The 67,459-nt window shown below is 36.7% G+C and overlaps 2 protein-coding genes across 6 annotated transcripts; both read left to right on the plus strand.

Moving 5' to 3' along the window:
- The first annotated feature begins 5,702 nt into the window (after window positions 1-5,702).
- LOC108983883 (carbon catabolite repressor protein 4 homolog 4) lies at window positions 5,703-25,871 on the plus strand. 2 transcript variants are annotated; one of them, XM_035687844.1, is made up of 10 exons: window positions 5,703-5,855; window positions 7,745-7,842; window positions 8,164-8,204; window positions 12,464-12,513; window positions 19,605-19,674; window positions 19,850-19,971; window positions 20,536-20,669; window positions 22,820-22,970; window positions 23,052-23,199; window positions 25,318-25,871. In XM_035687844.1, exons 1-10 carry the CDS (start codon window positions 5,734-5,736, stop codon window positions 25,624-25,626), a joined length of 1,245 nt encoding a protein of 414 aa, XP_035543737.1. In that variant the 5' UTR covers window positions 5,703-5,733; the 3' UTR covers window positions 25,627-25,871. The 2 variants fall into 2 exon arrangements, with proteins under 2 accessions (XP_035543737.1, XP_035543738.1); XM_035687845.1 differs by having other exon boundaries at window positions 5,775-5,855; window positions 7,750-7,842.
- An 8,686-nt stretch (window positions 25,872-34,557) lies between these two features.
- LOC108998501 lies at window positions 34,558-41,164 on the plus strand. Of its 4 annotated transcripts, none has more exons than XM_035686457.1 (6): window positions 34,558-35,261; window positions 36,140-37,217; window positions 37,357-37,440; window positions 37,548-37,806; window positions 40,302-40,384; window positions 40,834-41,164. In XM_035686457.1, the coding sequence occupies exons 2-6, from the start codon at window positions 36,147-36,149 to the stop codon at window positions 40,915-40,917; spliced, it is 1,581 nt and encodes a 526-aa protein (XP_035542350.1). In that variant the 5' UTR covers window positions 34,558-35,261; window positions 36,140-36,146; the 3' UTR covers window positions 40,918-41,164. The 4 variants fall into 4 exon arrangements, with proteins under 4 accessions (XP_035542350.1, XP_018830602.2, XP_035542351.1 ...); XM_018975057.2 differs by having other exon boundaries at window positions 37,578-37,806; XM_035686458.1 differs by having other exon boundaries at window positions 36,173-37,217.
- Window positions 41,165-67,459: the final 26,295 nt, after the last annotated feature.

Consider the following 67,459-nt stretch of genomic DNA (forward strand, 5'->3'; position numbering starts at 1 on the left):
GCAATACGTGACAGAATATCTTGTGTAACAGATGATTAATTCATGACAGTATAAATTCTGTGTAACAGATAAATATGTAATGACTTGGCATGGCACATATGATAACATGCATGTATAAAATTTAGTTCCCTTACTGGTCACTCATACACATTAAACTGATAGTAAGTTAAAAGCTAACTTATCTCGATCTTCCCGCTTCGAGACAAAACTCAAGTGCGATCACGAGAAACTGAAAGTAGTGATTTCTAAAAATTAGAACTTAATCACTAACAATTAGGAATATGGAGAAATATCAACTTAGAGTAAAATTACTATTTTACCCTCTACATGTGGAAAATGACCATTTTACCCTTAATTTAAGGATTTTGCATCCTAACTCCAAAAATCACCAAAATTTACATACCTTATGTAAATTTTGTCCTAAACACAAATATCAATTCAGAAAAATTTTAAAACTAAACACAACCATTAAAACTCTATATGGCTGAAACTTACAAGGTTATTTCCTTTGATTTTGTTGTAATTCTTTCAAATTTCAAAACTTATGATTAAACCAAAATTTTTCTTCTACTATACTCATAACATATTCTTAAGAATAATCATGTTTTGAATCATGAACAAATGTCATCAAAATCACTAAAACCATACTTGAACTTTTTGGTTTTTCTTCTAAGTTCAAAACAGAATTTTGTTTCTAACTTGTTTTGATCAACCTCTTGATCCATGACTTATAAAGAAGTGATCTTCAAACCAAAACATCACATGGTTTAAAAAGGTGTCCTAAAACAGATCCAAGCTTCAAACTCAAGATCACATGGGTAAACATCAACCAAAACATAAATTTAGCCAAGAACAACATCACTTTGGCCTAACCAAATATCTCCTTGCATAAAATTTCATATCTTCGAAACTAACATCAAATATCATCAAAATAACATTCTAACATGTATATAAGAGGCTTAGGATCTTCCAATAAAAATATCAAAGCCATTGGAATAAGATTAAACCATAAAATATTTAAACTTTCTCAAAACAGAAACTGTTTTTCCTCTTCCAGTTTCTAAGTTTCTAGACTTAAGAAAATATTTCACCAAAACTTTTAATCATTCAACAAATCTCAACCAATAATCATATACACATGTTAAAATTACTCCATAAAAATTTCGGACCAAGATCTATTCATTAGCTTGGTCAAAAAGTCCAAAATATAACACACTCTCCAGTTTATCGCCCAGAATGACCTTTTTGGGGTCTAAACAACTTTTGACCAATCATATGATCTCCAAATGGAACAAATAAGATATCCACGTAAACTAGACTCCAAAAAAAACAACTTTCATGAAGGAAACGTTGCAAGGAAACACTTACAAAAGCTTCGAAATAGGCATTCAAAAGAGGTAAGAAAAACTGTCTGAGAGTGTCTTTTTGTGTTCTATGAAGGAAAAGTGTAAAGGAGAGTTACTTTTTCGTGGGAAGTGGACTGAAGAGCCTCTTACACAAGTTATGGGAAGTGATATGACTGAAGAAAAGGTTGAGTGTTGGCCTTTTCTTCTCATAAAAATCAGTCCAAGATCTTTTCTCAAGGTAGAGTATAAGAGTGAAAGAGTGAGGTGGCCTTTTACCTTTGTATTTCAAGAACCTTCTAGGCCCTTCTTGTACAGATCTGGCCAGCCAAGTGGGGGTACAAAACTTAGCCATGAAGAAATGCTAATGGTGACCAATTTCGTGGGCCTTAATGGGCCTAAACCGAATGGGCCTAAATTTTGGAGTTTAAAGAGGGTTTGGGTTGCTACCAAGCCCAAATCCAATATCACTTGGCCCAATCAATTTTTCAAGGTTAACAAGGTTGGATAATGATGTTCTAACACAAATTTGAAGGATTAATAGTATGTGGAAGTGATTTAATCAAGTGATTAAACACAATGCTAGAAATCGGATTAGAAAGGGTTTAGAGGCCAACTTTAAGGTTTGGGGAAACCGTTTAGGGTTTCGGTTTCAACCAAGCTTTTGGGCTTTCAATTGGATTCCCACCATTTAGGGTTTCACTAGGATTGAAACCTTTTTGGTCTGGCACAATATGGTTGATCAGATGAAACAAGATTTTGCTTAAGTAACATGATTTCACAGCTTGATTCCTTCAAATCCATCAAACGTTCCTCATGGTACCAGGTGTCTAATATTATTCACTAGGTGTGGCTAAGATCTTGCCAAGTGTCCAAATAAAACTTCTCTAATCTAATTTAAACATTCCACACTGTGATTTTGAAACACTGCAATTTGGTACGCTTACCGAAATTACTATTCACTCCGAAAAAGTGAATCATAAACTTAACACTAAAAATTTTTAAATATTCATATTAACCTATAGTAAAAATATTATACCGAAATTCATCCTCGAAGTGCCCCTAAAAATAATTTCACAATTTTCAACAGACGTTTCGTCCGGAATTATGAAAATAGGATATTGCACCATAAAATCCTAAATAATCCACTGAGTCTAATGACATAGACCATAATGCATTCTGACACTTCTAACCTCCTCAAATAAATAAAACTCATATTTCTAGCACCATAGTGAGTGATAACACTGACTATGTTGGTAGACTAAAACCTGTGTGATTAGTCGATTCATAAAAACTTATGAAGTTTTTACGAGATTCCTAATGTCAATAGAAATTCCACCAATGAATTTCTAGCGGGCTGTTATACTGACTTATCATTTGGTGTAGCAACAAGAGTCAATACCTCATTCGGCGTGTCTTCCGCATTTGGCTTTGGCTTCCAAAAATTCACCATCTTCTCTATTTCCTTTTCAATCCCCTTCTTTTTGCGATCAACAACCTTAGTGCCACCTCCAGTCCATTTGCATGTTTTTAAGTTATGCCACTGAATACAACATTTAGAGCAAAAAGCAGAGAGCGTCTCATATTCAACCTCAATATAGAAACTTGAGGCATGGTGAGGACTTCCAATCCAAATTCCCCAAATTGGTTCCTTTGCCGCATCTAATTCCAAACAAACCTGTGCCCCATCGGTTCTTGTCGCACATTTGGTGGCATTGTCACGAAGCAAAAACCGTCCCAAAGGGGCGGTAATATTCATCAAGAAGGATTCATAGTAGTAGTTTGGTGGTAATCCAGGAAGGAAAATCCACACCAGCACCAAAGAAGGCTCTGTATCCTTATCAAAACCCGTATACCAATGGAACCCAATGTAGGGAATCTCATCTACATCAGTAGCCTCCCTCGACAAAGCCTTTACAAAATCAGTCACATTAGTAAAACGCACGAACATATTCTGAGGCTTTTGCATTGCTGAAACCATCGGTTGCGAGCTCAATCCCCAACGATTTCGGATGAACACTCTGATTGCATCAAGGGACGGATGCTGCCTAAGAAATTTAAGGACCATCGAAAACCGAAAGGGAGCAGTAGATTTTCAACTTCATCCTTATAGAACAGAACACATATTTCACCATCAATGATTTTGGTAGGACGAAACGGAACTTCAATCTCAAGTAACGGCTATGGCGAAAGGGCCACCAAATCAGCAAACGTACACTGTTGACCAGCCATCGCTGATGGCCTAGGGGGAGCCCCAGCGGCCTCCATACGGCATACGATCAAATGAACCCTAACATAGCAAGATTAAGGAGAAAAGGGTATTATTGGTACAATATATTAATTACTATATTATCACTAACATATAGTAACTTTAGGGCTTATAACTTATAGTTTAAGTATCAAGCTCTACTATTAAAAAAATTATTTACTAACCATATGTTTAAAACACTTTCAAACATGTTACGTTTGTTTGGAAATAAATTAAAAAGTATTTTTTGTGGTAGAAATGACGATTATTTGATTTTTTTAAGATTATGATTATATCATTGAAAGTTTGAAAATTGTAATTATTTGAAACTTATATGGGTATTTTCATCTATTGACAGTCTTTTTAAAATTCAAATTACGTTCCGCATTATCCGAAAAAACACGTTTGAGAAATATGTTTTTCCTCAAACGTAGTTTTTAGCTTATTTGAGATTAAAAAATACTTTAATATGTAACACTCGGGTCTTGTTTGGAACTTGGACTGAATTGAGATCAACTCAATTTTGTTTAATTTTAAGCTGAGTCTAACATCAAAACTCACAACTCATAACTCTCAAATCACTAAAATCATTTCAACTCAAAACCTTTTTACGCATGGGATCCAAAAGCTTTTTTAACTCAACACCTCTTCAAACGTGAGACCCACAACCTTTTTAAACTTTCCATAAATACATCTAAACTCATTTTAGTATCCAAACATATCTAAACTTATTTTAGGTGGGCCCCACAAAATGCACTCCACCATCTCAACTCATTACTATTCATAAAGAATTCAGCTTATCTCAACTCAGCTCAACATCTAAATGAGGGCTCAAACAACTTAATTTTTCTTTTTAAGAGTTTTTAAGGCCATTTAAACATTTTTTAAAACTCCTAATGCAAATTCAAACAAGTTCTAATTATTATAACTTTCCCAAACTTCTAAACAAAATACAAAAAATAATTTAAGTTTTTCAAATTTTAAAACAAAAATAATATTAAAAGAATGAGGCATGTTGCATCCAGTGAGTCACCAAACGTGTAAATTTTTCTCTTTTTCTATTTTTTTAGACTTTTTTTTAAACTACTTAAACATTTAAAAAAAATCACAAATTTATTAAAAAAATACTTCCTTAATTATTAAGTAAAAAAAAAGTACAAACGGTACCTACTCTCGGTTAGGGGTGGGCAGCGGGGCCTCTCAGCCTTATGCCCCACCCCGTAGGGCAAGACACGGGTGGGGGGGCTGGGGCCCCGCCCCGCACCCAATTTTTTTTTTTTTTTATATATAAATATACATTTATATATATTTATACTATACATATTTATAAATATTTATTATTTTTACTATATATAAATATAGTAATATGTATTAAGTAGAACTTTTACTTAATACTTTGTGTAAATTGTAGTGTAGTAGGGTAACCTTTTTTTAAATTGTCTTCACAATATAAGTCTCACACTTAAGTAATGTGAAACTCTTGTATTGCTTTGGCAGGATTACTACACTACAACTTATACAAAATATGCACTAACAAATTTAAAAGCTATATAATTTTTAAATTACATTCATATTTACAAATTTAAATTTACAATTTAGGTCAAAAAATGTGTTTTTGATCAATTTTAGACATATGAATAATTTTTGAGCCTAATGGACTGTAATCCATTATTAAAGTGAGCAGGGGCGAGGGGCGGGGAGGGGCTATCCTGCACCGTATGGTGCGGGTAGCATCCCTACTCTCGGTGGGTATTCTTGGTAGGACTAGCATTTTCCTAAAAAATTATATTATAAGAATATTTTAAATTTATAATATTTTTATTCAATTTTTTATTTCTTATTTATCAAAATACTATAAAATATTTTAATTCAAAATATTTTACTATTATTTACAAAATTTTCGTGAAATTCAGAAAAAGTTAATTTTATAGTATTTATTAATTAAAATCTTTGCATACAATAATAAATATTATAATGTTTTAAAAAAATATTATAAGTTTTTATTTATTTATTTATTTATATTAATTTACTTATCTCTTACCGTACGAACTCTTGTATTAATTATTTAACATATAGCAAAAGGTTATATGTGTCATTAGCAACTCCGACAGACCAAAGTTGAACTCGAGTCCCCAATATCCAATGGAGGCCTTCAAGTTCAACAGCGTACTTCGGAATTTTAGAAGCAGAGGAGAATTAGCTATAGGTGGCAGAATTTCTCCGGGGTTGAAGCCTAACCCGCCTGAGATTTTGTGCTCTTACAGGTAGTAGATTTTTCAGAGATTACCCATTTGGAAAATCTCGTCTTCATCAACATCCACTTATAGTTTTGAGTTCATGCTCTCAACGCATATTCTGGTTGGGCTTTTGATTTTTTCCCCAAATGTTTTTGACGTCTTAGAGGCAACATTTTTATTGGGGCTTCAGTGGAAAAGAAAATTGGGGAAAGAAATGTTGGGCTATGTTCTTCTTAAAGAATCTGTTTCAAAAATCTCCTGTAATGGTTATTTAAAAATAAAAAATTGATACTTAACTGTCTGAATTGTTAGACTACGAGTGTTGTTAGCAATATTAGCGTTAGTATTCGGGGTTCCATTTGGCTAACATGAGAGTGGTGTGGAAAGTTGAAATTTTTTAATCGATCATGTTCTATTGTGCAAGTTTGATCAGTAACAGGTCGGGGGAGGATATAGGAAAAGTGACGAAATAATGCACTATTATATGATTGTTGGACTTTCTCGCTAGGCTGGCGCTGTGTCGCTTAATTCATGATAAATTGATTGGCTAATTTTCTTATTACATATAAAAAAAAACTTGATTGGCTAATGTCCAGCTCTCCTTTGAAGTGTTACGATTGTGTATAAAGAAATTATAAAGGGTTGTATCTCTGCCTTTGTGGACTGGGCAATGACTCAGATAGAGCTTGCTTTTGAAACTCCTAGGGGTTGGCTCAAGTGGTAAAGGCCATGGTCTTGGTAGTATGCTCCTTCTAGGTCCAAGGCTCGAGACCTCTTGGGTGCAAACAATTTCATGAGGCCATTAGACTGGGGAAACTTTCCCTTGAATTACCCGATGTGTACTTGTGGGAAACTCCTTACCAAGGGCTTGTGCACCCCCGGAATTAGTAAGAACTTTATTCTTGGACACCAGGTGCCAATAAAAAAGGTTTTTGAGGCATAACACCGGAAGAATTAGTGGTAGTTTACCTTCGTTGAAATTTGAAAACAATGACTTCTCTATCTGTTATGCCAATCAATTTAGGCATATTTATCAGCCAACTTCTGATAGTGCTGATTTCAGAGCTTTCAGGACATACTTGTAGTTGCAGGGAACCTCTCTTTTATAGCAATCTTAGCTTTCTTGTTTGCTTTTATGGAAATTGTGTAAATTTGTGTTGATATAGTATCCCAAATACAAGATTTTTGGTTGTTGGAGATATGCACAGTGGTGGTTATGTTTGTACTAGTTTTCTAGTCCGGCTTCGTTTGGATTCAGAGTTGATCTCAACTCATCTCATTTAATTATTACAACTTTTCCAAATTCCCACACAAAATATAATAAACAATTCAAAATTTTCAAATCCCAAAATAATAGTAATATTAAAAAATAATATTCTAATAATATTTTATTCAACTTTCATATTTCAATTTTCATATCAACTCATCTCAACTTACTATCTAAACCTAACCTAAGTGTATGAATTATCAGTACAACTATAATGTATTCATTTTGTTTTTATAAGTAACTATAATGTATTCATATACAAAGGAATGACTGTAACTAACAAACTGACGCCAGCTTGTATGCCATGTGGAAAAATAAAAAATACACAGTTCCTAATAGATTGGGGTTTCTTTTCTCTCCCTATCTCTATGGATTTACTGAGTGCTCAAGCAATTGCAATTGTCCTGAAAATGAAATAGCTATTGTTAAAATGTGGTGATAATTTATCTAATGGTTTCTGCAATCAGACAATCTAGGCGTTATAAAAATTGCAGCCATGCTCCAAGGAACCATAACATGAGAAGTGGTAGTTCAGAGTTGTACGAAGTGTAGAAACATGCTCTTCTAGTTATACTGTTGAACTTCTAAAGATGAGAAATCATGTGATATCCTTTTGAGTATGAATTATTTGTGTTTAAACCTATGGCAGAATAGTCTTGAGAAAAATGGGCACAACACCATCACCAATATGCCGGGAATTCATTTCTGTGGAAGGAAGTGATATCTATTCAAGAAGTAGACCTGATGGTATAATTAATTTTTCTCCCTTTCTTTTTGCCTTTATATTTCTTTTATGGACTATTTTTTATAAGCATTTCTTCTATAGATTGTTATGAACATTCCAGCTTTTGTTCACTTTTTTTTGGGCACTAAGTGTGATTGTTTTTCACTCAATGCACCATATTACCACTCTCTCTTTCTCTCTCTCCCTGGTAATTTGTTAGTATGTGATAACTATGTACGATAAACATAATATTTGATGACCGTTTACTATAAATTTAATGACAAGTGAAGTTTTATGATTTCAATTTGTGATTTGATCATGACATCTCTAATGTTATATTTCAGGAATCAGATTCCGTCTTGTCTCATATAATATTTTAGCTCAGGTATGAAGACCAATTACCCAATGTACTTCTATATTCTTTCTTATTCATTACATTCACACATCTTCTTACTAGGTGTGAGAACCTTTTTTTTTATTGGTAAACAACCAGGTGTAAGAACATTCTTTCAGGGGAAAATCAACCAAATATGACTTTGCAATGATATTAAAGAATTTCATCATGGCCTTTGTATGTCTTGGTTGCGAGTGAACCACATTGAGATCTCCTGTGGAACTCCAACCTCTGCCCCTCCTTTTGGACTTCTCCCTTGATTCCAACCACGATTCCTTCTTTTCTCTATCATCATTCAGGTGCATAAACTCCACAAATAACCAAATTCAAGCTATGTTCCACTTTTTGTAATAAACATGATATTATATGGTGACCTTCACCATCAAGTTTTTCCAACACCCTTTTATTCCTCAAAATAATCCTACCGGCAGAGCCAACTACATTGACAATGACCCTTTCCTTTAATGACACCCCCTTTGATGCTAGATGCTAGTCTCTTAGACATAAATTCAATCTTTATTTACTGAAGACAAGCCAAATCAGCTTTCTACTTATGCAACAATATTTCTCACTAGTGACTTAGGGCATGTTTGGGCAATGAGATGAAATGAGATGATAATTCTGTGAATAGTAGTGAAATGGTTTGAGTTAAGATGTTTTATTGAGTTTTGTGAAATGAGAGAGAAAAAATTGAATAAAAATATTATAAAGTTAAAATATTCTTATAATATAATTTTTTAATATAATTTTTGTTTTGAAATTTGAAAAAGTTGTATTGTTTTTTGTTTTTGTTTAGAAGTTTGGGAAAGTTGTAGTAATTAGGTAATGATTAGATGGAAAAGTTGAAGATTTGAAATTGAAAATTGTTTGTATTTGAGTGATGTTTGGGAAGGAAATTTTGAGATGAGATGAAATCATCTCACTTCCCAAACAAGCCCTTATTCCTAGGATCCATAATTCCCTGGATATTTCAAGGCATAATTCGAAGCTGTATTTTTTTTAAAGTGCAAAAATCTGTCGCCTTGTTATTTTCCCCTTGGCTCCTTAAGCCGAATCTCTTCACATCATAGTTAAACAAAGGAGTTTAAATTCCATAGTGTCCTAACAGCCCTAACTGAATGTCCAATATTGTGTTATTCAGAACATGGCTTCTCATTATCCTTCCATCTGTTTCTAATGTGATGGTGGAGCGTTAAATTGTTCACCTGAGCTTGTTTTGGTTCTGATTTTCAGCCAATTACTTTTTGGTTTATTTTATTTAAGTTTTTTAGAAGGGTCATTTGATAGTCAAATGAGTCAATTAAATATCAATAGTAAAGTCTATTCAATGATTAGGGCAACAATAGGGTTTTGTTCTAGCTATAAGTAGATCTTAAGATTGTAAGCTATCATTTTTGTTTATTCCATCAGAAATAAAAGAGCAGAGAAATTCGAGTCCCAAAAAACCGTAGAATCCTTGTTCCCTCCTTTAATCTTTATGCTTGTGTTTTTTATTTCTTTCAACTTTGTATTGAGTTATTGGCCACTGGGAATTCTTTGCAATAGGATATATGATTAGTTTAGTCATTATATTTGGCATTGAAGCAGATTTCGGTCCATGCCCATGGCTGCTCATGGTGAAGGAAGATATGGAGGAGTAGGTTTACAATCTCAAATCATAGAGATAAGAGAAATGAGGCATACTGTTGAGTAGGTTTGGGCTGTTCAAGCTATCTAGTGATGTGAACATGTGGCCCCTTGGAAGGGTTAATCAAAAGGCAACCGCAATCCCTACAAGATGTGGTCTTGAGGATGAGGAGACCAATCCTTATGAAGATGTAAGTCCATTACATGGATGTGCGTTTTTTAGAAGAGCTGAAATGGCATCTTGGATTGGAGGAGAGATTAGTGAGAGATCTTGATTGGATTGGAGGTGGAGATTGCTGGATTTTATGGTGATACACATGCTGAAGATTTTTTGGATTGGGAATCTGACATTGAATACAATTTTGAGCATATACAAATTTCAGATGTATGAAAGGTGCAGTTTGTGAAGTTTATAATAACGAGGGGCTGCTCTTCAATGGTTGAAGAGAATTAAGCAGTATGATTGTCAAGGTACGACAGAAATCTGCACATGGGGACCATATGATAACAAAGATGAGAAAACAGTTTTGGTTGGCTGACTATATGATGTATTTTTTCCAACAATTTCATTTGCTGCAACACAAGTTGACTGTAACGCCCCAATGGAAGGCCCAAACCACATGGCCTATACCATAATGGGATGTAACTAGATATGGGGTTGACTGACTGGAGAAAGGGATGGAAGTTGCTAGAATTAGTGTTTCGAATCCTAAAGGCAGCAACTCTACTTTCCGTTATTACATTGTGGAGAAGAGACCACATCTTGTTTATGTCTACAAGGAAGAAATCATTTGGCTGAAGGCAAGGAGGTAGAAGAAGAGACAGAGCCTGCATTTGGTAATTATGGTGATGAAGGGCAGTAAATGGATGTGCTATGAACTTGTTTAGAGATTTTGGTGGTTAGAAGAATTTTAACAGTAGCTAAATTTGGGCAACACTCAGCATTTGTGGCATTGAAGTTTTTTTTTTTTTTTTTTCCGCACACGTGTACTAAATGGTGGAGCTGTGAAAATATCATCTCCAAGGAAGCAGTTGGAAGAAAAAAGCTTCCTATAGATAAGCATCCACATCCATAAAATGTTGCTTGATTTTAGATATGTCATAAACTTCCTGTTACAATTCTTTGTTTGGTATAATCCATATTAGAAAATAAATATGATGACGAGGCTTGTTCTGATCTTGTCCCATTCGATGCATGCCATATTTTACTTCAAAGACTGATTATTTGATCACGACTCATTCATTTAGCCAAAGATAAGACCTATACTTTATAAGAGGGATGGAAAAGTCTCACAGCTAGACCATTCGAGAAGGCAAGCCTAGAAGTGGGTGTAGTGTATACGCTAGTTGGTAGAATTAAAGAGAGCAAATAGTTACCACCAAGGGTGTTGGCTTGGTGTCAAGATGCTTACTCCCATGTAGTTTGGTAGCTGAGAGGTCATGGGTTTGGGTCTCCATGGGTATGGTTAGTGATTTTGAAAGCACTGAGCAAACTTAAGTGCAAATTCTACGGAAAGCCTAGGCTGAAATTGCGAAGTGCACGCGTGTGCCTTTATTGAAGTAAAGATCACATAAAAAAAAAAGAAGTATAATAGTAAAATTTCCTTAAAATACAATAAAAAAGGTTAAAAAAAGATAGTTATATATTTTTCCTTTTGACCAAGTTTTTAGAGTATCATTTCCGACTTGCTCATATAGAAGACAAATGAAGCGAACAAATCAATATTAACAATTGTCAACAACAACTTTACTGTACACCATTTTTTTGATTTATTGGAATTTTAATTTTTTTGATTTATTTTAGAGATAAATAATAAGAGCAAAAAGAGAAAGAACAAGGAATAGGATATTTGATAGGGTTGGTATTTGTTAGATTAGATGCCTTTTGAAGTTTGAGAGAGAGGGAAAGCGTGTTAGTGTTTTCCAAAGTTGACCTAAGAAGTGGTTATCCCCAAATTATACGACCTGATTTAGAGTAACTTTAGATGTTAAATATCCTCCAATATGCCAATTTGTTGACAAAAAACTCATTAGTTTTTTTCTGGTCAGTAAATACGAATTGTATTAAAAAAGGCGAAGCCAAGTACACGGGACAAATACGAGAGCAACACCTATGCATGGGTGTCTAAAGATAGAAGGAAATCATGTATATTCATGCCATTAAAGTCTATTACAATCGACCAATGGAATAAAGTTTGAAGAAAAAAATTCTAAGCTCGTTCATTGTCCGTTCACGATCCTCAAAGCTGCGACCATTCCTCTCCATCCATATGCACCACCATAGACAGATTGATATCATCTTCCACATCGTTGCAATTTGAGGGTTACCCCGGAGGCCTTGTCAGCTGGCCAAAAATTCAACAACCCTTCATGGCATCACCCAATGGAGCCCCTCTCTAGCAAAGATATCATTCTACAAACTCATAGCCACGTCACAATGCAATAATAGGTGATCCACCGACCAAAAACTCGGTAGTTATGTGCTTATTGTTACTATCCGTTCTAGTTTTGTATGTATAAACTTGCATCAATAATGCTGGGGCTTCCTACAGGTTAGTTTCTAGAAAGTGAAAGCCTTTACACTTTTTAGGATTATTTTAATTTTTTCCTCCCTTTTGGTGTAGGTCTATGTGAAGAGTTCTTTGTTTCCACACTCTCCATCTCCTTGTCTCAGGTGAATTTTTAAAAATAACATTTTGTTGTTCCTAGAATTTTCTTTTCCTTCCTACTAACAGTTTCCATTCTTTGTGGGTGCATCCAATTTGATATATTAATGGGATAAGAGAGTGCCTAGTATTCTATTGTTTGTTATCCTCTTTTCTTTTCTTAGTTGAAATATTATTTTGATGACAAGGAATCTTAGAGACCATGTAAATGCCACGTCTTTTTACTTCGTTAAATCCCGGACCCTTGTAATGTGTTCCCATTACTTGGATCAGCTAATTTCTGCACCAAACATGGATCAGCTAATTTATCAGCTTTTCACTGATGGGTTTCACCGATGGGGTATGGGCCGCATGGCCCCTAGAAGTTGTTTGTACCCATGGATTTGAACCTTAGACCTAGATGGAGTATACCACCAAGACCAAAGCCCTTACCACTTGAGCCAACCCCTAGGGGGTTGAAGAAATTATTAGAAATTAGAACAAGTATAAAAATGAGTAACAACACATAGTAGAGACTGGTACAATTCAATCAAAACTTTTATTCGTTTGGGTTTGATTGTGTCATAGATCTAAAACTTGAGTGAGGTTTATTGTTGTGAATTGTATTGCTGATGTGACCATATATAAGAAACGGTTGGTACAGCTAGTCCATGAGCAGCCAACCATCGTAACAACCGGATACATTCCATCATGGTCATTGGGGCCTCTCCTAAAAAGGCCAACTAAATTCATCTCGATTCTCCTTGTTACGAAGTATAAAATTTGCCAGTTCTTACTGGAATTCCTTGCCAACTCTCTGTAACATACTTGCCTTTAAATGTCGAAAGATGACGAAGGGGGATATATGTATTTGTGAACTACGAAGAGTTGGGATTTGTTTTTCATGTAAATATAACTTGAAAATGCATTTTTGCTTGAAGAGATGTGGTAAGTCGGTACTCTACATATTCCTAATAACATGCTATTTTTCTCTGTAAATTCTTCACTTTTTCCCCTTGCATTGTACAAAATGTTTAGAATTTTGTTGCAATTTGGTGAAGAAGAACAGGGAATTATATCTTACAGTTTTGTATTTGGTCATTGAATACAAACCAGGCTATTCACTTTGATTTTCTGCTGATATTTACTATTTTTAAGATGTATGTATGGTTGTTGCAAGATCCATGTGTTGTGGAAAGTCTTTTACATTTGAATTCTTTAGGCTTGTAAAAATATATGGAAACATACCCTGTTAACTGATCTGTTTTCATACTCTGTTAACTGATCTGTTTTCGTATACTTTATATATCAAGAAAACAATGGCCCTGAATTATGTAAATTACTCCCATGAGAGAAAAAAAACTCCAATAATATAAAAAGTTCTAATTTTATTTTTTAATTTATTCTCCCAAGGTTTGTAGAAACAGTACTTCCGCTCAAGCTTCCTAAAACCATTTGTGATGTCAACTAGCAGTCGCGATATCTGATGAACAACATAAAAGTTTTCAGTCTGCCATGATGGCATAAATCTACAATGACAAACCTTAACTTTATTAGTTGGATGTCTGTACTCTGTCAAGGAGGACTTCTGCAAGTTATGATTATCTCCCTTCTTCTTGAAACTTCGTTTTCAAGAAATCACATTGCCACTTCTAAAATGTCTCAAAATATCTTCTCGAGCAAATAATATGCAATCCTATCCAACTTAACCATTCTTTTAAAGAAGTCTGATTATACTTGTAGTAACCATCATTATAGTTTGGCCCTCACATGGGGTTATTCTTCTGAAAATATGGCATCTAAAACACTTAGAAGAAGAATAACCCCACCATCTTCGAGTAACCTGCCATACTTGTAGTAACCACCACCATCTCCTCTGATCATCTTCGAGTAACCTGCCATATCTGTGGATGGTAAATCTTTTGAAAATATGGCATCAAGTGGTGAACCAGATTTTGTGGGTGGCTCGGAATTGGTTCTGCTTCCCAATGACAGTGTTGGTGAGGAGGGGGCCGCTCTAACTCCTCTGTGTACACTTTCCCCCAGCTCTAATTATGGGAGTTGCTCGTCAAATTGGGTTTTCAAGAAGGTAGAGGAGCTACAAGCTGTTATTGGGGTCTCTTTCGGAGGTTACGAAGAACAATTTATGGCCCTTCTCGTGGCAATGGAAGCTAGCTGTTCGAAATCAGCCACAAAGCGGGATAGTTAACTTAAACGGTTAACTTGTTCCATCAACTACGATGTTAAGGAAGGGAGTGGTGGAAGGGATAGATCGAAAGGGAGGGGCAATCTAAGTTTTTATGAAGCTTAAGATTTTATCATGGAACGTACGGGGGCTCAATGGTAGCAATAAATGCCTTCGTATCAAATCAGATATGGTATGTTTTCAAGAAACAAAGTTGTGTTTCATTGATAGAAGAATTGTGCGTAGTATATGGGGATGCTTGTATGTGGGTTGGTCTTATTTGGCCTCTTTGGGAGTCTCAGGTGGAGTGTTACTAATGTGGGATAAAAGAGTGGTTGAGGCGATTGAGGAGTGTGTTGGAGAGTTCTCGGTTTCGACTTTATTAAAAAATGTGAGTGACGGATGGGAATGGGTATTTGTAGGGTCCTATGGTCCTAACATGGACAGGGGTAGGAGAAGGTTGTGGGAGGAGTTGGCAGGTCTGTACTCCTTATGGGATGTGCTGTGGTGCATGGGGGTGATTTCAACACTACTCGCTTTCCTAGTGAACGATCAGGGTATCATCGGAATACTATGGCCATGGAGGAATTCTCCGAGTTCATCTTTGATCTAGACCTTATGGACCTTCCCCTGGTGGGGGGCGAGTACACATGATCAAACGGTCGGGATTGGTTGAAATTAGATAGATTCCTTATCTCTTCTTCATGGGATCCCCACTATCCGGAAGTAAGTCAGAAAATGTTAGCTTGAGTCAGTTCAGATCATTTTTCCATTCTCTTAGATTGTGTAGGCATCCACAGGGGTCGCTGGTACTTCAAGTTTGAGAACATGTGGCTAACAGTGAATGGGTTTGTAGAGATGGTGCATGCTTGGTGGGCATCGTATCAGTTTAGTGACACTCCAAGTTTCATTCTCGCAGGTAAGCCAAAGGCACTAAAACAAGATATGAAGAAGTGGAACTTGGAAGTTTTTGGTCGCATTGACAATCAAAAGTCTACATTGTTGGAGGAATTGCAGGAGCTAGAAGCTTGATGCCTTGTCCTTTGAGGCAATTGATTTGCAGAGTGAGAGTGTTTTGGAGAGACCTTTTGTTGAAGAAGTGATTTTCAAGGTCATCTCTGGTATGGCTAAGGATAAACCTCTGGGTCCAGATGGTTTCTCAATGGGTTTCTTTCAAACTTGTTGGGATGTTGTGAAAGGTGATGTCTTACAGGTGTTTAGTGAATTTCACGCTTTTCAAAAGTTTGAAAAATCCCTTAACGTGACATTCATTGCTCTCATTCCCAAGAAACACGAGGCTTCGATTATTGGTGACTTTCGTCCAATAAGTTTGGTTAGTAGTGTTTATAAGATTATTTCGAAAGTTCCTGCTTACCGGCTTAGTCCAGTATTATCTCCAAGTCTCAGAATGCTTTTATTCGTGGGAGACATTCTTGATTCGGTGCTCATTGCAAATGAGAACTTAGATTATAGATTGCGGGATGGAGGTCTAGGTATTCTTTGCAATCTTGACATGGAGAAGACTTATGATTATGTGAATTGAGAATTCCTCTTGTACCTGCTTGAGAGGTGTGGCTTTGGGGATAGGTGGATTTCATGGATGCGACATTGTATTTCAACCGCCTGCTTCTCAGTTCTAGTTAACGGCACTCCTAATGGTTTTTTTGATAGTACGAGGGGCTTGTGGTAGGGAGATCCTTTATCTCCTCTTCTATTTGTTATAGTTATGAAGACGTTAAGTAGGATGGTGCAGGCTACTATTGGTGGGGGTTTTTTATCTGGTTTTCAGGTGGGAAATGACTCTGATGGCCCTATTATCATCTCACACCTTTTTGCAGATGACACTTTGGTATTTTGTGAAGCGGATAATAGCCAGGTCCAAACTCTACAAGCATTGTTACTTTGCTTTGAAGCAGTGTTAGGGCTCAAGGTGAACTTTGGCAAGTCTAAGATGGTTCCGGTGGGTGAGGTCCCTAATATCCTCAGTTTAGCAAGTCTTCTGGATTTCAAGGTGTCCCCTTTCCCAATGAAATATCTGGGCCTTCCGTTGGGAGCAACTTTCAAGAATAAAGCTATATGGGATGGAGTGGTGGAGAAGATAGAGAAAATGTTGGCTGGATGGAAAATGGTGTATTTATCAAAAGGGGGTCGTCTCACTCTTATCAAGAGCATCCTCACTAACCTCCCCACTTATTTGTTATCTCTATTTCCTATGCCTGCAGGGGTGGTGAATAGGATTGAGAAATTTTTTAGGGCGTTCTTATGGGGAGGCATAGGGGAGGAGAAGAAATTTAATTTAGTTAGTTGGAAGACAGTATGTGCTCCAGTTGTGTATGGGGGGTTGGGTGTGTGTAACTTGAGAACCTTTAATAAAGCGCTATTGGGGAAATGACTTTGGAAATATCACTTGGAGGGGTGATTATTGTGAAAGGAAATTATAGACGCTAGATATGGTATTGCTTGGGGTGGATGGTGTTCCAACGAAGTGAGAGGGGGGTATGGAGTGGGTTTATGGAAGTTTATAAGGAAGGCGTGTACATGCTTTGAAAATCATATTCGCTTTGTAGTCAGTGAGGGCAACCGAATCAGTTTTTGGTGGGACGTGTGGTGTGAAGATCATGCATTGGAAAGGGTTTTTCCGGCTTTATATCGTATTGCAGCTAATAGGGAGGCTTCAGTGGCGGATGTGTGGTTATTTTCTCATGGTTCGCATCAATGGAATATTCTGTTTAATAGGGATTTTCATGACTGAAATTATCTATGGTTTTAGACTTTTTCAGCCTATTACATTCCTTGGGGACTCCTATGGCACAACATGATAGCTTGAAGTGGAGATCTAATAATCACAAGAAATGTACAGTTAAGGCGTATTATAACTTTTTGACAACACATGATCATACTTCGTTCCCTTGGAAGAACATTTGGAGGTCTCGTGTGCCTTCTAAAGTTGCTTTTTTAATTTGGAATGCCGCTCTTGGGAAGATTTTGACCACGGACAACCTAAGGAAGAAATGATGTGTAGTGATGGATTGGTGCTACATGTGTAAAAAGAATGTAGAATTGGTGGATCATCTCTTACTACATTGTGACGTAAGATGGGTGTTGTGGGATGAGGTCTTTCGAAGGGTTGATGTTGCTTGGGTAATGCCTATGAGGGTGGTGGATTTGATGGGTTGTTGGAGGAAGTTGCAGGGCTATCATCAAGTGGCAGCAGTTTGGAAGATGATTCCGTTGTGTATCATGTGGTATATTTGGACGGAAATGAATGTGCCCTGTTTTGATTCAAAACAAGGAACGCACAATGGTGGAGCTGAAGAATTTTTTTCTCATTACTTTATTGCTATGGTTTTCCGCTATTGTATTAAACAGGAATAATGTTCATGATTTCTTGTTTTTAATTCATCGCTCGTAGAATGTATCTAGGTGTTCTTTTGTATACTTCTTGTGTACATGAGTTATGCCTATTTCATTCATATCAATAATATTTATCTCTTACTTATATATAAAAAAAAAAGATGGCATTGAGTAGCATGTGTGGCTAGATTCTGACATCTGGGACCTTTTTTTTTTTTTAAAGAAAAGGAGGGCGGCACCTCCGTTTATTGAAAAAATCCCACTCAAGCGGAGGAAAACCATGTACAACGACAAGGAAAAAAACAACGCCTAACAATCCAACTACGACTAATGACGAATATAAGGGATGCCCCATCTATCCGTACGTACAAGTCCACGAAGTCTCCCTGGACCAAAACCATCTCCTAGGAAGTCCATAACACGTCCTTTAGCCAAAACATCCGTGACCATATTAGCCTCTCTAAAACTATGATGAACTCGAACATTAAGAGAAGAAAAGAGACCCATAGCTTCTTTCCAAAAATCTCATAAATACCAATAATTGCAGATCCCAGAAAGAAACCAACCCACCACTACATTCGAATTTGATTCCACTAAAACATCCCTTAGACCAAGATGATTACACAGCCACAACCCATCTAAAAATGCCCGACATTCCACAACAGTATTTGTACCATGTCCATAAGGATGCGCAAACCCCGCAACCACACGTCCCTAAGCATCAAGAATGACACCACCCCCACCCGATGCACCCGGATTCCCACAGGAGCCTCCATCAACATTTAATTTAAACAAACCTTGGCCAGGCCGAGACCACACAACAAGCTTAGGAGGCTTTGAGACAACGGCACAATGGGGCAATTTAAATCCCTTAGAATGACATGCTCATTGGATCCCAATTTTTTGAACTTCCGCAAAGTAATGGAAATTTGCACAATGAAATCTTTCACCATAAGAACTATCCCCCTCCAGTCAAAAACCACTTCTTCCATCCGAGCTGCACAACGAGCACCCCAAAGCGCCTAGGAAATAATAATGGGAATAACCTCACGTAGCCATCCAACTTGTGAGGACGAAGACGCATGAAGCCACCATAAATTAACTACTCCCTTCCAGCCACGAACCTGGGGTAGGCGCACCCCAAAAACACCTGCAAAATAATCCCACACCTTCCTTGCCCTTACCCCATCACACAAAACATGATCCAACGTTTCAATCCGAGGAGTATCACACAACAATTGCACTTCGAGGCCCTCTGAATACCAACATGACGAATTGCCTCATCAACATGAATGGCATTTTGTCTAGCTCTCGAACACAGAAATGACATTTTCTTTGGTGACATCTGGGACTTAATCTTACTTTTATGTGTAACTTTTTTAGTCATTAATTTTTCTTTCTGACTTTTCAATGATGGGAAAGTCAGCTGGCGGTTAATAGCCTAGAGAGGCATGGAATGTCTGTAAATTGGAAGTATACTTTCTTTTGCATCCTTGCATATTTTATTTTTTCCATTGCTGGAGGTTTATTGACATTAGAGTGAGTGAATAAGTTTGTATATGTTACTTGTGCTCATTACAGGTGGAAAGCTCGTTCACATTCAATTTTATCTGTTCTCAAGAACTTTGGAGCTGATTTTCTCTGTCTTCAGGTTTTTTATTACTTGTTGTCTCCATTTTACTTTCCACTTCACACAAAATAAAAATCGAATGTTTTGTGAATGCTTTCTAGTTTTGAATATCCTTAACATTTATCATCCTTCATCCTATACATAAATATATAAATGAATGTCATTGTTGAGATTTGTGTATTACTAACCGTACCAGGAAGTTGACGAGTATGATAGCTTTTACAAAGGACATATGGAAAGTCTTGGTTATTCTAGTATTTATGTCCAGAGAAGCGGGCAGAAGCGTGATGGATGTGGAATTTTTTATAAGCCAGACAGGTATTCAAACTTCCTCTTTCTTGTTTCAAAATAGATGAGCAGCAGTAGCTTTAGATTCATATGGACCCCAAGTTCATACTTGAAAGAGCAATCTAACGAGGATGGCTTCACAAATATTAAAATAGATTTTAGCTTGCTGAAAAAGGCCATAGTCTGTAAAAGGTCAATTGGCTGCATTTCATTCCCGAATGTGTATCACAGTTATCATGTCTCTTCTCACAGCTTTTATACATTTTTTTTTTATCTCATTTTGTGCAGCCTTCAAGCTGAATTATTAATAACAAATTGTAAAGGAAGCTTCCTAACCATTGTCCAATGTAAGCATGTCCTTGGTATCATTGGCAAAGGGCTTTTCCACTCTTTGTTAGAGGATGCAATAAAATGATGCTTCAAACAAAAACATGTATATTTGTCCATTCTAAGGTCATGTGGAAGTTGAAGAAGTTTGTTCAAATGTTTGACATGTCTTGGAAAATCTTGCGGTCACAAATTCATTTTCTCATAATGCTGTCAATCTATTTCAGATGTCCATCTTCTTTAAGTATATCTGTGCTATTAATTCAGTGCAGAGTTGGTTTTGGAGGAGAACATAGAATACAATGATCTTGTAAATTCAGTTCAAGATGGAGATGTTTTAGGTGATGATGAACATGATGACGTGCTTACTAAAGGAAATAGGGAAGCTGAACCAAAAAATGGTAATTTTGTTTTGCTCTGTTATATATACCTCATTTTCTTTTGTAACTAGTTTGGGTTGGCATACTCATCTTTTCTTTTGTCCATGTTTACCAATATCATACAGTAATTATTTTATGATTTGCTTTACTTCAGAAAGGCAAAATGATTTTGTAACACCCCAATGGAAGACTCAAACCACATGGCCTATACTCCAAAAGGACTAGTCAATGATACAATTGGAGCCTCATTGGAACCTTATAAAGAGCAAAAACTTCTCATTCCTAAGCAACGTGAGATCTAATACGTCACCTACCCTTATCCTTATCATATGGGGTATCACAATCTCCCCCCCTTAAATTCCCCAATCTGTCGTAGGTGGCATGGCTCAAGTCCCACATTTCTAGTTAAACATTTATAACGCCCCATTGAAGGGGGGGGGGGGGGTTAGATGTTATCATTATCATTACTGCATCCTAAAAAGAGAAGAAGATTATAAAGCATTTTATCCCATGTTAAACATGCAAATTCAAGATCTAGGATCCAAGACTTTCTCCATTTAAAATTTGAAACTGAGTTGAAAACTGGGGGAGAATGATGGATAGTGTAATGGATAATAAAAGAGTTCGCTGAAAGAAGTGAATACTCTTTGCCAATCAGTTAAATTTCTGGGCAGTTGCAAATTGAAATTTTGGCAGTTAGTCCTGCAGTAGTCACGCATCTTTGTACATGTAAAATAAGGGTAGAATTTGCTTGGTTAGGGTAGGATTTGATGGTCGACCCATAAGTAATTTGTAATTCGGCCCAGCAACTTGTTACCTGGCTTCTGGACTCTGTTTGCATGTAATATGTGTTAGGTTGGATAAGTTTGGTGGATATTTTAGATTTACTTTTTGGTCAAGTATGTTGACTTGGACAAACATGGCTGTTAGCAGCCTATTCAAGTTTTGTTGTAACTTTTATTTTATTTGACTAAAAGATGGAAAAACCAGTTCTTTTGCTTTATCTGTGATTTGTTCTGTTGGGTCTGACGTGAAAGAACCCCTTGTTGTGATGTACAGGGATTGATATAGTTTCTTTTGTTTAAGAGTATTTAAATAAGGGAAAGAATGTTTCTTTTTTTTTTTTAACTTGTCAGAAAAAAGGGAAATGGTTTTTAAGAAAAATCACACCTTTTCTACTCATTCACTTCCCGCTCAAATACGGATGGGTTTGGGGAAAATGAAAATGTTTTAATGAATGAAATTCATTCATAAAATGAACCCCAATATTCAATAGAGGGATGTAGTTTGAAAAACGAAAATATACCTAATTCTTTGCTTTCATCCCATTAACTAAACAATGGACGATCAATTTCTGAACTTTCCTTCTTGAGCACCCAATGGGCAGGTTATGCATTCCCTATCCTTTTACCTTTCCCTGTGCACTAGTCTAGGGCTTTTGATTCATTTTCTCCACAAACTCACAAAAGTAATGTTGGTTTGAGTATTCCATTTAGGTCACGGCGAAATCTGTTGATATAATTTCATGGTAAAAGGAGCTGAGGATCGACCTCCTTGTGTTGGTATGCCCCTATTGACAGTCGATAGTTGGTTGTTGGTAGAGGGGTTTCTGATAACCAAACCAGCAAGGAGTCGCTTCTTCTCCTAGCAAAGCTAGATGCTGCTGCCATATTGGTAGAGGTGTGAGGGATTCGGGGGGACTAACCTTTCTGAGGAGAGAGGAATTGAGAGTTCTAGATTTTAGGTGTAGAAGACTAATCTATGAAACTTTCATGGCAATCTAACGTTAAAATCTACAGACCCAACCTACTGACTGCTATATATATACCCAACCCAACTGACACAAACCCATGCCTGACCCCTCTATGCTGCAACTCTCCCCTCCCTAATTGACTGACTGAAGAGGGAGGGAGGGAGGGAGGGGGGTGGCCGTGGGGGGTCTTGCCAGTCAGGTTGGATTGACCAGAACCCCTAATGGTAGCGAGCATAGTTCTTTGAAAACTTGTTTCAGTTGCTGCTTTTTTCCTTATTATTTTTTGTTCAGATTTTTCATTTGTACTTTTCCTTGGATGACAGCTCTCACCGTAGAACCTCAGAAGGTTGCTGATTACTGATTATAATCTGATTAGCAAACATGGTATGCTGGCAGCTTATATCAAATTATATTTCAGGTTCAGCATTAAAGAAAGCCGTGGATGAGCGTGGAGATCCCGATGATCCTCGTGTGAGACTCAAACGCGATTGTGTTGGAATTATGGCTGCATTCAAGCTCAAAGATCCTCCACATCATGTTGTTGTTGTGGCAAACACACACCTGTACTGGTAAAGTTGCTTATCTTCTATTAGCATGTTCTATTTTATTCATTTGACCAGTTGAAGTAATTATGATGTTTTCTGCTGCAGGGATCCTGAATGGGCTGATGTCAAGCTTGCACAAGCTAAATATCTTTTATCACGCTTGGCTCAATTTAAGGAACTAGTATCCAACAGACTTGAATATATACCTTCAGTAATAGTGGCTGGTGACTTTAATTCAACTCCTGGGGATAAGGTTTGTAAGATTATTTTTTTTGTCCCTTGATTTATCTGGTTTCCTCTTCAGCTAGCCCATGATTTTTTTTTTTTTTACAATTTTTCTTTTTCTGAGTGTTCTTTTTAAGTTTACTTTTTTGGTATAGATAAAGACTTCTTCGACTTTGATCTTATGATCTTAGTCCTAGCCATTACGTTTAGTAACCACTAAACTTCCTACCACAAGTGGTCAAAAAGTCAGTCACCGAGTTGGGCATAACCCAACACGCCCCAAATATCAATATTATGAGCAACAGAACAATGTAATATATGGTCCCGCGGTTGTCCATCTTTTTTTACACACATAGGAAAAACAAAAATTTTGTTTACAGAAATTATCAGCTTCAATTGACTTTAATCGGCTGACTTTTTATGATTTTCTTGTATCTAGATAGGTTGACTTCTTGGATACATCATATGTACCTGGTGCACCTTTTGCTTTTTAATGAAGTTTTATTACTTGTAAAAAAAACTCTCCGCCATTATGTGGTCCACACAACAAATGAAAGTGTATCCATCCATCAAAATTCAATCTTTTCAAACTGTAATTAATTCTTAAACTAGCCGTTTCTTCTAAAATCCTTGGTCCTAAATCCACAAATTGTCCTAATCTTGAACCTGCAACAAGCACATGTAAACATCTTTCTCTATCCTATATCGCTAGGTCTCCTGTCTGCAGTTTCTGCATAAATCCAAATCCTCTACAGAAGCCTGCTGCCTCTGTTTACACTTTTTCCTACCTAGAGTTCATGTGGATTCAGCAATTGGAAAATTTGTGAAAAATTTTGGGTTGCTTTCTCTCACTTTAAGCCAAACAGCTTTGGATTCCTTCACCAATCATTTGCTTTAACAGGGAAGTTCTATTCATGTCCAAGTTTGGCTTCTTTCCTGATCTTTTGTGGATAAAACCTATCCCTCTATAACAAAGCTCCAGATTTGATCTAACTTTTTCCCTTCTGCACCAAAACCTGCCAAACACCTCGTTCCACTTTTCTTTATAATTTTTCAGAGAATTAAGTTTACTCCCAAGGAGTTAATTGGTGTCCTACATGATAAAAATATTCAATCACTTGTTCACTGGATCCACCAAACCATCCACCTTCTACCACACATTCTCAAATAGAAAAGATGCTTATCCTTTCTGCAAGACATGACATTCCACCAGCACAATTTAGCAATTAGGAGGATGAGGAAGTCTACAGTAGGCAACATTTGATGAGTGTTCCTCTTAGTCTTGGAATGCATCGTTAGGTAAACAGTCCTATTAGTCTCCCAAATTGGACAGAGAATTTAAATTTTTGGGATAGTTTGCAATGTCATATTACCAAACATATATATCACCCTCCTAGAAGTGGCTAGATCCAAGAAAAATAAAAATCAGGAATCAGCGGTTGTAGTTGCAATTCCATAACAGCCACTCCATCCTTCTAAAAATATGACCCCTTACAAAATCTCCTTGTAAACATCATGGAAACGCCCAAGAGTCTTTCATCTAAGATAAGTCAACTACAAATTTCTTCTCTTTAGGTCATCATCTTGTCCTTCAATTCCCGTAAAGCACCTGGGAAACCAGCCTACACTGTTTTGAATATACAAGAAGTTAAAACCTCCAGACATATTCCATCTCCACAAGCACACACAGATCACAAGTATTAATCTGAAACGCATGCCTAAATGTTTCTATTGGAAATTGGGGTTTTATATTGGCCCATAACCTTGCCGGAATGTACTCAGAAATCAAAACTCCTGTATCATACTCATACATTGGCCTCGTCACTTTCACAATCTTTCTCATTAGGATCAGTTTATCATACCCCCAGACCTTTGTTGTGATAACACTTACATTCAAAACTTACCAATTATAATGCCATAAGAAAAAGAAAGTGGTTACTTTTTTCAGCTTTGTAAGCTATCAAGCTTAAACAGAAGCTGAACATTGTAAAATGAGCTTGGTTGCGACCTATGTGCAAGCAGTTCACAAGTAGCTTCTCTGTTTCCTGGGATCATAGAGTGTTTGTGCCCTAGGTATCATGTCTTTATAAATACGTAGACATTTATACTGGGGAGTTATAGCAATGCTTTAACCTTTGTGTTGCAGGTTTACCAGTACCTGATTTCAGGCAACTCTTCATTGGCACCAGGGGTGGAATGTTTAGAAGACATTCCTATTCCGTTGTGCAGTGTCTATGCTTTTACTAAAGGAGAACCACAGTTTACAAACTGCACTCCTGGCTTCACTGGTACACTTGATTATATATTCTTTTCTCCAAATGATAACATCAAACCGGTCAGTTTTCTGGAGCTTCCGGACCCAGACTCACCTGATGTTGCTGACGGATTACCAAACTATAGTCACCCTAGTGATCATCTTCCAATTGGTGCTGAGTTTGAAATTACCAGGGAATAAGTTTTCATGGTGCATTCCTGAAGAAAGATACAGAGCATGACCAAGAGGACTTGAAAAACTAGTTAGCAGGTTCTATTTTTTATAAAGAATTTTTTCTTTAATTGATTACTAGCCTTGATAATTTATTTGTGATGACCTTCTAGACTGTAATAAGCAAATTGATTTGTGATAGTTAAGGACAGATTATTGATCCATTTTTTTAAAAATCTATTGAGGCAAGGAATTTTTATCCCATTTTGTAGACTTGTCTGGTGTTTTATCTCAAAAGCATGAGATTTTAATGTTGCTTAGTGTTTTGCACGTGTATTGAAACATGGGTGGTTGGATTTTTAGAGATGGAAAATAATTCAGCCCCGCGCTACAAAGATAGATAATGTAATTGCTTGCTTAGAGGTTAGAACATGAGCCTACGGGTTGAGAACTCTTGCATCTTTGCTGGTGGGAAACCTTTTTCCTTGGGTGGTTGGGCTTTATCTCTTGGTTGGTAAGATTTGTAGCCTCTTTGGCATTGAAGGGTGCAACATTTCTGTTTCAATTCTCAACTTTCTAGCTTCAATTGCATATATCAAGCAGCAAGGGACTCGAGAGCAAGCAATAAGGCGAGTGCTGTTTAGCCTTCTCCATCAATTCCCCCATGAGTCCTCACACCAAGACATCTTCATAACCAAAAAACTGAAGGTCAATAGAGAATAGCAAAGAGCCTCTAACCAAACCTTGCTGGGAAAACAACTGTCACAATTGTAATGCCCTGAACCCAAAACTACAAATGGACAGATTCCCGTCTATAATTTAGAGTTTCATTCATGTTTACAAAATTTCATGTACAATATTTTTATTTTTTTTATTTTTTAAATTAAGAAGAGGACGATACTTCAATTTTGTTGATAGCTCTTATTTATGGTGGAGGAATACCGTGGTTACAACCGGATGCCTAGTGGTTATGTATATTCATAGCCCTCATTCATGTTTACAAAATTTCATGTACACTATTTTTTATTTTTTTATTTTTAAATTAAGAAGATGATGGTACTTCAATTTTATTGATAGCCTTCACTTATGGCGAAGGAATACCGTAGTTACAACCGGATGCCTAGTGGTTACATATATTCATAAAACCCAAAAACAGGTATCAAAGTATGATATAGGCTAACTCAAACACAATGCAATATTAAATAAAAAGCAAAACATAATTCAGACCTTAATAAATTGATTAAATCTAAATAAATCTGCATAAAACCTGATAATAGTCAAATAGTTGTCTAAAAACCTGCATAATCCAGTTTGATCTTGCCGAGTAGCTCCAATAAAGAATAAGAATAAGAATGAGAAGACAAACGTAGTAAAGAATCACAACACTAGCCCGCTGCAATCTGCACTAAGTAATCCACAATCTCAAGTAAGGTAAAGAGCATTTGTCAAGGCACAATAAGCCTTTAAGCCTCCAGGAATAAGACTATGAGCACGAAGATCCATACAAGAATTATGAGCTCCTTCTTTGGCAAAAAAATCAGCAACCATATTGATTTCTCGAAAAACATGACAAATGCAACAATTAAGAGTTTGAATAAGCTCAATCACTTTTCCCAAAAGTCCCATAGATATCAGTGGGAACATTCACCACGATGAATCCATGAAAGTCCCATGTACACCATATCCAAGCTATTTCCAATGATAAATATGTAGCATATTGTTGAAAAAGATGATAGATGATGGATTCGATCACTGAAGCTAGAATCAGATGATAGATTAGTGTTATTTTACTTTTGTGATTGCATTGGAAATTGGGTGTCATAACTTACGATATTATGAGTTAAGATGAGATGAGTTGAGATGAAAGTTGAATAAAAATATTATAAAATTAAAATATCGTTAGAATATAATATTTTAATATTATTTTTGTTTTGAGATTTGAAAAAATTGAATTATTTATTATATTTTATTTAAAAGATTGGAAAAATTGTAATGATTCGATGAGATAAGATGAGTTGAGATGATTTCTAAAAACAAACTAGGCCTAACTTTATTTTAATAAAAATGCCATGATGCTCATCACGTACTTCAAGTAATTGTTTTAGGGTAGCACTCCCAACAAGAAGAGTGTCATTTTTGTTTTTACACCAACCAATGAGAAATAGCCATGTAGGCATCTCACCAAATTTGGAGTTGGACCTGCATACAGGTGATCCTCCTCTCATTCTTTCTCTCCCTCTCCCTCTGAATCGACGAACGGATGCCCCCAAACAGAAAAATGAAAATAGATCCCAAACGTGATCTAGCATCTCCCTTTGATCTATGGATACCAACGAGAAGAGAAATGAAAAAACTTTACAGGGAATCTTGAGCTGGTAAAACTTTATGTTTGTCTAAAGATGATTTTTCATGGATGATTGTGATATGCAGTAGTAGTTCTGACTTAGGGAGTTTCAGATTGCATCTTTGTTGTATTTGGTAGTATTGCAATTAGGTCATCGCTCTTTGAATTTAGCACACACATAGTGGTTGCCCTAAAGCATTAGGGAGTTTTAGATCAGCAGAGGAGAAGAAGAAATTTGGGGGAGAAAAGAAGAACTGATTTAGCTATGGGGTTCCAATCGAAGAAGTGATTCGCGGCAGAGATGGGCTATGGGGTTCCAGTCGAAGAAGTGCATTGCAGAAGAGAAGGGCTATGGGGGAGGAAATAGGGAAAATAGAGAAGGGTACGGTTTACCTAGATCTAATTCCATTGTAATTTCTATAAGTTCCAATTTTGTCAGTACTTATGTATTTATCTCTCTTCTACTTGAGTATAAATTCAGACAAGAACTTGATTGCAAAATTGATAATTTAAACTATAAAGACAAATATTATTTGTTATGTGCTTTCATTTTGTTTAGAACATTTTTTTTTTATGATAACCATAATTGTATTCATCAGCTTAACTGGAAAGCAAAGTTACATAGCTAGATGTTCATAGACTATGTAACAGAATACAAACTACATCATTTCAGCCTCTACAATTAGTGCAATAGAATCAGGTATTTGATCCCCCTAAACTGCCAAAGAATCTTGAAACCATGCATGCTTGGCCAAACCATCAACAACTTTATTTGATAATCGGTTAGCATGTTGCACTGAGACCTTAGGGAGGGAGTTCATTAGATCCTTAATAGCACAAATCATATTGCCCTTTATTGACATGGGGTCCTCCATACTTTGTATTGCTTGAACATTTAGTAGAGAATCAAATTCCACAATCAACTCTGGTATACCCATTGGAATGGCATAACTGCAGACCCCTCAAAATGACAAGTAACTCGATTTCAATAGGATCTTGTACAACACTCTCTACCACATGCTGATAGTAGTACTTTGCCTTGGTAATCTCTTAAAATCACCCCAATACCTGAAGAAGCTAAGTCTGCAAAAACAACCCCATCAATGTTTAATTTTAAAACTGCAGTTGAAGGAGGGTGCCACTTATAAATCATATCTAGGGCCTGTACAGAGGTTTTACGGGATTCATCATATTCTCTATAGAGAAGTAAAGCATGTTCCGTAGAGATAGAAGGACTTTGAACTACTCCTTCATATAACAACAGGTTCCTTCTATGCCAAAAGGCCCAAGCCATAAGGAAGAATTTTTCTAAGCTGCCAGAGATACCAGTCTGTAGAAACATTTGAGAGACTAGAAAAACATCATTTTGCTCTCCATCAAGATCTAGAAAATTGAACTGTTGCTTCCAATAATTCATACATCTTCTGATACCACTTTCCTTTTTTTCAGATTGTGTAATGTGGGTAACCTATCTTTAAGAGCCCTCCAAGAAAACACTTTCACTTTGTTTGGAATCTGTAATTTCCATAGTTTCTTCCAGAGGGAATAACAAGATTGAGCATGGGAACTTTCTCCCTCATTACTGCTAAATTTCAAAGAATAAAAGAACTTATAGGCACTTTTCACTATAAACAGTCCATTTTGCTCATAATTCCAAATTAGTCTATCCTCTCGAGGGTAAGGCCCCAACTTAATTTGTAAAACCTCAGAATCTTCTTTAGGAGGTAGCAACCATCTAACAAAGTCCATCTTCCACCAATGAGTAGAATCATCAATAAGAGAGTCCACAGTTTCAACTTCCACACTACTCAAAGAAAATAGAGGCCTAGGAATTGAATCCTGATTGGGAAACCATGAATCAGACCATATATTAATGGACTTGTCATTCCTTACTCTCCACTTGCAGCCTCCCATCAGATAGGCTCTTGCTTCCCAAGTACCTCTCCAAGCAAAGGAAGGGTTAGGACCAAGGTTGGCATCCTTGAATTCACATGAAAGAAAATATTTAGACTTGTACATCTGATGCAACAAAGAACCTGCCCCATTCAGAATATGCCACCATTGTTTAGCAAGTAAGGCAAGATTAAAAGTTTGTAAATCTTTAAAACCAAGCCCTCCTTTTGTTTTAGCAGCACTCATTTTTCTCCAACTCACCCACCCTATTTTATTTTCTTCCTTTTTTTGACTCCACCAGAATTTGGCTATCATGTTCTCAAGTTCACTACACAAACTAGTAGGCAACTTAAAGCAACTCATAGAGAAAGAGAGAATAGCTAGAGCAACATCTTTTATAAGAATTTCCTTGCCCCCTTGAGACAGAAGCTTCTCTTTCTAACCTTTGAGTTTCTGCCAAACTTTAGATTTAATATCAGCGAAGGCCAGTTTCTTGTTCTTCCCAAACATTGGTGGCAAACCAAGATATTTCTCATAATGTTGAACCTGCTAGACCCCCCCAAAAAGATAAAATTTCAGCTTGCTGAGTAGGCTCCACATTTTTACTAAAAACCATGGCAGTTTTTGCTTTGTTCACTTTTTGTCTAGAAGCTTGTTCATAAACCTCTAGAATATGTTGGATATTGAGATTAGCTTGCAAAGTAGCCCTACAAAATAACAAACTATCATCTGTAAAGAGCAGATGATTCAGCTTTGAGGAATCTTTGCAAATTTGAATTCCTTCCACCCCTCTGACAATTTCAGCTTGTTTTAATAGAGAAATAAGACCCTCAGTGCAAAGAAGGAAAAGATAGGGGGAAAAAGGATCCCCTTGTCTTAATCCCCTAGTTGGAAAAATAGAGCCTTTTGGGACCCCATTCACCAACACTGAAAAAGAAACTGAATTAACACACATCATAATCAGCTTCCTCCATCTTTCAACAAAGCCCATTTTAGTCATATACATTCCAAAAAACTCCATTCTAATCGATCATAAGCTTTACTCATATCAAGCTTTAAGGACATGTATGATGTACCCCTTCTTACCTTGTCTTTTCTGCTTAAGGAAATGTACCACTTCATGAGCTACTAATATATTATCAGTAATCAACCTGTTTGGCACAAAAGCTGATTGAGTCATAGAGATAATTCTAGGCAATATAGCTTTGAATCTATTAGTCAGGGCTTTCGAAATCAGTTTGTAAATTACATTACACAAACTGATAAGTCTATATTCAGACACCATTTCAAGTTTAGACTTCTTAGGAATTAGACAAATAAAAGTGTGATTCAGGTTACTAACCATTTCCCCACTATTTAGAACATGTAAAACTGCTTGAGTAACTTCTCTTCCTACCACCTCTCGATGTTTCTGATAAAAAAGACGGGGCATACCATTTGGTCCAAGAGCAGTTGCAGGATTCATCTGTAGCAAAGCTTCTTTAACATCTGCAGCTGTAAATTCTCTTGATAGTTCAAAATTCATATCATCTGTCACTCTTCCATTTAAAGCCTCTAGAAATTCCATATTGCCTTGTAGGGGTGATGCAGTAAAAAGAGTCTGAAAATAGTTGACAATTTCAGAATCTTTATCCGCACCTGAAAGCCAAACTCCATTGACATTTTTGATCCCTGAGATAAAGTTTCTTTTTCTTCTTTGTGAAGCTTTTTGATGAAAGAAATCAGTATTTTTGTCACCATCCTTCAACCATAAAGCTTTGGATCTTTGCCTCCACATGATTCATCTCTTTCCAGCCATTTGTTCATTTCTGCTCTTGCTTCTTTATGCAAAGAAGTATGAATATGTTCAGGGTATGAAACTAGCAATGAATGCATTCTGCTTCTTGCAGCCTCAATTCTTCTTTTAACATTCCCAAATCTTCTCCTATTCCAACCTTCAATCTCTCCCCACATGATTTGATTTTCTTCATTAATAATTGCAAACCTGAGGGTCCAGACTCACTCTTCCATGCTTCATTAATGACTTGTTTGCATTCTTCAGTTCTGGTCAACATTGTTTCAAAACGAAAGATTTTCTGATGAAACTGAGTTGGGTAGTCTTTTGGTTGTTTCATAGAGATTGCTAAATGGTCAGAGTAAGCAACAAGTACATGTTCCACCCCCATAAAGGAAAGACTTCCCTCCACTCCATATTTGATCAAAACCAATCCAATCTTTCAGATATGCTATTTTGATTATCGCTTCCATTCCACCATGTGAATTGTGGCCCTTTAAACCCCAAATCAATGAGTTCACAATCCTGCATAACTGATCTAAAATCTTCCATTAGCTTGTTATCTCTAAATCTCCCACCTCTCTTTTCTCTATCATGAAGAATCTCATTGAAATCTCCTGCAATAAGCCAAGGTTGATCTGCATCCCCTTTAAGAGATCTTATTAAATCCCAAGTTTCTACTCTTCTAGCAGTAACAGGCTGCCCATATATTCCATTGAAAAGCCAACTGATGTTACTGTTGTCTTTAGCTTTACTCCTTATTTCTGCATGAATATGAAACTTAGAATACTGTAGGATTGTAAGATCAATCGGAGACTGCCATAATAAAGCCAAATCACCCCCTCTACCTTCATTACTCACAGCCAAGCAATTTGAAAAATTCAAACCAAACTTTATTCTTTCCATTCTACTAGCATTTAAACGAGTCTCTTGTAAGAACAAGAGATCAAGATCTTCTTTTCATGCTAGATCATGAAGGGTACGAATTCCCTGTGGGTTCCCAAGCCCACGGGAATTCCAACTTACTATATTCATGGTGCCCAGCAGGGCTGTAAACCAGCCTCTGCTGATACCAATTTAGTAGCATGGAGATTCAAACCTGTCTCAACAGTTAAAGAATCACCCATTTTATCAGAAACCTTTGGCATTTTAATTCTTTTAACCCCAATGAGTGACATTTCATCTGAGTCTATCATGGTAACAACACGTTTTCTGCTTTTAATAGCAGGTCCACTTACAAGTAAGGTAGCAGAAGAGCGAGCTCTAACCTTCCAACGTTTTACTTGCCTAGCACTCAGTTGAGACTTGTCCTGCTACGTCTCTGTATAGGCATGAGTAACATGAGATTGGCCCAAACCCACGTCACCCTTAAACCCAAATTGACTTTGGCCCAAATGTTCTGTTGTTGAGTTAATACCCATATCACTCTCAACGGTTTTAAACGCCAAGGGATCACTATGATAAAAAACTGCTTCATCACCACCCGAGATGATAGGGTGGCTTTTATCCAACATATTTATCCCTTTCTGGTGAGAGAAAGCCTCTGAAGGGGACTCTTTTGAATTTTTAAACTGTCCATGGTTACCTCCTGAAAATTCGCCTTGGTGATTTCCAGATAACGATTTGGAACTACTTTGATGAAACTGCTTTGAAAGACCCCCACCACCTTCCTCCTCCGTTTGATGGGATTTATTCTGGCGACACTGATAGTCTCCAGTAAACTGACTACCTCCAATATCTTCCCCTCGGCATCGACTCAGAAAATTTGCGTGTAACCATGAACCATATTGTTCCCCATGCGAGTCCTAATTAGCAGATGTAGGGCAACCATGACTTTCATGCAAGATACGTCCACATTGAAAGCAAGCCTTCAGAAGACGTTCATATTTGATTGGGATCCAATACTGCTTATTGCATATCTTCATTGTTCGTCCTCTCGCTAGGGGCTTATACAAATCGAGCCTAAGTTTCACTCGTAGAAAGGGACCCCAAGCCACATCATCCTCATCAACAACAACTTCCTCCACCTTCCCTGGCGTATTCCCTATTTGGAGCCCACATTCCTTTGACATGCTTGCTGGGAGGAAGATTGTGCAATTGCACCCATAACAAAGCTTTATCAAATTGCAAATTACTAGGTTGAATGAGCGCATTGAACTGGTTAATAAAAAAAAAAGAGTTGTCGAAAAACCATGGCCGACTCACTTCAATTCTATTTTTATCTGCGTGAGTTGCAAAGGAAATCAGAAAAATGTTATCACCCATCTCTTTGAACATTGCTGGCTTACTCAATCTCCACACCCTCGACATAGTAGACTCTAGCACATTTTTTGTTATCATTCGATCATTCCATATTTTTTCAATTAAACAGAGTTCTGCCTTTTGCTGCATTACCCTCGTGGCTGTTTCCTCTAATGCAATTGCAACACATTCCTCTTCCATTAACTTCAACCTCTCCCATAACTCCTCGAGACGCTCCATGAGAAGAGACGGGAACAAAACAAACCGACGACAACGTACTTAGACTGGGATTGAAAAACTTTTTACTCTCACAAGACTTTTTTACCACTATTTTCCTAGAGAGAAAAGAAGGAGACTCACAATACTGCCTATGGTTCTTTGAAAGGTCATTTTGTTTAGAACATAATGTCATTAAAAAATAAGTGATTATGAAATAATTTTAATAACACGATAATTTTGTGATTGAGGGAGAATATTACATTGTCTATACTTACCTAATGGCATCCCTAGTTTCAACGGTTTTTGTATTTTTTCCAAACGTAAATAAGCATAATCCTCTTTGTATAATATATGATAATATTTTATTTATAAAAATATTTAATTTTGAATTCGTAAAAATCAAAATCCTATCCTTTAATAATAATTTAATGGGATATAGGAAAATTTAATGAGACATACCATATATCATGATAATACTATACATCACTCATGCAGTTAGTGAGGATCTCACTTTTATGTGGTACGTTTATGACGTGATTCTTTAATGGGTAATTTCAAATTTTCTTTTAACCCGAAAATGTAAATTTTTGGGATTGACTGTAAAATTCCCGAAAGCCCTAATACTATTTCCCACCGTAGAAACCTCGCATGCTCACCGGAGTCGTCCCCAGCCGCTGCGAACTACCGAAGAAAAGCGATACCACTAAACTGTGTAGATTTGAATTAAGTAAGGCAGTTTTTGACTGATTTGATCCGCTTTGAAATTTCTTTGTTTCCTCAATAGTTTCGTAATTAGCAACCAATTCACGCTCCAAAACCCTTCCATAAATCTTCTCGTTTTCCCTCACAAAATTCCTTTAATCAAACCAGCAGCACCCTTGCGGCCAAACTCATTCTCACAACAAGCCCCCACGTTGAAAACAAAAATCTCGTAGCCTTCCTTCCAACAAACCAAGCACCCACTCGCCGGAAACAGCCGCAGAAACCGCCGACCCAGCCACCTGAGTCAGACGCACGGCCTTTCCTCTCTCGCCCACCGTCGACCACCGCAGGGAACGTCGGAACACCTCTCGGAAGACACAGAACTCGCCGACCAGGCACCCCCCCCATCACCTCGCGCTATTTCCAAAATTTCTACTGCTGTGGTTCTGGGCCAGCCACCCAGATCTAACATCGCACCTCCATTTTCACTTGGTGAGTTTTGAATCTCGGTATCGCCAGGTGCTTCCTCTCCCGTAAAGTACACGCTGGTGTGTTTCCTTTTTATTGTCTTGTTTTCAGCTTTCCCAAAAAGTGCATGCTTGTTTTTATTTATTACATAAATACCCTTCAATCCACTGCCCATAGCCTTTCCGTATGATGCCTCTTGAAGGCACTTTTGAGTAATTACGTTTTTGCCCTTAAGTGTCTATGTTAGATTTGTGTTTTAACTTTATTCATTTAGGGGATGCTAATTGAAATGGGATTAGAATTTCGTGAACAGTAGTAAGATAGTTTGAATTAAGTATTTATTTAGTTTTGGAAAATGAGTCTTCAACTCATTTGTTTGTTTTTCTGTTTTTATGTTTTAATGTTCCAAATGATGATTTTGTGGATGCAGAACAGGAGTGTCGGGAGTAGAATAAATTTCTAGAGAAGTGTATGATTTAGATATTTAAGCAGTGTTGGTATCACATAGAACTAGCTTATGTCATTTCTTTCATGTTTAGCTTTTAGGTTATGAAGGACTGTCAGCTGGATAAGTTTTATGATCCAATAAATGAGGTATTTTATGAGATTGAATCTCTTTACCAGGGCATTACACTACGAATGTACGTGACATTTCTGACCTACAGGAAGGGGTGTTACATTATATTAATACTATTTAACCTTATGATTGGCATTCTTTCTCATTTTGGCTGCTTGTTAATCCACTGTCTTGAGTTTGTTTTATTTTGTGCTCTTGAGGTGAATGGAACTTTACACACGATACCCACCCCTTTTCCCTACTGGGACATGCCATGCCTCTTGAGATGAGATATTTCATGTTGATAATTTTGTTCCTAACTATGACTTCATTTTCATTCTTGAAGCTTATGCATGTATATTGCTGCTTCTGAAAACAGAATGGCAGCCTCTGTGGCTATAGAGAAAACCTTTGTTTCGGGTTCAGAGGAGACATCTATTTCTGAAGATTCAGACTGCATTTTTGACATGAGGTCACATAGGCCATGGAAAAGATCGCTCTTTGATGATGAAAATTTTGAGCCCACTTCTTTTCCTGCTTCAAAGAAACACAGAATGGCCTTGGACGATCGTGATGAAGAAGATCCACCAATGGATGAGGATTACAAGAAATTTATGTACACCTTAGAGAAATACTGTAAAGAGCACTTCCAGTCTTTGGAGGAAGAAGAAGTAGGAAAAGGAGAAGAAGAAGATGAAGATATCGATCCTCAGTATGGTATGTTCATGGAAAATTTGAGGGAAGATGGGAAGTCCTATATGCTGGAAATCTATGGAGAGGACGTGATGCCACTTTGTATAAAGTACGAAGGGGAGGAAAAGCTGTCTGGTGGGAGTGGGAACAAGTGGGCAACTCCTGGAGACAAAGAAAAGAGTCACTCAGCTACTTCCGCAGGAGAAGATATAGCGAATTCAGCAACTCCAGGAGAAGATGGGAGTACCTCAACAACTACTGGAGAAAGATATAGCAGGAACGCCACAATTCCAAGAGAAGAAGATGAGAAAATCTTAGCAACTCCAGGCAAAGAAGGCAGGAGAAACTCATCAGCGCGAAGAGAAGAATATAGGAGGAATTTGGCAACACCAAGAAATGAAGACAGGAGAGACTCAACAACCTCCAGAGTGAAGAAACATTGGTGGAATGTCTTGAGGATGGAGGGAAAAAAAAGTCTGGAAGTTCCGTACAATGAATCCAATATTATGAATGAGATAAAGATGGAGACATCATATCCCACAAATCGTGTTTCTAATGAGGCAGATTGGGGTTCTGCAGTAAACCCTGAGATTTATCAGTTACACCCAAATCGTCGGCAACTAGAGAACATTGCTGCGGATATTTTGGCCAAATGTGGTAAAAGATTAAGATATGAAAATAATGATGGTGAAAGTTTTCTTCATGCTAGAAAGATTGTGAAAAACTCAGCCGTATGTATCTAGTTTGCCTACAATTTTGCTTAATTTCTTTATTGCTTTTGTTCTACATTGGTTTACTCATCCCTAATAGTGGATTATTAATCTCAATTGATATTATATATGAAATTTGTTTGTATTGGTTTGCTATCAGGTCAAGCTTGAGGATGATGATGAGGGAGCTATAGCTGGTAAAGAAAAGTTGGCTGATACGAAAAGGTTGCCAATGAACTTATCTGTATGTATCTAGTTTCACGTTAGCTTTGCTTAAATTGCTTTCCTTTTGTTATATTTTGTTTTGTATTTGTCTTTGAATCTGTCTTTTCAATTGATGTTGTGTATGAGCTTTCTTATATTGGATTGAATGTCATCAAGATGGATATACATAACCAGTGGCATGCAAAGAAAATGACTGGAGGAGCCCGTGCTCAGTTTAGGGAGAGACTTTTGGAAATCCTTAGCATACCTTACAACCAGAGGGAGTACAAGGAACTGTGGCATGAAATAACTGATCGCAAACCAATGAAGCGCCATAGAGATTTGCGTGGCCGGATAATAGTATATGATGCAGGTCCTGGCAAATCATATCTTGACTACTATTCTGGTAAGTTGGATATGTATACTGCTTGCTGCTTTTATTTTTTACATTTTAATTTACCTTCAAGATGATTATGCTTTGTTGATCTTTTTGGTAAGTAATTATGGTTTTGATGATAAACCTGTCAAAGACACTGTTTCCTTTCTGTATTTTATTACTACAGGAACTTATGACTTTTTTGCAAATCATGGCATGTTATATCCCATGATTTCAATTAGAATTGCACATAGGATTGAAGTAGCTAGTCCCTTTTCTTTTGCAGGGGAGGGGGGAGTTTCTTTGCGCTTGAAGTGCCCAACTGTACTTAGTGTTCTTTGCTAATTCTGGATCTGAAGATGTCTACTTTTGTTCTAAAGTGATAATAATAGCATTGACAATAATTGCAATTATATTTCTCACACTTAATCTAAAATGTACTCAACGCCATGTGAATTTTATTTTTGGGTCTATATTTGAAGGTGGCTATTATGTGAGTTCGTATCATGAAACTTGAACTGAATAGGCTTATCAGAAAATCATTTTTGAAGGGGATATGGCCATTGGTGAAATTTTTCAAGGGAGAAAATCATTTAGAGGTGGCGCGGACCGCCTTCGTGGGCAGCAAGACCTCTTTTTTCCAGTTTATTAAATTTTTTCGAGTTAAATTTGGTATTAACTAGTTTTCTGGTTTTGGTTTATTTTAGTTTTATTCGATTATGACTTTTTTGTTTAGTTGTTACATGTATTTTTCTTCATTTATGTTATTTTAGTTCGTTTTCTAACTTTATTTTGATGTTTTTTATTTTATATTTTTTCTAAGAATAATGTATCATTTTTTATTGAACAAACAGTTAATGACATCCAAAGATCCCGTCTTTTTTTTTTTTCGATAGAAGAAAACAAGCATTCAATAGTCTTCCATGGTTCCTACTTGTAAAAAAAATATTCTTCCACGGTTCCATTCTGGTAAAAAGCATAGCAACCCCACATATATCATCCTCCCCCACAATCCAACAACACAAGGGAAAAAAGCAAGGGAAAAACCATTTACACCTAGTCATCTCACCCTCCTGAAATGGACTCTTCAACCACCTAACAGCCCCCGGATCAATAGTCTATTAAAGAATCCATCCCCTCTCAAGGTTTCCTTCTAACTAGCTCATAATATAAATTTCCACCCACTTACCAAAAAAATATAAATTTCCATGGAAACGATCCTTTCTTAAGCTTAGATCCCGAGAATTAGCATTAGATTCATCGTTTTTATCTTCAAAATTTGATGAAAAGTACATGTTTTTCATAAATTCAAAACCTCTCTATCCATAACCCACATTAAATTAGCTATTGGATTCATCAAAATAATAATATAATATTATTTTGTTAATTTATTTTTTTTATATTTTACGATTACATTAACTATATGTTACTTAATAATTTAATTTGATACTTAAATTATTATTTCCTAACTTAAATATATTGTGGCTCAAAATTGGAAAACAATAATTTAAATAAATAAAATAATGATTATAGAGTGTGAATAGTGAGTCTTCAAATTTGAAGATGAAGGGAAATATACTGTAGCTAAAAGCTTGACATTTGAGCATATGGTGAATCCAATGCCAGGATTTTAAAGCTAAAATTATCAAATTTTGAAGATTGAACTCATTTGATGAGTCCAATATTAATGCTCTGAGTGGCCATCTGCAAAGCTTTCATGGTGGCCAGAGCGGGCCAGCACACAGGATGGCTCACTTGAAAGCATCCTAGAGGGGGGCTCTCGACCACCTTTGTGGCCCATCTCTGGGTTGCCCCGATTTGGGCTTCCAATAATTGTTTGCTTTCGCCAAAGGTCACGAAGGTGGCTCACTTTTTGCTTTATGTATTTTTAAGTTTAAAATTTTTACCTGTTTCTTATTTTATTTTGATTTTTGAGTTTTTAAGTTTATTTTTTTAATTGTTCTTTAGTTTATTTTCTAATTTTTTAAGTTCATTTTTCTCCTTTTCAAATATTATTTCAAATTTAAGTTTCTTTTCTTAATTTTAGTTACATTTGTTATTGTGATTTTTATAATTGATGTGGCATCTTGACTTGTTATTTTTTTTAATTTCTTTTTAAAATGTTGATTGCATATTTGTGACTTGTATCATGACATGATTGGTTTTGGCACGGCAAATGAGTGCCACATCAAAATTTTCCATTATAGGTTTAACGGATTAGTGGATATTAGATGGAAGGATCACTTTAGGAATCATTCTTTTCAAAAATGTACTCTAGGTACCTATCTCAAATTGTTCAAAACTCCATTCAGGTATGAATGAATTTACCCTAAAAGTTTACCTGTACAAACAAGGGTGATTGTTTAGAATGTGAAGTTTACTTTGTCCTTCAATTCTGTTTGTGCTTGGGTCAGTAACATTTCTAAAATTAGTCAAATCCTTGTTGGTGTAGATCTTGTTACAATTGCATATTGATACAATGTAACGTGAAATTTATTATTGATCAATTATTCATAATGTTGCAGATCTTGCTAAGAAGATAAATCTAGTCCGCTTGGATCATGCTGAAGTTCTGAATCTTTTACGTGGATTTTTCTATTGGTTAATGGTGAGAATCTTACATATTTGCAAAGCATCTTGTATTTGTCTTAATTCTCCTTGATCTCGTGGTCCTGGTTGATTTTCTTATTGTTGTGAAGCTCTCATATTTGCATGAATTAAGGTGAGTCTTCCATCTTCTTCTATTCCTAATTTACTCTTTCTTGCAATCTTTCTCTCGTAGTTTGTACTTGAAAAAATAAAAACTGTGAAGGAAATTTGATTTTGATAAATTAAGGTGGTCGATAGGCACCTATTTTGCATTTTGTGCTGCCGGTTTCTCCAACTCTGTTTCTTATAAATTGTTCCAGTTCTGAAATATGAATTGTAATCCAAAAGCTGTTTCAATTACATAACTGAAAATCTCAGCAACTTTTTGATGTGTTTGGATTCTGTTCTGATTAATATCTTTGCATCCTAGCGACTGTAGTCTAATGCATTATATATATGTTGTGCCAGAATTTGTCTCATGAAGGAGCATTCCGGCCCTGGTTGGATTCGTCGTGTTTGGAAGTAGAACAGCTGGATGCTGCCTCCGATTAGAACCGCTGGCCAAAAAATGATGTAGACAAATGGTCTCAAGTATTTAGTTGATATTGAAGATCATATTCATACCATAGCTCCACATAATGTCATAAGTGATGTACATGCTTTGAACTTGATGCATGTACAATTCTTAAGCTATTTGATTACTTATTCTAGCATAGAAATCAATACCTACAACTCTTGTGCTTTTTTGTCATGACCTTTTTGGTATACTTTGATTCAAACATGTACTTCAATTTGATAATTGTTGTTTCAGACCTGTTTCGCTTCCTTTCTCACAACCTCAATCAACCTGCACTAGAGAGAATGTAAGGGCTCGGTGTGTTGGGGATACTTCCAATGCCTAAGTTAGAATTTTGTATTGCGAGATTAAAGTGGTAAATGGGTTGAGTAAAAAGATACCTCGAATCACCAGCTTCCACTGTTTATATAGGCGATCATTTAATTGATGGAGATTGTATAACTGCCTGATCTTTTCTGTTGATTTCGTGAATGTTGAATATCATATTTTTGAATGGATGCTAATCCTAGGAAGTTACTATAGTTGATGGATATCTCATGTGTTTATTTGTTTAAGGATGGTTTGTGAATATCCTCATGATTGCCCATTATTTCATAATTAACTAGGTAGGTTTCGAATAACCTACTGGTGCCCTCATGGGGTCACTCCGTGTATCCCTTCACTCGTTTGTTGGGCTCATGGTGGGTGTTTGTGGGCCTCTCTTAGGATTTATCGTCCCAATTCGGGGCGGGGGGGGGGGGGGATACCACAAAGGTCTTGCACAAGAATTTGGTGATGTTTTTCGTGATAGTCGCTAGCACTTATGCCTTCACTCATTTGGTAAAATAGTCCACGACAACAACCATGAACCTGACACTTCCCTTACTCAGGGGCAAGGGGTTGACAAGATCGATTCCCCATTATGCGAATGACCAAGGCGAGATGATTACGTTAGTTTCTTTGGTGGGCAATGTAGTACTGGTGCAAACAATTGGCATTTTACGAATTTCCTGACGAATTCTTCTGCATCTTTGATGGTGTGTGGCCAGTAGTAACCTACTCTCGCGACTTTTCCTGCCAAGGCTCTCCTTCTAATTTTCGCACACTCCCTCATGTATCTCGGTCAATATGTATTGGATTTCTTCCACTGAGACACATCTCAAAAGAGTGGCCGATAAGCCTTGCCTATACCACACCCCATTTATCACGCTTTGTTCTTGACTTTCCTAGCCTACCAGTTTTCGTTGGGGAGTTCTCTAGCTTCTAGATATTTTATTACGCCTAGTGCCCACTTTGGCACCCCTGGCCTTACTTCCGAGACTCCAATTTAGACGGTGGGAACTTCTATTGTTCTGGTAGGGTGGACTCCTCCTGTTCTGAGGTGGTTCGTGCCAGTTTTTTCGCCTTCCAGTTTTCTCTTCGTGGTATTTGTTTGACATTGAAGTATTGGAAATGATTGTGCTTCTCCCACACTAGCTATAGGTATTTCTTTAATGGTTAGCCTTTTGTTGTGAACTCTCCTAAAATTTGGTTGGCGACTACTTGAGAGTCGACTTTTACCACAACCTCTATAGCACCTAGTGCCTCAGCTACAGACAACCCAACGAGCAATGTTTTTATAAAGACCTGGCCCAATAATTCTAAAGTTGGAATATTGATAATTTTTATTAGGCCTAAATTATATTTAATGGGCCATATTGGATAAGTCCGCGAGCGATAAATTACTTAGATTGATTAAGATTTTTAATTAGGTTTAATAACTAGGTTAAATCCAATTTATTATTTATTGAAGGAGTTAGAATCTTTTTAGAATTTAAAGATCGACCATTAGAAATTTATTTCAATTTAAAATCATCACTGATTGAAGTCCCCTACACAGTCCCAGTCACTGCTAATCCTAGATTGAATGAACTACTAGAACATGTTTTTAAATTCAAACTTTCTTCTTGAATGACCACTACTGAGTCCAACTTGAACTCGAACTTGAACTTGTTGGCACCCTCTCCCAAATCTCTCTATAAATATATCCTTTACGTGTGTTATTTGGAAAAAACCATAAACCTCCATAAGTGCAGCAACCAAACCCAAGCTACCTAGTCCAGCATCGTGATCGATTTTGTGTTGGAAATTTTAGGAAGCAATATTACAAGGGAAATAGCTTGATCATGAATTAGGATTAACATACGTTAACTAGTTATATATATTATTATTAAAACTAGTTCTTTAGAAGCCAGTGTTTATGTACCACGCATGTTATGGTATTTGCAAGCACATCATTCATCATGTTTCATTTTGCATATTATAATTATGTATGCATTGTGCATCTCATGTTGCATAAGACATGTAAGCTTTCGTAAGATCAAATGTAAGATAAACTTAGAACAGTTAATCAGATGGTCATTTAGATGCATGGTACCAATGCGATTTATGGGTGGATGTGCAAGCCACAAAGCTAAGCGTGATCTACCATAGTATGCTAGAATACTATTAACGGCTCCCTTTGCGGCCTCGAGATGTGGGGCCGGTGTACAACCTTGCACACATGGTTAAGTGTTTGGGCTAGTATGATAAGTACGATAAATCAGATAAACCAAGATAAGTCATGCATGTCATAAGCACACATATGAATGATCATGATTTTAATTCTTAGCATGAAATATTTTATGAAGACCTTATATTAAGTATATTTACATTATGATGTGTTTCTTACTAAGTCATCTACTCATTTTAGTTTATTTTTATATTTTTAAACCGCCACAGGTCAGAATATTTATGAAGTCAGATCTATAGGATGAGACTTAATCCAGGGACGCGTGATAGTGACCTAAATCATGTACAAAGATTTTAAGTTATAATTTTTATGGCACGAGTTTTGAGAAATTTTAATAAATATTTTCACGCACTCTCTTTTATGATTTCAATATTTTAATACAAAATGACTCTATTTATTATAAGGAATCTTTGTACTTAGCACTTCTTTTAGAAAAATAAATAAATATATTTTTAAGTTAGGTTTAGTATTAACAATTCGTCTTCCTCGAGAATTTCTAAAAATGACTTTGTTTTTTTAACCATTGGGAGCGGGGTGTTATAGTTTCTTATTTTTCTTCGTTATTGGTAGTTTTGAATGCGAGTTTTATTGCATAATGGCGTTCTTCCCCAGAGCCAGTTGTGATATGTACTCTGACTCCCCTTCGAGCACGGCAAGATGGGCTGTCAACGAAGACTTGACAGAGCTTTCCTGTCGATGCATTTTGGACTTCTTCTGGGAACTCAGTAAATTCAATGATGAAGTTTGCCAAAATTTGCCCCTTCACAGTGTTCTGAGGAAAGTATTCGATGTCGAACTCACTCAATTCAATTAACCAGTTCATGAGGTGGTCAGAGGCATCTGGTTTTTGTAGTATCTTATTCAAGGGAGCTTCCATCATGACCTTGATCGGGTGGGCTTGGACTGATGACCTTAACTGCCCGGCAGCCGTCACCAATGCGAAGGCCAACATATCCATTCTGGGATATCTCACCTTGGCCTCTCTAAAGGCTCGACTTGTGTAATACACCGGCTTCCAAGTGCCCTTCTCCCCCTTTAGTAAGGCTGTTGAGATCACGAGACCGTTAGGTAGAAGCGTAAGGCTTCCCCCTGCCCTACTTGGCTCAAAAGTGGTGGGTTCAATAGATACTCTTTTAGTTTCTCGAAAGCTTTTGGTTATATTCGTCATTCCAGGACTATGTCTTTCACAACACTTTGAAGAACGACATGCACTTGTCTGTTGATGTAGAGATGAGCATGTTAAGAGCGGCTATTTGTCCTGTCAGCTAGGGCTGAGCAAAAATTCGACTATCCGGGTCCACTCTGGGTCCGCTTCGACTCCGACTCAGAGTTGGAGCTGGAGTTTTTTCCCTATTGGAAATCGGAGTCGGAGTCATTGACGAACCGACTCCGGCTCCGCTCTGATCCACCTCCGACATTCCGCTTCTGATTTTATACATATTTTAAAAAAATATATGTGATTTTCTATATATTAATCATTTAAATTTTGTACAACTATATCTTATATAGTTAGTTAAACTCAATAATATATTAGTTAAATAATATATTTATACTATAATATATAGACTAAATTGACTAATAAATAATAATAGTTTAGTATATGACTATATGTAAATATCATACTATTAGAAATTTACAATATTACTACCATGTTACATGTAAGTTGTAACACTAAATTACTAATGTATAAATATAATAACATGTAATACTAATGTATATATAATATACTATAAACACTAAGATGCATGAAAACATCAACATGTAATACTAATGTATAATAACTAAAGTATTATTCATATAAGTTTTATACAACAATATCTTGTATTAATTATATTTTTTGACTTAATAAATTCTCAACATATTCATTTTGATAAATATATTAGTAATACTAGTATACTAATATTAGTATATTAATTAAATTTATGGTCTAATACTAATACTATTAGTAATCCACTTTTAAGTCTATATATAAATTACTATATAAATCACTATAGTATTAATTACTAATATTATATTACTATATGATACTATTAACTATAGTGATATACTAGATACTAATCAGTGATGTAGTTAGTATAGTGATTTATACTAATAGTATTATATAGTTATACTAAATTAAAATCACTATAGCAAATACTAATATATAGTTATGCTAATCACTATAACTAATACTAATACTAATATAGACTATAGTTATAACTTATATTATTATACCTATACTAAATCACTATAACTTATACTAATATAGTTATACTAAATCACTATAACTAATACTAATATTTATACTAATACTATTATAGACTATAGTTATAACTTATTGTATTATACCTATACTAAATCACTATAACTTATACTAATATATTATATAGTTATACTAAATTACTATAACTTATACTAATATAGTTATGCTAAATCACTATAACTAATACTAATGTTGTTATACTAATCACTATAACTATATATAGTATTAATATCACTATTAGTATAATATATAGTATTAATAATAACTAATACTAATACAACTATTAGTATAACTAATACTAATACTAATATACTAATACTAGTAGTGTATTACTAATATATATATATATATATATATATATTAATATATATATCAAGTATAAGAGATTAGAGATTTAATATATATATATATAATATTAAATCACTAACATACTAATAGTATGATACTATAGTATTAGTAATTATACTATAAGATATAGTAATAGACTAATAGTATATTATAGTAATAGTATATTATATATAAAATAGTAATACTATTTTTGAATCTTCATTTCCTATACGGTGCCTTTTTTTTAATATTCATATATAATAATATATATATCATATATTTTCTATGAATCTTCATATATATATATATAATTAAAAATAGATTCATAGTAATTATAATAGTATACTATAGTAACTATACAGTGCCTTTTTTTTTTAATCTTCAGTTCGTATACGGTACCTTTGTTTATTGTAGTGATTAGTTGGATGTGGATATGGAATCATGGATGATGGGAATACATGTAAAAATAGGACTTTCTTTTTATTTTTAATTTTTGAATGTATGTTAGTATGTTACTTGTTTTATTTAGTTATATTTTTTATTATAATCAAAAGTTTAATAAGTTTGGATTGTAATTTTGAGAAAATTGAGATTTGAAAGCCCACAATTTTTTTTTTTTAAAAGTGGGTCAAATATGAAGTTAAAAATAATAAAAAAAAAGTCCAAAAATCCGACTCCGCTCCAACAAGTCAGAGTCGGAGGTGGAGTGGATTCTCTACATCTCGGAGTTGGAGGTTGGGCCCTCCGACTCCGAAACAGTCGGTGCTCAGCCCTACTGTCAGCCTTTGTACCTTGTTTACTTTCCGAGGTTGTGTAATGTCCATTATTGCCTTGATATTCTCTGGGTTGGTCTCTATTCCCCTATCTGAGACCATAAAACTCAGAAATTTGTCCGAATCTACATCGAAAGCACACTTTAACGGGTTTAGCTTCATCTTGTATTAGTGCAGCACAACAAAGCTTTCTCATAAGTCATCTAGATGGTGCTCAGGTTTTTTACTTTTGATGAGTAAATCATCCACGTAAACTTCAATGTTGCGACCTATATACTCCTTGAACATGCGTTCTTGAGCCTGAACGATGTTTCCTCTTCATTGTCTGGGTTCATGCAGATTCAATTATATCTTGAGTAGGTGTCCATGAAGCTCAACATGCGATGTCCCGCAGTGGAGTCTACTATTAGGTCTATGTGAGGCAACGAGAAATTATCTTTCGGGCATGCTTTGTTCAGATCGGTGAAGTCAACAAACATTTTTTATTTTCCGTTTGACTTCTTTACCGATACTACATTGGATAGCTGGGGTAATGGGCTTCTTAGATAAACCCTGCGGCTAGGAGGCAATCAACTTCTTCGGCTATGGCCGCATACTTTTTTGCACTAAAATTTCTTCACTTTTGCTGTACCTTCTTGGCTTTTGGGTTCACGCAGAGGTGATGCTCCATAACTTCGTTGTCTATCCCGAGCATGTCCTTGTGACTCCAGGCGAACATGTCTTTGTGCTCGACCAAGAGCTGCTTCATCAAACACCTTATCTCTGGCCCCATCCTGGTGTTCCAAGTCTTATAGTGGCCTCTGGATGGTCTGGTTCTACGTCCTCCAACTTTAGGGGCTCGTTTGCCTTTGCTTGCCACTGATCTTGCTCATCCCTCGTTTCCATCTCAGTGTCAATAAGCATTGGTGGTAGTTGTGGCATCTCATCATGATTCAAATTTTCTTCCTGAACATCTTTTCCTCCATTTATGAGTTCTTGTACATAGCACTCTCCCCACTGATCTCCCCTACGCTTGCCTCCGTTGAGAACTTCATTTTTCAGGTGGTAAGTGGAGGTCACATGCTTTAGGTTGTTCAAGGTTGGGCGCCCTATAATGACGTTATAGGAAGATGGAGCTTTCACTACTTGGAAGTCGGTCATGGTTGTGGTGGTGCAAGGCTAATTACAATGTTATGGGGCCTAAAGATTGCACCAAACTCCCTTGAGAACCCTTTCAACGACATTGGTAAAGAAGGGGAGCAACTTTATTGGTCCGAACTGAAAACTTCGACCGGTCCGGACTATTATGGAGTTTCAGTTTCGATCCCTGCTTCTTGCAAAATTTGATTTTCGGTCCAGTCTTGGGATATAGTTTTTTTGTTGATCGGATGGAACTGGAACCGATCGAGTTGTTTACATATACTTTTTTAAAATGTTATATATAATATGTTATTTTATATAGTAGTTATATAAGTTAATTTTGTAATTTTCATCTAATCTATCAACTTTGAGCATATAAAACGTTAAATAATATATGCTATTAGTTAACAAATATATCATATTATAAATCATGTTATTATATGTAGATACATAATCTAGTATTTACACTTAATTAAAGTAATTAATTAATTTTTTTTACAATACCTAAGTTTCAAGTAAACATGAAGAATATATGGAAAATGAAATTATTTAATATTCATTAATCATATATTAACGATTAAATCCCCCTGGACCGGACTAGACTAGACTGATTACACCCCTAGGCTCGCATGGGTGACAAATGCAATCGACTAGGATCAATCCCCATTTTGGTAAAGGCATCCCAAAAGAGAATGTCAGCTGAGCTGCTATTGTCTATCAAAACTCTCTAGGTGGTAGAGTTTAGGGGTGTAAAATGTAAAAACCGGTCAGTTTCGGTTGTGAGATTTTTTGGATCGGACCGGACCGATTGATTAAAAAAAAATATTTTTATATATAAGTTTTATACAAAATATTATATATATATATATATATATTAAATATTAATATATATAAGTTTTATATATAATGTATAATTATAAATGTTTATGTGAAATTTTTATATATAATATATATAATTATATATATTTATATATGAAATAATTTCTTATTATAATTTATAAATTATTACATAAAATGTTACTACTAAATTACTAAAAGTTTATAACTAATACTAATATATAACTTATAACTATACCAATAGTCTAATATTAATACTATTATATAGTCTAATATATTAATAAAAGTATAAAACAGTTTTTTTTAAATCAGTTATTTTTTTTTATAAACAAATTTTTAATGACAAATTGTGAAACTTACATTTTAATAAAACCGAAAAATTGGATCAGATTGGACCGAAAACTGGAAGTACCGGTTTATGAGAGTAACCGGTGCGTAATCGGTTTTGAAAAATACAAAAACGGTACATACCGGTTCGGTTCTAGATTTTATCCAAAACCGGACCGGACCGGACCGGTTACATTCCTAGTAGAGTTGATCATTAACAAAGTTACCACCAGCGCATCATTGTGGGGGTAAATGTCCCCTTCGCAATCTTCATTGCCAAATGATATGGCAACTATTTTTGGGCACCTTGTGTGTTTCATGGGTCTTTTCATGGAAAATACCTCCTTGTATTTGGCCCTCCGTGTGTACTCCTTCTTGCTAGGGGTTGTGGGGCCGCCCCCAGCAAATCCCCCTGCTATGGTTCAGATCTTGCCCAGAGGTGTGTCGTTGCAACCTAGGCTCTACCAGAGTGCGTTCCAAGCATCCCCTTGATCCGTTCTTTGTTGTTTGGGACTTTCACTCCTGGGTGGCCTTCGGGTCTGTTTTGTCCTTTAGCTTGATGACTGCCCTAGGGGAATTGAATGCTATGCAACCAAACGTTCTAACTCTCCACTCCCCTTCATCTCTTCTATCTTCTTCTTTAGGATGTAGCAGTCTTCGATCTTATGACTTTCCATCAGATGGTAGGTACAAAAGCGGTGTGCATGTTCAAACTGTGCGTGCGTTTGCTTGAAGCCCTACCCTATAAGGGTCGTGCTCCTGTCTCGCCTTCTGTCGTGCTAGCCCCTTTTAGTCCTCAATAGGGCTTTTCCATTACTTGGTCTCTTGGGGCTTCGCTCTACCTGCTCCAACTTAGTCTTCCTTAGGGCTGTCAAGGCCCTAAGCTTATTATTGGCATTGAAGAAATTGTCCTCCCTATCCATGAACTCCCGTAGTGTTGTCGATGTCTTTCTTGCCAGCTCCGTCATGAAAGGGTTTCGGGGTCAATGCCTCCTAGGAGTGCTGCCAGCTTAATCTTCTCATCTTGATCATCCTTTATCATTCGTTCTTTATTGAATCGTGCCAAGTAGGCCTTCAAACTTCCATCCTCTCATTGCTTGATGGTTAGGAGGAATGCTGCACGCTGTCTTCTTCTCTTGCTCGCCATAAACTGTGTTAGAAACAGCTTGGCAAGTTCTCCAAAATTGTTGATTAAGCCAGGCGGTAAGGCTCCAAACCATCCCCTTGCTGCCCCTTTTAGCTTCAATGGGAAAGCTTGACAGGCCAATTCTCTAGGAAACCCGTGGAGAGTCATGCGAGCCCTAAAGGTATCCGAATGCTCGATGGGATTTTAAATTCGTTGTACATCTCCATTTGTAGAACTTTGAATTTTGGTGGGAGTGGTGTCGCCATTATCAACACACAATAGGGAAGATCGATGCTGTTGAGCAACTGGTTGACCAAAGATGAGGCTCCCATCTTCTTGGCCATTTCCTCATACTTGTCCATGAGACTATGCAACTCATGGTGCATCTTCCTCTTCTCTTCCTCATCGACATTATTTCCTCTGGTGCTTTATGATTCAACGTACTCATTTTTGCTTGGCATAGTGTCCTCACTAGACCTAGTGTTTCTTCTCTTCAGAGCTTCGTTCTCTCATTGGAGATTCTCCATCTCCATCGCCATCCTCATCCGCTCTTCCGTCTCTATGAATCTTCTTTCTATATTCCTTGAGGTAGCCTCCTGATCGCGGGTTGCTTGTGAACACGTTGTAGTAGGCATGTAAAGGATATTCTAATTTTACTTAGAATCCCACAAATGATGCCACTATTTCTGATGTGTTTCGCACCCTTTCTCACAATCTCAATCAACCTGCACCAGAGAGAATGTAAGGACTCGGTGTGTTGGGGGACACCTTCGATACCTAAGTCAAAATCTCGTATTGCGAGATTAAAGTGGTAAATAGGTTGAGCAAAAAGTTACCTCGAATCACCAACTTCTGTTGTTTATATAGGCGAGTATTTAATTGATAGAGATCGTATAACTGCCTGGCCTTCTCTGCTGATTTCATGAATGCTGAATATCAGGTTTTTGAATGGACACTAATCTTAGGAGAAGTTACCATAGTTGATGGAAATCTCAGAGTGTTGATTTGGTTAAGAAAGGTTTGTGAATATCCTCGCAATTGCGCCATTATTCCATAATTAACTAGGGTAGGTTTCGGATGACCTAACGACACCTTTATGGGGTCGCGGTTTGTTGGGATCATGGTTGGTGTTTGTGGGCCTCTCTTAGGCTTTATCGACCCAATCCTGGGGGGTATATCGTCCCTCCAATTATGACCATCTGATTTTATTTTTTTTTATGGATGGCTATCAAGTATTACATGTGTGTATATAGTAAAGCACTAGAGAATTATACAAAATGTTATATTTATGTAAAGCTCTGCCACCACATGGGTGGGGCTACCCCATGGTGGCCATTCCAATTACTTTTTCCTAATTTGATATATTTAAATAAAAAATATATTTTTATTATCAAAATTTTATTTATTAGTATTTCTTTAAAAGTTAATTATTCTAAAAAGAGAAATGCTTTAACTACAAAAAGATTTTACAAAAATAAACTCACAAATTAACGTTGTTTGATGTAATACGTTAGATTGTAAAATTATTTTTATTATAGAGTGGATCGAATGTATAATATAAAGTCATGTTAACTTGTAAGTTTATTTTTGTGATTTTTTTTTTTTTTTGTGTGATGATAGCACTTTTTTTTTTTTTAAAACATAAAGCTGAGAAGTGGGAATCTTTGAAGTTGCCATGTGCTTTCTATTAATGTTGATGGGTTGACAAATTTAACAAAGGATTTTTTTTTTTCCAATTAATTTATACCATGTGGTTAATTCTCAAAAAAGTTTTTAAGGATCTTAAACCTAAGCGCATGGCACAAAAGTGTCTAACCAAGATTTATGTAATTAGTTGATTACTTGATTTTCATGTTCATTATTCTAACAAACTGAGTTAATATGATTAATATAGAGAAATGATACTTGCAGTCGTGAGTGTGCAAGCGCCGTGCAGTCGCTTTGAAAAAAGTGAATAAATATGAGACCCACATGAAAAGAAATTAATTTTTCAACAGTAGACTCCACTCTTTTTCAAAGCGACTGCACGGCATTTACGTATTCCACGACTGTATGTAGCATTACTCATTAATATATTACGATCTTGCTTGCTTTTTAAACAGTTTTATTGAATTTTGTGAATTTTCTATTATCATATATATACTAATTTTAAAAGTGCGCGCTTATGCTTTTGTGCCTAAGCTCTAGACAGTGTTTGCAAAGTGCTGTTAACGCTTTTAACAAACATTGTATTAGACTAAGAATATATTAAATGGAGTTTTAATCATTTGTGATACATGATTAAGGAATTTCTGTGCAGAGAATGTTGTACAAGAGAATGATAGATCTAGAGACAGAGTTGTGCCTATATACATGTTTTCTAGATGCCTCCCATTGAACCACCTTGTGTGGGGCTTTGTAAAGGACCTTTATCCCCTTACTATATGGGTCATGGAGTTTGTAATGGGTTTGGGTGAAGTCATGGAGGATAAGACTGTTCATCCTTTTGTACTTGTAATAAAAGGGAATGGCGCCTTTAGTGGGCAAGCCCCTCATCCTTTTGAACTGCTAGGTGGTAACATTTGGCATTACTCCAAGCGTTATACTTGGAGTGAAGAAGCAATGAAGGCTGGCCTTAAAGTTTCCAAATCACTACTCCTTCGAGTCCTTCCCATATTAGATGGTGGTTTTGGTTTCTTGAAAAACTCTCTCAAAAGTTCATTCTCTTTGAAAAAACATCTAGGGTGTTGGCATTTTGAGTGCGTCTCTAGTTTAGCTACATACTACACTCACGCATCGTGTGGAGATGAACTCAGATTGATTAAAGATTAGTAAACTGGATTCACTTATAGAACAACTACAAAAACTGAGCTTGAGGTATTTTTTCTTTCGAAAATGCTAAACGCAACCGCGCATTGTCCCCGTTGTGGCCTCGGCAACTACGTGGCATTAATGCGAAACGACATCGTATCGATTAATTTGAATTCGGCTTCCCTTCCTCCTTCCCTTCCCCCCTAATCCCAGACCCTCTTTTCCATTCCCCCTCAGAGCTCCATCCCTCTCTTCTTCCCCCCCTAATCCCATTCCTCTCTTCTTCCCCCACGCACGAACCCTAACCCAGAGCCCGCATCCCTCTGTTTCGCACGAACCCGCGAGCCGAAACTACCCTTCCCCCGCATCCCGCCCCTCTCTTCTTCCCCCACGCACGAACCCTAACCCATAGCACCCAATCCCTTCCGTTTCGCACGAACCCTAACCCTAATCTACCCTTCCCCCGCATCCCGCCCCTCTCTTCTTCCCCCACGCACGAACCCTAACCCATAGCCCGCATCCCTCTGTTTCGCATGAACCCTAACCCACACGAACCCGCGAGCCGAAACGGATTCTCCACGACCCCGCAAAGCTCCATCCCCGTCGTCCTCCCTCTCCCCTGAACCTCCATCCCCGTCGTCTTCACCCCTGAGGTCGCGACTGGACACGGTCCTCCCTCTGCTCGATTAACCCCCCAGGTTTTATTTAGATTTTTGCTTTTACTTTAATGAATCAAATTTGTGCTTGTGATTTTCACATTTTGTTTATTTGGATTCCGTTTATTTATATACCTTGCAATTTGAATTTTTTGCTTTTTTATTTATCTTTGTACCTTACATTTGAATTCAATGGGGCAGTTTGCAATATATTTTTTGCAGTGCAAGAGATAACTACGAGGAGAAACAATGTACAAATGAAAATGTCATTAGAATAGCTAGAAATATATTTGGCTGTGTGGTGTTGGAGAAACAAGGCCGATTAAGGACGTATTTTTTGCTGGGTTTGTAGGGCTTCTGTGCATGTCAGGGATGGTGTGTACTGTAAACGATTCTTGAGGGCTTCAGAAAAAAAAAAAAAAACAAATAGGAAAAAGGGAAATTGGCATTGCTGTATCTAAACGTATATAACAAATAATCTCTTTCGGAGCCTTAGAACATGGAGGGGAGAACTTTTCTTAATGGAGCCAATTAAGCTAGGAAGTAGAAAGGTTTTAGTGGTGCACATTTGGAGTAGATTCCTGTCTGATTACAACTCCTCCATAAAGAGTGGTGATGGTATCAGCTGGACCACATGAGAAGTAGTCCCTTGTTCTGGAGAAGCTTTTTTCTTCTAGTTCCAAACATTGCAATTATAGGAAATTAGATGTTTCGTTTGGGAACTTAACAAACGTACCATTGCCTTTCTATGTTATAAATTCACCTTTGCTTTCTCCATCTCCTGAAGTTGTGACAAAAAAAAAAAAAAACTTGTTGAATTATGTGCCACTAGAATTTTAATCTCTACACCCATTTGGTTGTGAGGATCCCATAAATGGGTATGAATCAAATAGCCATCTTTACTCCACAAAAGGCAGTGCAGTTATCCTGGGTCCAAAGGAGAAACAAGTTAGGATCCTGGAGAATATGTGAATAAGCAACTTGAGTGTATGAAAGGAAAAAAAATCAGACTTTTGGGTTTTGCTTTAACTTTCTTAGCAAGTGTAACGATTTGGGGGTTAAAGGGAGTTCAAAAGCTGCAAAGGTTGCAGTGTAAGGGAAAATAGTTAACTGCAATTAAGGATTTCCTGTTAAATCTAACACCAAAATAATTAAACACTCATAGCATACTTATACAACTTGAATGATGGCTCGTAGTTACTTAATTAAAACTTCTTGCCTACTAATTTTATTCCATCATTATAAAATTGTTATTCAATTGTTTTATGGGGGTTCATCTTAGAATGTCATCATCATCTTCATCAATATCTTCTTCATCTTTTCCCAAACGTACTTTGGGAAAACCATTGTGCTTTTGCGAGCTCGAAGCCACATTGAAATGGTCAACTACTGCTAAAAATCCTAGACGACCCTTCTTAGGATGTTCAAAGTATAATACCCAAGTAACTACATTATTTGTTACCTGAAACATTTTATATATATATATATATATTAATTTCATATATAGTACAATTCATTCATTTCAAATACAATACAATATATGCATGAAATGAGCAGGGCTTACCATACTGTAAGTTTTTCAAGTGGTTGAATGGTAATGAAGTGATTGAGCTACAAGTTGAAGAAAAAATGAATGAATTGTTAAAGAAAGAGAAAGAGGTCGAGAAGATACTCGAGCTTCTTGAAAAAAGGGAGATTGAGCTGCGTAAGATAGTGGATCGCCTCGAGAGGGTGCAGATGGTACTATCCAATAAAAGCGACGAAGTTATGCAAAAGGAGTTGGTGCTTAATGCACAAGAAGCTAAAATAAGGTGTGTAGGCATGCTACTTTGGATTTATTGCTGTTTTGCATTTGTACATGTATTTTACCTAGTGTTATATAAGTAATTTGAGATTGTTGTTAGTTCTATATTTAGGTATTGGACTTGTACATTTGTTTTAAATTTGTATTGGACTTGTACATTTGTTTTCAGTTTGTCTTAAGTTTATCTTTGCTAGAGAAATAGATCATGGTTGCTAGAGAATGGTTGTGAGTTAAAATGGCAAAAATGTTGAAATTGGGATCAACTCGAATCTGTCTAGCTCAACATGATTCTTTATTCTTTGTGGCTAAATCCCTCCTATATCTATATATGTTATTAATTCCTTTAAAAACAAAAAAGAAGAAGAAGATACGCGCGCACTCTCTAATTGATTGAAATTAGAGAATGATGATCAGGAAAATATTTCTGGCAAGAGCAAGACAAATGGAAGCTGTAGTCATGATAAAAGTCATGTAAATGCGATCCAGGTAGTGGTGATCATCCTCATGTAATCATGTCTGTTGAGGGAAAAATTAGTTAATTGGCATATTTTTGTGAAAACCTATGCAAAGGTGAGTTGTAACAAGTGTTGATGCAGTGTTAAAATGAAAAAGATTGAAGTGTGCTCAACATGGCTCGACTGGCGCTCGAGCGGAACCTTCCAGAGAGGTTCGCTCGATGGGCGCTCGACACAGCGCTCGAGCGAACCCAAATAGAGTGGTTCGCTTGAGGTGAGCTTGACGTGGCGCTCGAGCAGAATCCATCCAGAGTGGTTCGCTCGATGTGCGCTTGACCCAGCGCTCGAGCGGAACCCGTGAGCTCAGTAACGCTCGAGCAGAAACCATCCAGAGTGGTTCGCTTGATGGGCGCTCAACACAGCGCTCGAGCGGAACCCAAACAGAGTGGTTCGCTTGAGGTGAGCTTGACGTGGCACTCGAGCAGAACCCATACAGAGTGGTTCGCTCGACCTTCGCTCGACACCTCGCTCGAGCGGTTTCAGAAGATAACGTGCGCTCGACATTCGCTCGAATACAACCGTTACAACAAAGTCCCGAGAAACAAAACTGAAGCTATTCATCAATCGAATCCACCCATTACAACAAAGTCCCGAAGCTCAAATACACAAAATATATCGAATCCACAACTAATTTATCAAATCCAATCCAACCATTATAACAAAGTCCCGAAGCTCAACAACACAAAATATATCAAATCCACAACTAATTTATCAAATCCAACCATTACAACAAAGTCCCGAAGCTCAAATAAACAAAATATATCCAATCCATTCCTTGAATATCAAATCCAACCATTACAACAAAGTCCCAAAGATCAAATACCTTCAATAAAACCAATCCACAACTTGAATATCAAATCCAACAAAAAGTTTATCCTAGAACTCATCATTGCAACGGTTGTGATCCATCTAATCCAAATTGCATCTGTAAAAAATAAACAACAAAATAATATTATTCAAGTAATATATATTACTATATTACTTGAAAAAAAGCTATGAACCACTTACGCTTTCTTGACTCTGCATCACCATTTCTCGGGGTTCGGTTCCAATAACGTCTACAGCCACACTTTCTCTTTCTGGAACAGCCTGCTGAAAATCAAACGTAAATATATAGCCAAACCAATGGAAATTAGTAATAAGTTTATATATAAACTGGAGCGAATATACCATCTCAGAAGAGCCAAATAAATTCCTGCATACTTCTACGATTGGTGTATCTCCTCTATCCACTACTTGGGTATGTCCTCCATCCTGCTAATGATTGATTTAACAAAAAAAATTAAAATTAAATAATTTTCTTCATCAACAAAATATAAATGAAAAGCGGAAATTAAAATATCATCACCTCTTTACGCTTCCCCTTTGTTGGTGCTTTCTTGGTCTTTGCTTTAGCTTTCCGCATGTCTATCTCCATTCTAGATGCTCTCCTTAGAGATGGAGGTCTGCCTTTACCTCGCACAACATGCGGACTACGTACTTCCCTAGAACCATCGACCGTAGTGTCCTTTGCCGTACTATGAACATTGGAACCAATTTGAGTCATCGATGGGGGTTCTTGATTGGCACGATACAAATCAATCATTGCATATAACTTAGTACTCGCATCCTCAGTATGCTCTCTCGAATCTGATGCAAGAGTAATCATCTTATAATAGATATTTAAAAGACTTGAATATCTATTACAATCTGCCCGTTGTTCCCCTCCATCGTATCTACTGTGGATTAATGTGTATCGCCTTTTAATATCTTTCCTCCATCGATCTAAAATGTACATTTCTGGCAAAAATTTAATATCGTTACACCTGAATACGGCCAAAATATACCGACACAATATCCCCCTCATCTCAAATAATCCACAAGAGCACTTTGCAACTGTATCTTCGCCACTAAAGTTCACAAAATGGGTAACCGGCTTAGTGAATTCTTCTAAACAAACTTCATCCTCTACCATATATGTTTTTACTGCACCATCACTTTTATGTAACTTTGGATTCAAGTCAATGATGCCATTGACTTGCTACTGAACTTCCTTAAACTTAGCATTCGTGTACAACTCTTGAAACCTCTTTTCAATCGGAGATCTAGATATACAGGGGATTGTGGCATTAAATGACTGGAAGTCTGCAAGATTTTCATTCTCAATCTTTTTTTTCGACGCATTATCAAATTGGTCTACAAACTCCTTCAAGTTTGTTCTAGCATGAACATAACCATCAAAAAATACATTCATGCTCTCGCTTCGCTGCGTTGTACTCATTCCAGCCCAAAAACACTCCTTCAGAAATGCCGGTACCCAATGTTCACGCTCAACATATAGGCTTTGCAACCACGCATTCTCATGTAAGTTGTAAGTGTTAATGAACAAATCCCAACATTTCTCAAACTCATCAATAAGTTGGGTGTCATAGACACATTTCATCAATGCATTTTTCATGCCAATTTTGTACGAACTATATGAGCCAAGCTTCTCGGGGACTTTCTTTAGTATATGCCAAAGACAAAATCTATGCCGGGTTTTCGGGAAAACAATTGCGATCGCATTTTTCATCGCTCTATCCTGATCAGTGATAATACCCTTTGGAGCGATACCATCTATGCATTGCAACCATGTCTCGAATAACCACACAAAGGTCTCGGTATCCTCACTGGAAATCAAGCTTGCCCCCAACAAAATTGACTGTCCATGGTGGTTTACACCAACAAATGGTGCAAAGGGCATCCCATATCGATTCGTTAGGTACGTGGTGTCGAATGTGACCACGTCACCAAAATCTTGGTACGCTGTTCTACTACGAGGGTCTGCCCAGAAGACGTTTTTTAACCTCCCCTCATCATCTATATCCATCATATAAAAGAACCCAGAATTTTTATACTGCATCCGTAAAAAGTAATCCCGGAGCGCTCCAGCACCACCTGCTCCAAGTCGTAAATGTCTGGCCTTGTCAATATAATTACGACAATCCTTTTCCAAAAATGGGAGGTTCTCAAATCCACCCGTGCCAACAACAACAGAGCCGTAACTCTTATTCGTTCAGATGCCAGCCAAATCATTTGTATCAAGGACCCTTTTTACGGCATCACTAACTTCTCTATTACATCGAAAGAAACGAGATTTCTTTGGACTGAGGCCGTGGTTATGGATATTATGTACTGTCGTCAACCGAAGCACACCATCTTGCCTTAAGGCATTAATCTTTGCCTTACATTTAGTTTTCCCTGTCGGACGTGGGTTGGCAACATTCAACGTCCTATTCCAGGCCTTCCCACTGCGGGCACAAGCAAGGGTGACATATCTAACAGACTCATCTTCTCCCCTCTCGGTCCATTTTGTCATCACCCCAAACCCGCATTTCTTACTATATTCCTTATAATAACTTAATAAATCTTCAAATGAATTAAACTCCATTCCCGATTTTGGCTCTTCAATTGTATCATCATCATCCACTTGGACATTCTGAGATTTCTCAGCACTGCCATCTTCAGGTTCCGTAGGACTTGGTCTATCCTCAGTACATTCTTTAGCTCTAGGGGATCCACATGGCGCTTCAGTTTCCCCACCATCAGGTCTATTATCCTCTGAACCAACTATTCTGCTTGTGGCGGAGCTTGTATTGCTGATAGGAGCCGGCGGTTCCATGATATGTTGAAATGGATAACCAGCATTCTGCAATAAACACAAAAAGTTTGCAATTAAATTTCTACAAAGAAGCCAACTTATTTTTTTTTTAATAGGTGCAAAGAAACCAACTTATTAAGAATAAATCCTAATCAGTTATTACCACCTGTATGTTGATTGGATATTGGTTGCCAACCGGATATGGTAGAAAAGTCGGTGACCACGTAGGCACTGGTCCAAAGTAACCCGGCATGTAATTTGGGATATTTGGACTAGTTGATGGTATGGCCTAACATGTTATTAGATAAAGTTATTGATGTATTTTTGAAATAAATATCGACTCAACAATACCAATGTCATTGATATATTAAATCTCATATAACATACATACCTCGGATGGGGGATTTGAGCTAGATAATGTCTGCGTAGTTGGTTGTTCTTTTTCGTTTCCCATTCTGAAAATTACTATTGTTTTGAATTGTAAAGTTCACTTAGAAAATAACCAAAAATCAATCTCATCAATTTCCCCATGTACACAAACATGGGCACACAAACATATCTGAACGTAGCATCAACATACCTCAAAATTTTTTTTTTCTATAAACTCAATTTTATTACAAGACAGGAAAATCAGGAAACTAAAAGTGATCTTGATATTGAGCTAGAATGAGGAAGCTATGTGATTTTTGTAACAAACAATGATACAACGATATTGTAATGACTTTGTTAAGCTTCTCATATAAGTCTCCAGCTTTTGGAAAAGGCCTCTCATCAGGATTGGAATTATTATGTATTCTTTTATATTCATCTTGACTGAGCATTACCTCAGCCACTGGTCCAGTTAAAAAAGAGAAAAGAAAAAAAGAATCACAATGGGCAGTTTAATGTGAAAACCACATCATGAATATGGTGTTTTTTTCCCTCATCAAATAAGAACTACTGATCTAGGATGGCATGAAGACAGTAGTTCAAATATTTCTTTTCTTATGATGGAGTACAAATTAAACAACTAAAAACCATTCAAGAGCTTGAAGGTGAAATGTTGGTTGAAGATGCATGTGTGGTGGGAATAATGGACATCATCATGAAGATGCATGTGAAAACCATTCAAGAGCTTGAAGGTGAATGCTTATGAGAAATGCTTATAGCTCCATAAGCATTCACGCCATTTGGATAACACCATGCCAGCCAATATTGCTTTCCAATTCAATTGGATGGACTGGATCTAATTGCAAGTTTGTAGGCTTCATTGATAACACCATGCCAGCCAATATCAGGACAAACTTGCATTAATTGCTACATTTTTCTTTTTAATTATTTGGAGGCTTCATTGACAATTTTTAGAAAGAAATTCCTAAAAAGAAATAAATATTCCATATTATCAGGGAATTCCATAGTTCCATCAACTGGAACTTACACCCGGGGTTGCCAAAATTCACATTTCACACAAACCCCCCATGGTTGAACCTTTCACGCTATTCACATTTTAATTGATAGGAATAGAATGAAACCCACGAGCCCCCCATGGTTGAACCTTTCACACTATAATGTCAACAAAATTCACATATAATGAAACCAGCCGTAGGTAGTAGTTTATCCTGATGTAAATGCAAGTTTTTTCCACCTGTATTAAAACCCAGAATAGAATAGAAGAGACTAAAATCAAGCTTAAAATTACTACCTAGAGCAACAACCCAGCTAATATATAAGATGAAAGAAAAACCCAAAAAACCAACAACAAGCCGTTTCTTACCCAGAAATGAAAGGGAGTTCAAAACCCACGAACCCAGATGAGAAGATGCACAACGGATCGAAAACCGCAAGAGAAAATGCACAATGGAAGACCGCAAGATGCACTGGTTTTGGGCTCGGACCGCAAATGCTCTGGTTTGAGGCTCGGAAGACCGCAAGAGTGAAGATGATGCTCTGGTTGTATTCTGAAATGTCAATTTCTCCCTCCCTACTGCGTTATGTTTTTTTTTATTTATTTAAATATTTTAATTATTAATTAACTGCCACGTCAGCCCCGAGGCCGCGGCGGGGTTAAGACCCGGGGGTACGTAGCAGAACTGTTTTTCTTTCGTTGTGAATATTTTGAGACCTAATATTGGTATCAAAGGGCATATGTTGTTTCCAGTGAAATTACGCCTTTGTTTTTGTTCATGATATAAGCATGCCTAAACTTTTTTTCCTGCTTATATTTGCACATGTTAATGTCTTTGCCATTTTTCATTCTAGTTTTTTTTTGTTGATGAGTGAAATATATGCCCCATTTTTGAAAATAAATATATTGCTTACGTAGTTTACCATGTTCATGCATATGGTTCTTTGTTTTTTTTTTTTTTGTTTTTCATTTTGTCACGAACTATCATGAATGAGAGTCCCTTTATTAATAATATTTTTACAAAAACTGAGATTGACCCATATAACATCGAGGAACTTTGCACAACACAAGCCATGAGAGCAAGCACCAAAAGGTATTTTGCACATGGTGCCGCTCACATTAGGCGCTGCTCGCATTTGTGTTGTGTGATTGAGATTAAGTAGGGTTTTATCTCCCAAAAAATTTAAATTTGTGCCAAAGTTAAGTTAAAAATTAATAATTAGACATTGTGGCGCAATAGATGATTGGGAAGTCTAGTGAATTTTTTATCTTGAGACACATCTTAATGATTTTTTACTTTTAACTTAGATTGACACAATAAATTCTTAAGCTGTATATGTAATATCTTATTTGTACCATTTTTTAGTTAAATAGCATCCAAAAGTATTGTTACCAACTTGAGCAAAGAGGATAAATTGGATAGGGAGGACTATGACACTTGGCATCACAAGAGCAGAGGGTTTTGAAGACCTTAACTCACTCCCTGATTGAGCCTAAGAAAGGGGACTCAGAACAACAACAAAAGGATTGCGAGGCCTTTAGGAATTGGCTTAAGAAGGATCAATCTATGCACTTTACTTATTAAGTAGCATGCACAACGATCTTCTCGGTGAGTTCGAAGAGTTAAACACTGTTCATAATATGTGGCAAGCACTAAACGTGAAGTTTGGAATAACTTCTCCCATGAGGCTGGCATATTGACTTTGAGGTTTGACTCCTACAAGTAGGGGTGCTACTCGCACCCCTAGGATTGCTGGACGCCTCCTTTGCCCCCCGGTGAGAGGGTGCCCTTGTTCGGATCCCGGGGGGGCGGGGGGAGGCGACGGATTGGCCCCCATGACCATTCACCAACTGTGCACCCACAATGAAAAAACCAAAACCAACCCAAAAATCAATCTTTAAGCGCAACACAAAAGCAAATGCAGGAAGAACAAATCCAAGCTATACTGCTTCAACTGTGGAAAGAAAGGTCACTTTGCTTGTGACTGCACCAAACCGAAGAATGTACAACCTAGCTATTCTCTTTTTGTTTATGTAACAAGCCATGTGATGGTTGCTCACTCCTATCCTATGTGGACTATTGATATAGGAGTGATACTGCACATAGCGCAACATAGAGTTGGATTTATGAAGTATCATTGGATTCTAGTTATGAGTTATGATATCAAGGTGGAGAATGGGGCTAGTGTGGAGGTGCTAGGAGTTGGTACCTACAAACTAGACTTGCGACTACATAAACGCATTTATGACTCCACAATGTCGTATATGCTCTAGAAATCTGACGAAACATACTTTCCATAGTTACTTTAGTTAGACTTGATTTCCATATTTTATTTGAAAGTAATGATGTTTCTATATATTTGGAAACTAATTTTATGGTTGTGATTTTCTTTGAGACAATTTTATGATAATGTATTTGGATTACTCAGATGTGAATGAATCTATTGTTTTTCGTATTACATCTAATAAATTAGATTCATATAAAGGACATACTAGGCTTTGCCATATTGGGCAAGAAATGATGACTAGCCTAGTTAGGGAAGAGCCTTATAGGCAATCTCGTTAAAGTCACATTGCCCACATGTGAACATTATTTGATGAGAAAAACAGAGAGAAAACTATTTAGAAAAGCAACGAGAGCATATTTTCTATTACACTTAGTCCATTAGATATATGTGGCCCAATGAGTGTGAGGGCAAGACATGAGGCTATCTATTTCATCACATTTATAGATGATTTTTCATGATATGGTCTTACCTATTTGATCTTCCACAAGTCTGAAGCACTGGTTTAGACAATATGTAAGCTTGGTTGTGAATCAATTAGACAAGAGTGTAAAGTAGTGTAAACCCAAATTGATATGGGGTATCTAAGTCCAGATTCTACGTTAATTATATTGAAATACTACCTTAAGAAGATAATCTGTACAAATATGGAAGGAAAATATTAATATCTTCCTTCGACTAGGGCAATATTATTTGTTTTTGCTCAAATAATATATTTACACTCTTTTTTGCCTTGTTAGTAAATATTTAGTTTCAAGTTTTGGAAGTGATTCTGATTTCGACTTTGGCCAAAAGTTTTGTAGAATTCTTGTTTATTTATGTATTTATTTTTCATACAATAATTTAGATTTTTTCATTTTTGAAAAAATCGTCATACTTCTGAATTTTGCAGCTATTTAAGTCCAGCTTGTGGACTTCAAAAAAAGATTTCAAATTTCACTATTAATGGATATTATTCTTGAGTTTTGATAAATTTCAATTGAAAACAGAGTTGTTTTCTTTGTGGTTTGAGAAAATCTTGTGTCTCTTTGTTGAGGGCAAGACATGGGGCTATCTGTTTCATCACATTTATAGATAATTTTTCATAATGTAGTATTGTCTATTTGATATGCCACAAGTCTGAAGCATTAGACTATTTTAGACAATACGTAAGCTTGGTTGTGAATCAATTAGATAAGAGTGTAAATGGTATGAGAACTGGTCGTGGGCGTGAATATCTATTTGAGTACTTTAAAAGGTTCTATGATGAAAAATAAAACAAAAGGTAGTTGATGATGTTGAATACGCCACATGAAAATAGCATGATAGAAAGGAGAAATCAGACACTGCTTAAGATACTTAGGTTGATGATGAAGCAAGCGAACCTACCAATATCATATTGAGGGATGCACTTTTGACTGCAATTTACATCCTTAACCAAGTGCTCTCCAAATCAATACTTTCCACTTTGTAAGAATATTGGACTAGCAAGAAACCCAACTTAAGTAATTTATGACAGTGGGGCTCAACAGGTTTTGTTTGTGATTCTTCTCATAAATATAGGAGGTTCGACTCTAGAGGAAAGAATTATATCTTTATAAGGTACCCTAATCACTCTAAGGGATATGTATTGATCGATGAACAACTTGATGCAAGTGTGTCTGAAATGGAGTCACAAGATGTGAATTTCATCGAGGATGAATTTTCCAGTAGAGGTAAGGTTGATAGGAGTTTGGAGCTCCAAGAGGTTGTGGATCAAGAGGAAGCCACTCCAAGTATCCTAGTTGTGAATGAGAAAATTTCTCAAGCTCATAGGAAAAGTGGTAGTGACTTGGCTTCGAGTGGTAGCGCACCACTTATTGGTTATCCATAACAGTCTCAACCACGTAAAAGCTCACGCGGAAATATTTTCCGTTTTAGATTTGAAATTGAAGGGGAAACCTTCAGGGTGGCTTTGCAAGATACGATGAGCCTAGGACTATCAAGAGGCTCTCTCATCTTCTACTAGAGATGAGTGGATAAAAATGTTAAATGATGAAATGGAGTCTATGAGGACCAACTAAGTTTGGGATCTAGTAGACTTATTGCTAGGGTGGAAGGCTATTGGAAACAAATGGGATTTAAAGGCCAAATGCAAAGTGGTACAAAACTTGTCTCGCGGTGAAATGATATATCCAACAATAAGGTGTAGACTATGAGGAAACTTTTTCTTCAGTAGTATGGTTTGCCTTAATTTGCCTGATTCTAACTATAGAAGCATATACGAATTTGGATCTCTACCAGATGGACATTAAGATGACCTTTCTTAATGGAGAACTAGACGAGAGATTTATATAAATCAACCCACAGGCAGTGTGCAAACTCAAGCGATCTATATATGGCCTAAAGCGATCATATAGACAATGGTATCTTAGATTCCATCGACACATTCTCTTGAACGAGTTTACGATGAGCACAAAAGACCACTGTGTCTATGTAAAATGGTCCAAGAAGAGTCTTGTACTGTTATCATTGTACGTTGATGACATTCTATTGGCTATAAATGAGAAGAGATGATTGTTGCCACTAAGGAATGGTTATCTCTCAACTTTGAGATGAAGGACATGGGTGAAGCATAATACATTTTGGGAGTTAGGAACTATAGAGATCATTCAAAAAGACTTCTGTATTTGTCTCAACAAATTTACATAAAGAAGGTTCTTTAGCGCTTCCATATGAATAAGTATAAACCCATTGACACCTATATTACCAAAGGCGAGAGCTTATGCTAAGAAATATGTCCTAAGACTCCAAGAGAAATAGAAAAGATAGCTCGTGTTCCTTATGCTAGCGCTATTGGAAGCCTATTATAATTATTCAAATCTGATCCCGGACTAGCTCGTTGGAAAGCAATCAAGTGGATTTTGAGATTTCTCAAAGGGACTGCAGACTATGTATTATGCTATCAAGGTTAAGATTTGGAGCTAAAAGGTTCTAATGATGGTGACTAGGGCAATGACCTAGAAGAGCGCAAATCGCTGACTGGGTATGTTTTTTTCCTGAAAATGACACCATTACATAAAGTAGTAAGAAACAAACTTGTATAGCCTTGTCCACCATGGACATGTGCTGGGTTTATTTGTGTGGAGCCTAGATTGTTTGTGTGTGACCCAGTTTGATGACCTGACCCAATGAGGACTCTTTGCTATTTTTTGATAAATTTTCAATGAGGGTTGGGCAATGGAGCACAAGCTTGGACCGATAGAGTTTACTATACATATGGAGCGTAGGCATATTGCAGTTTATTCTACCCGATCTGCTAATAGGGTTTACTTTTTCTCGTATGGCCACTGTACTACTGCATTGAATATCTGTTTTTCATCTGAAATAAAATACTCTGCAACTCTGTGGACATACGCATGTTGCCGAATCACATAAACCTTGTGTCGTATGTGATTGACTCCCTTTTTGTTTACTTTTTTTTCTCTTTTCATTCCTAACAAGGTGGAGGACATAGCATGTTTGACAGCAGTTCAGGAGGCTATTTGGTTGAGGAGGTTCCTTTAGCATCTAGACATCAAAGCAAATACTTCTGGCCCAATGACAACTTTTTGAGACAGCATGGTTGCTCTCGTATTTGCTTAAGACTCGTAGTATCATGTAAGAACCAAACACATTGATCGATACCACTATATCAAAGACATGGTGGCATATAAGAAAGTAGTCCTGAAATATCTTTCTACGAGTCGCATGGTTGTTGATTCCCTGACAAAGCCCATAACAAAAGACACTTTCTTGGCTCATATTTGGAGTTTAGAACTACTTAGATTGTAATTATAACTTTTTTCAGTGAATAAGTAATGTATACTTTCCTTTGAGATATTAATGAAAGATGATTGTTTTTTAATTTGTCTTTATCATAAAACATGACTTGTATACACACAAGGTATATCAACTCACTTAGATCGGCTTACTTATACAAGTGATCGCCTTTGATACTGTAAAGATGTAGCAAGCAGAGATAAGACATTATGTCCCTCGATACTTGTTCAAAAAGGAATAAGTTGTATGACACAAAATGTATGTTACTTTAGTGGGAGCTAAGATGAGGTCCATCATATTTAAGAGGACTGTGCACGGACACCCTCAATCCATGCATCTAGTAGTTAGCCAGATGTGAGACCCTCTGTGGAGCTTTGGAGTTAAGCAAATATAGACTTTGGTT

The sequence above is a fragment of the Juglans regia genome, chromosome 2 (assembly GCF_001411555.2).
Source record: "Juglans regia cultivar Chandler chromosome 2, Walnut 2.0, whole genome shotgun sequence".
NCBI classification, from domain to species: Eukaryota; Viridiplantae; Streptophyta; class Magnoliopsida; order Fagales; family Juglandaceae; genus Juglans; species Juglans regia.

Bases quoted from the DNA above. Each gene is read 5' to 3' on its own strand.
- LOC108983883 (XM_035687844.1), top strand. From the start codon at position 5,734: ATGGAGGCCTTCAAGTTCAACAGCGTACTTCGGAATTTTAGAAGCAGA. The intron at 7,843-8,163 runs GTATAATTAATT...GTTATATTTCAG, and splicing joins TTCAAGAAGTAGACCTGATG to GAATCAGATTCCGTCTTGTC. The intron at 19,675-19,849 runs GTTTTTTATTAC...TAACCGTACCAG, and splicing joins CTGATTTTCTCTGTCTTCAG to GAAGTTGACGAGTATGATAG.
- LOC108998501 (XM_035686457.1), top strand. From the start codon at position 36,147: ATGTATATTGCTGCTTCTGAAAACAGAATGGCAGCCTCTGTGGCTATA. The intron at 37,441-37,547 runs GTATGTATCTAG...GTTGTGTATGAG, and splicing joins GGTTGCCAATGAACTTATCT to CTTTCTTATATTGGATTGAA. The intron at 40,385-40,833 runs GTGAGAATCTTA...ATGTTGTGCCAG, and splicing joins GATTTTTCTATTGGTTAATG to AATTTGTCTCATGAAGGAGC.